Source organism: Crocuta crocuta, unplaced genomic scaffold (genome assembly GCF_008692635.1).
Source record: "Crocuta crocuta isolate KB4526 unplaced genomic scaffold, BGI_CrCroc_1.0 scaffold219, whole genome shotgun sequence".
In the NCBI taxonomy this organism is placed as follows: Eukaryota; Metazoa; Chordata; class Mammalia; order Carnivora; family Hyaenidae; genus Crocuta; species Crocuta crocuta.
In genome coordinates, this window is record NW_027551572.1 from 9,137,643 (window position 1) to 9,209,731 (window position 72,089).

The following is a 72,089-nucleotide window of genomic DNA, read 5'->3' on the forward strand; positions in this document are numbered from 1 at the left end:
ATGGATTGCTGTCTCTATCTCTTGCTATGAAAGAAGGTCCAGCTCACCAAAGCAAATTAGCTTAAGACAGTGGTTCTCAAACTTTAGCGGGTGTCAGAACCACCAGCAGCACTTATTAAAACACAGATTGCGGAGGACCCTGCCCCACCCCCAGAGTTTCTGACATAGCAGGTATGTGGGAAGGCCTGAGAATCTGCATTCCTAACACAGTCCTAGGTGATCCTGTTGCTGTTGGTCCTGGGATCTCACTTTGAGAAGCACTGACTTAGGTAGAAGAAGGAGATAACATTTATGGCTGCCAAAAAGTCAGGGAAAATGAAACCTAAGAAAAGGCCACTCGTTGGCTTCAATATTTGCATTTTGGTAACTTTTGAGATGGAGCTTCTTAGAGTTATGAAAATTACAAAGAGGGTCTAATATATAGCTAGTGAAAAAATAGAAGAAAATATGGAACTGACTTATTAAACAGTTTAATATATATTATATATATATATTATATATATATATGTATGACTGTTTAATAAGTCAGTTCCATACTGGGTACACAATCCTAGTGGAAAATTAAAAAAATGTTAGCCATTGAACTAAACTTGAATATGTCATTCATTCATTCCTTTGTTTGTTCAACTTATTCATTTCTTTAGTATGCAATATGTGGTAGGCACTGTGTTAGACTCTGAGTGATCCCAAGAGACATTGTCCCCGACATTTCACTGAACTTCTTGAAGTTACAAGGAAGTTAGGGGAAAAATAAGTAAATGCACACTCATATGATAAGTATAGACTTCAGGGANTAATCCAGAGGCAAGAAAGAGGATGCCAAGTTTAATAAAGACCCAACAAAATGCAAGATGGTTCAAGTACATAGGCATAGGGTATAAATAAGGCTGGAGCCGAGAGTAAATCATTTAGAGCATCACAGACTGTGTCAAAAATCTCAGAATTTATGTGATGAGTAATTGGGAGCCATTGCAAAGTTATTGTTTTTTTAAACAGCATTTGAAGACATAATTCACATACTATATGATTCACCTATTTATAGTGCACCATAAATGGCTTTTAGTATATTCAGAGTTGTCCAACTACCAGCACAATCAATTTTGGATTATTTTCATCATCCCCAAAAGAAACCCCATACCCAATAGTAGTCACCCCCCATTACCCTCCAATCCTTCTAATCCTGGTAGCTGCTAATCTATGTTCTGCCTCTATAAATAGAATCCCACAACAAGTGATCTTTCACTGAAGAGCCTTAAGCCAGGGGGTGGCACCCTTAGATTGGCTGTATAGGAAGATAAACCTGGCTGGCATTGTGGCCTGGATTAGAAAGGGGAGAGGATGGTGACTCTAGAAGCAGAGAGATCCATTAGGGAGTTGTAGAAAGGGTCAGATGAGAGAATCTGGTGGCCGGGACCAGGGCAGTGGTCAAGGAGATGGAGAAAAGGTAGTATTGGCTGGGCTTGGTAATTAGAAGGACATGGGATATGAGGGAGGTTGAGCAGAAAGATGTGGTTCTCAAGTGTCATCCGTGACAGTGGGTAGATCGTGGTGCTTGTCCCTGAGATGGGATCCCTCATGGGAAGGTCAGGTCTTGACAAGCCGGGGAAGATGATGGGTCACATTTACTGTGATACACCACTGCCCACTCTTAGGATGGTGTCAGCTTGTCATAACCATAGGGACATGGATCCTTAGGAAAAGAGGAAGACGGTATTTTTTGCAGTCTTGCATAAGATCCCAGAAAGACCAATGCAACTTATATACAGATTTCATCCTGATTCAATAAAATTAAAAGTTTATTTAAATTTTAATGGAAGTATATTGGTATCAAAGGGGAAAAAATTAACCACTTTGCTTTGAATCATTTTGCTATGTCAATAATTTGTCGCCTTTCAAAATCCTCACCAAAGGTGCATCAGGCCACATGGGCTTTGTGAGGCCATAGAGTGTATTCCCTTGGCCCTGGTGAGGAATTCACCTGAATTAAATCAAAGAAATGGGGATTGATTACAGAGTCAATTTTCAATTACCTGTACTAATAGAGCAGTGGCATGGGTAATCCCAAACTGTGGTTAACCAAAAATCATTTATATTTGCTTTTGGATGGCATTATTTAAACTATTTATAGCAGCTGGGATCCTAACTACATTTTTCTTTTGTGATTACTAGCATTAATTTGCACCCCCTGACTTCATGTTAATTTTTGGCAAATGGAAGCAGCCCAGTATGATAAGTGAGAAGGATATATCATTTGGGGAGTTTATACGTCCCACACATCATCTACAAATTTAATAATTCACATATATGGATTTTTTTAAAGGTCTGCAAGGGTAGAGATTACAAATCTCCCTTGATAACCTGTTTCTCCATTTAAGAACATTTACCATTGGGAAATGATTTTCCGATGCTAATCTTGATCCTTCTGCTGAAATACAAACGGATCTTTCCTTCCTTCCTCAATGGGGAAAAAAATGAATAAACAGGCCCTGTCCTCTGTGGACTTAACTCCGATAATGCTGAAAACTCCTCTTGACTCTCTCTTTTTCAAGCGGAACCAGTGCTGTTCTATTTGTTGTCCTTATTTCCTGGCCAGTCATTAGCTGCTCCCAGAAATGAAAGATCATTAAAAACCATGAAGAACATGACATTTTTAAAGAAACAAAATAATAAAAACCAAAAAGATTCTGTAATGAGATATCAGCCAAGAGCTTTTACCTGGTTGTTTTTGTTTTTGTTTTTGTTTTTTTTCAGTGAGGAAGTATACATGTTTCCTAGAGAAAATAAGAATAAAGAAGTACAAAGGAGAAAATTTATGCACCTGTTTTCCAGCAGCTGGAGGTAACCACTGGATCTTGGAATCCTCTTCCTTCCGCCGCAGCCCTCAGTTACTGGAGGAACTCTGTAGAGCAGGCATTCTAGGCAAAGCCACTCTATTCAGTATTATAATGCTTAAAAGCTACACCTTCATGGAGAACCTGATGACTCAGAATCCCATGGAAACCGCAAAAACTGCTTTTGTGCCTTTGTGAAAGATCTACACTAAAAGCAGGTGAGACGGCCTCCATGGTCCGTCTCCTGTATGCACAAACCCTGACCTCACTCCTTATGCCTTGGGACTAGGTGTTACCCGTAGACCGGTGGCACCAGCATCATCTGGCAGCTTGTTAGAATTGCACAATCTCAGGCCCCACATCACACCTTCCAAATCAGAATTCGCGCCAGATTCTGACTTGTAGGCCCTGCCACTCCGTTGAGAAGCTCTGCTGGCGCTTATCAACTGGCTAGTGACTAAAGGCAAAGGCCAAGGAAAGAGCACCAGGAAGGACACAACAAAGAGGAGAAATTCTTCACAAGGTCTAGGGCTGCCCTGGGCCTTCCTGTGTAGGAGGTATTTCTCATCTTACTGCACCAACTGCATGTCAGAAAACTGAGACATGATTTCAAGACGGAGTCACAGTCCACAGACACTGGTTTAAACTCTTCCTTTATGTTGAAGAACAGCCCTTAGGACCAGGGCTCAGTACACATCCTCTCGCCTCTAAGTTAGACTCCTTAAGGGGAAGGGATGGCATTAGGCTATGAGGGTTAGGCACCCCCTAGAGGCTAACAAAGGGGCCATATGCTCAGTCTTTTCTGTTCAGATGCCTTACTTAGTGCTTCTATCAGCGGTTTGTAATAAAGAAGCACGGAGTCAGCGTGTCCCATGTCAACCTTTAGCCCACTTCACTGTCATTGTTTCTCTCCCCTCCCTCCTTCCCCACTATGTAAATTAAATTACTCTCTTTGTTAATTCTTTCCCCTCTTCCTTTGTTCTCTCCTGTATTTCTGTTTTCTGACGACAGTAACGGGACAGTGGTTGTAACAAGACTTACCTGGGCAGGAAATGGAAACAAACCAGGAAAGAGGGAAGGCCAGGAAAACTCATTCACACATACACGTATACCCCAGCATATACACGTGTGCACACAATTATACGCTTTTTTCCTTCAAAACTTGGATCCTACCAAATTGTTTTATATCCTTTTATTTTTTTACTTAACAATACTTTACAAGCATTTCCCCAGCTCAGTAAATATTCCTATAAAACATGTTTAATAGCCTCATAGTATTCCAACGTACAAACACATCACAAATCATTCAGTGAGTCCCCTGTTGTTGGGCATTTAGGTTGTCTCCCATTTTGTTTCATGTTTGTAAGTAACACTGCAATGAACATCCTTGTACATAAATCTGTTCTGATATCTCTGGTCACTCTTTGAGGGTAAATTTTGCTTGACTTTGATAATAGCAATAAACAACCTGACCTTGGATTGAAATATCTTTGTTTGTCCAGGACTCAATTATATTGTGACTTTTTTCCAACAGAAAACACATGGTAGGGTCTGAATGTCAGGTTTTTAATAAGCATGTCCCACAAGATTGACTCTCTTGCACCTACCTGAAATTTCAGCCACAGTGAATTGTGTGAAAAAAAAAAAAAAAAAAAAAAAAAATGCCTGCCTGCATTCTGCAACTCACCAAGGACAAATTTATTCCAGAGTACCTCTGGATTGGGACAGTTTGCAGAATGGTGCTTCTCAGCTCAAAAGGGGACATTCTGTCATATGCACTTCCATAAAGTCTGCTCGTTGAGAAGGCATAATGTTCATTATTTAGGCTGAAACATTGTCCACAAATTTGAAAGTTTCTTGGCGATCCCAAACCTTCTTTATTTGGAAGCAGAGCGATTAAATTATCAGTACGTAATCTTCATGTGCACAATAATAGCCAGTCTTTATAGAGAATGTATTGTGTCTCAAGTACTATACCGGGCACTTTACAACATGTATTAGTTATCTATTGCTGCATAACAAAATGCTCCAAAATTTAGCAGCTTGAAGCAAGAAACATTTATCATCTCACAGTTTTGGTGGGTCAGAAATCTTGGTGTCACTTAGCGCCCCTTAGAAGCTAAAATCAAGGTATTTACTCTATTATCTTGAGGCTCAACTGGGAATGTATACATGTAGGCTCACTCATGCAGTTGCTGGCACAACTCCATCCATCCCGGACTGCTCCACCAACGGCCTCAGTTCCTTGCTGGTTGTTGGCTGGAGGCCTCCCTCCATTGCTTGCACTTAAATCTCTCATAGGCAGTTCACAACATGAGAGCTGGCTTTCATCAAAGTGAGAGAAAGGGCAAGCAAGACAGTAGCAAGAATCTTTTGGAAACAAATCTTGGAAGTGTCACCACTTTGGCAATATTCTGTACACAAGGAGTTGTTCGGTTCGGTCCATACTCAAGAGGAGCACATGAATCCCAAGAGGCAGGGATCACTGGGAACTATCTTAGAGGCTGCTACCACACAACCATTATCTCATTAATTCAAACAACACCTCTTTGAAGTAGAGGTTGCTAATCCCCATCTACAGATAAGAAAACAGACACTCACAGCCAGTAAGTCAAGAGTTTGAGATACAAATTTCTTTCTCTGACTTCCATGCATGTACGCTTGTTCCCTGAACGATGTTCTCAGTGGGACACTCTGTAAAGGTCATGTGGTCCTAGAAATATTTCGGTAGAGATTTGAGTCAACTCTTAGCTTCTTTGGTTTACTCCGGCTCTCTTATTTTCTCACTACCTTGCAATGTTTAAATGAAGCTGCTTAGCTTACACTAATAAGAGAGGGTAGCATAACCCAGGGACTGAAGTTAGGTTAGGTTGGAAAAGGAAGGCCCAGGGTTGTTCGTTTGCCTGCCTTTTAGGGGGGTTCTGGTGAAAGTTAACTGGCTTCTAAATCTCTATCCAGAATTCGTGTACATCTTTCTCATTCTCAGCTTACATTGCATATTAGCATTGAAGATGATTTGTAAGATAAATATCATTGGAGAAAAATCCCCATGGTCAAGAATTAAATACATATGCGTGGTCGTCAACACGTTCTCTAGGAGTTGTCTATTTATTTTACCTAACCAGTGGACCTATAAATCTGGCCTGTGCTCAGCGCACTGTATGTGTTTTGCTTTATGAAGGCATAAATCACCAAGATACAATTTGTGTTTGATTTTTTGGACACTTAATTTGCTTAAATGTTCAGCAGTTCATAGACGTAAATTGTACTGGGCATGGCTCCAAATGGAGTAAGCTGAGAGCAAGAAGCTATACATATTAGGATGTAATTCAGAAGAAAAATAATCTTGGCTGGTCAAGTAAGTCCTCTTTATAAGTTACTTATAAATAATTTTTCTCCATAGGCAGTATAAACATTTAGTAAATACTTCTGGAGGAGGGAGCATTGTAGTAAATGTCAAGAAACCTCACACATAACACACTTCTCCACTGTTGGCGAGGGAGTGATGTGCAGGGGTGTAGCCATACCTTTTTGAGAAAGTAACCACATTGATGGATTATGGTTTAAAGTAGAAGAGTGCCATACTGAGAATCAAGATGTGGATATTCGCCCCATCCACCACTAAATGTGTGAACTTGAGCAAGTCATTTAACCTCTCTGTGCCTCAGTCTTCTCACCTGGAAATGAAGGGTTGGATTAAATAATTTCTTAATTCCCTTCCAGTTCTAAAATGTTGTGGTTCTAAATACTTACTGGGTACCCACAAAACCTCCTCCTCAGTACCATGGGAAAGACAGTGGAAACCAGGAAGGAGCTGGGGGACAAAAATACAAAAAAGTTTTGAAAATCAGGGAGGGCTGCCTAATAATGTGAGCCCAGCACCACAGAGAAATTTGGATAACTTTATAGAGGCTGGTGTTTCCCAAAGTGTGCACAGTGCCTCTGATACAGTGCACTGGGCACGGGTACCTAAAAGTGGCCCTGGGCACTGCCTCATAATCCCCCCAGTAAGCCAGCTGAGATCATGGAGTGCCTCCTTCTGCTCAAGGATGAGGCTGCACATGAACTTCTCAACTCCCCATGGGATTGATGGCTTCTTTTCCCTGGAAGGAATGGATGCAGCTTCCCACATAGGCTGGGCAGCTGGCTTTCCCAGACAACGCCCGGAAATAGCTGGTGCCCAAACCTTAGCCTGACAGGTTTGCTCTCAGGCTCGCCTTTTAAGAAGGAGAAGCAAAAAGGGGGAGGGTCCCTCTACTAGCCACAGACCCACTGTGTGTCTGACAGCTCCTGCCCCAGCACCTCTGCATATAACAGGGAGCCGGTGTTTCTTCTTGCTGATCCTTAGCTATGAATTTCCCCAATAAAATCAATCTCTTAACCCAGTGGTTCTCAAACTTTTGCACGCATAGAATGGAGGACTTGACACATAAACTGCGGGGGCTTGCCCCTAGAATGTCTGGTTCAGTGTGCCTGGAGTGGGCCTGAGACTTTGCCTTTTTAACAAGTTTCCAATGCTGCTTGCCCTGGGCCCACACTTTGAGAATCCATGCCATATGACATTATAGAATGTGTCCTAAACTCCATTGAAAGACAAGTGGTAACAAGCAAGATCATTTAAAGTGCTCCTGGAAAAAAAATAGTTTTTAACTTAAATAGTTATGTGTTCATGTGTATGAATACGTTTCTGACAGATGCAGATTTTCCATTTGTAATATCAATATCCGGTTAACTTTAAATACATTTATTTTAGCAAAAAGGGAATCAAGTTAAAGAAAATATCTAAGTATTCGTGTAAATCATAAAACAAGGTGGTATATCCCAACAAAAGTCGTGAAGGTGGTAATATAAATTTGGGTGAAATTTGGGAAACACAGAAGCAATGAACGCAACAGAACTTGCTATAGCAGAACCATGAGATCAGACTAACTAGTAAGAGTGGTTCTTGAGGGGATGGGTGCTTGAGGGGAGTCTCAATGTGGATTTATTTATTTATTTATTTATTATGTTTTTATTTATTTCTGAGAGAGAGAGACACAGCATGAGCAGGGGAGGTTCAGAGAGAGAGCGAGATACAGAACATGACCCAGGCTCCAGGCTCTGAGCTAGCTGTCAGCATAGAGCCCAATGCGGGGCTCGAACTCATGAACCATGAGATCATGACCTGAGCCAAAGTCAGACCCTTAACCGACTGAGCCACCCAGGCACCCCATCAATGTAGATGGATTTAGATAAAGCCAAGGGGCAGTGAGAATGTGAGCAGGTGGATGGAGAGGGTCTGGAAAGAGCCACAGGACACGTGTATGAGTGCCAATGTCAAACAGTGAGTTGAAAAGAAAAAAAAATCTTTGCTCAGCCTGCTGTCTGATCTAAAACACGCCAAGCAACGATTTTAGTGGATTTCCATTTTTGACTTGTTATTCTGGTAATGGATACTGGCCATCCTCAGTCTCAGTAATCAGCCATCTCTGAGAGTCTAGGGCTTAAAGAGGCATTTTGTTGGCTTTGTTTTCACTTGCCATTTGCTTATCTTTTTCTGGCAAGTCGACCACGGCAGGGTCTATGGCTCTAGGTTTCTTATGTATTGGATCGTCTTTTAGAGGTCAGCAGCCCAAATGAAGACGCTCTCAGACTGATCACTCTGTGCAACCATTATTGTAAACCATCAGATGCTACTTCAAAGATCTCTTTGGAAGATAACTGCTTCTGTTTTCAATTAGCTGAACTTGCACATTTAAAAATTTCCACTGGAAAAGGATGCCATGGAGAAGTGACCATGTAGCCCATTTCATTTTGCTAGACTCTAATTTAATCCTTGGAAATAATAAGTTGCTGTTATAGCTCAATATAAACTAACAGTGTTATTTGCCATTTGCCACAAACTTGTCATATAAAGGGCAATAAAACCATTCTTCCATTTATACATCATGTCAATTCATTTTCTTCCCATAATGTCCTACAATGAGAGGGCATTTTGGGGCCCCATGCAGGTCACAAACAGGGGTTTGGAAACCATTTGTTCTGCTGTGCCTTGTAAATGGTCATTGAACTGCTACTTTTAAAAACAAGCACTGAAGACTAACAATTTGGTAGAAGACTTACGAAATTGCTTTTAAGAAAATTCCATTGTCCTGACAATCTAAGATCATTTGCTCTACTTAGGCAACAGTGCAGGGAAACAAACAAGCTTGTAGAGCCTTCTGTAACTCTCCTGACTACTTATGACCTGAGGCCACTGGTTCTCAATCAGACTCGTCCAGAGGGATGGTTAACTTATAGATCGCTGGGCCCTACCCCAGAGTTTCTGACTGAGTAGGTGTTGGTAGGGATCAAGTACTGCATATCTATGAAGTTCCTTGGGGGTGTTAATGCTGCCGGTCCAGGGACTACCCTTTGGAAACCACTGACTCCGAGGCTCCTGTCTCTGGTTTGCCCTATCTCCTCATCTCTTTACGCCATCTGATATGGCCAGGACGAGTTTGTAGGTCGTAAGCAGCACCATACTTGATGATCCTCCCATCTAACTGCCTTCCTCATCGTTATCTGCATGTCAGAATCCTACTCATTCTTCCAGGCTTTTGTAGGACCTCTTTTGAGAAACCTCTTCTGACCTCCAGTTAGAATTTCCCATGCCCCTTCTGCAGTTTACATATCTAGCATGACAGACCTACCATAGTATTGCAATTATTTCTTTACAATTGTAGATTTCTGCTATCATGACTTATGAGCTCCTTGAGGACTTTCATCTCAAGTTTTAAATCCCCAATTCCTTGCACACTCTAGATACTCAGTAAAGTTTCCTGGATAAGTGGATTAAAATCTCCAATAACATGATATTTATAACCATTTTTTATTATTTCTCAGCCTTTTGGCTTAGATCAAGTGTAACTGTTTTGTTTTGTTTTGTTTTTAATGTTTATTAGTTTAGAGACAGAGCACAAGTAGGGGAGGGACAGAGAGAGAGAGAGACAGAATCTGAAGCAGGCTCCAGGCTCCGAGCTGTCAGCACAGAGCCCAACACAGGGCTTGAAATCACAGACTGCAGGTTCATGACCTGAGCCAAAGTTGGATGCTTAACCGACTGAGTCACCCAGGTGACCAATAATGCTATTAATGCAAATCCAATTGGGAGGAAGTGCAGCACTGTGCTTAAGCACATTAGCTTTGGGGGTCAGACAGACCTGGGTAGGTATCAGAGATGTGGGATGTAGGGCAAATCACTGAACCACTGTGAGTCACAACTGTCTCATCTGTAAACTGATGACAACTCATGTGTTCATCAGGAGGATTAAATTAGATTATATAGGTGAGGTGCTTAGCATAATTGGTCACAGAAATGCTTAAACAATTATCATAATTATTATTAGTGGTTAGTATATAAATCAAATTTACATGTTGAATTTCAGAGAAAACATAAGATTTTAGTCACTATTTTATTCATTAATAGGGCACTTTGCATGTGCAGAGATTTTGTATGACGCTTCTGGTAATTTAGACAACTGAATAGCTATTTAAACATGGAAGTGCTTACTATTCCCATTCTGGCCACTATTCCCATTTAGGCCAGAATTATTCATTCAATGGATATTTTTTTAATGCCTGAAGTGTGCCCAGCACACTGCTAGGTTAAAAGTAATACCTAGTCCCTGCCCTCATGAAGTTCAGAGTGCAGCAGGGAGCCTGACATTAAGCACGTAATTAATGAATTAATGAAATTCAACTATGATCAATACTGATGCAAAGGTAGTAAACGTTTAATTTGTATGTCCCCTTCCTATAACTCACTCCTCCTCAGCTGGGCTCTGATGCTTTGTCTATAACAATCCACACAGGTCAATTTCATCGTGTGAATCTCCCAAATCATGGAGGCTGAATCTAGGAAGTCTTTCCTCACTAAATGCTAAAAAGCCCATTTTGACTCAGCAAATGAGTAACACACTTTGGGCCAGGCTTTCCTGGAATGGGCTGGGCATTTCTGGGTCTAGCGACTGTATAAGGGAGACTTCTATAGGAAAAAGTCACAAAAGGCCATATCGAAAGGAAGAAGGGGGAAGGATGAACTTATCTGTGTGTCTAACGAACGGGAGGCATGTTTTCTGTGTGTGGTTTTATTTTGTTTGTTTGTTTTGATTTGGCTTTGGTGGATAAGAACCAAAGGAAAGATCTCCCTCCTCTTTGCTTGGCAAGGTCTCTGCTCAATACCAACAAGATGTGCAGAGCAGTCTAAGAGCAGGCCTGTGGCTGTCATGGGGTTCTCCTGTAACTGGCTGGTTATGACTCACTTGGGGAAACCTGTCCTTCACATATGGGAGGAAATGACAGATGATTGCTAGGGCACTCTGTTCAGGTGATAAAAAAAATCATCTAGAACTGTTTAAAATCAACTCATGAAATCAGACTGAATGAATTAAGGAGAACAATATCCTTACGAAGTGAGAACTTTGCCAATCTCTGTCTTCCAAGGGATCCAAGCAAAGTTGCAGTATATGTATAGTTTTCCAGCCCAAGCCAAGTGTTATCATTGCTGTACTCTGTGAACCTCAAGCCCAAGGAAAGTTGACTTCAGCATTTCTAAATGAGTTCTTTCAAAACACTCTTAATGTTTCTTTAAGGAATTGTACCCCTGTCTTAACATGTGTGTATGTATGTGTTTTCTGTGGTGATAGCTCTCCATGGTAACTATGGTTATTGATTATAAATAAGAGTTGGGTAAACTGCATCAGTATTTCAACATATTTTCTGATCATGGTATGTTCTATATGCTCCATGAAACTACCAACAAATAGAAAATAGAGAATTTGAAAATTGGGGTGCCCCTGTGGCTCAGTCAGTTAAGCATCTGACTCTTGATTTCAGCCCAGGTCATGATCTCGCGGTTCCTGGGATTGAAGCTCACAGCAGGCTCTACGCTGACACCACAGAGCCTACTTGGGATTCTCTCTCCTTCTCTTGGCCCCTCCTCTACTTATGCATGTCTTGTCTCTCTCTCAAAATAAATAAACTTAAAAAAATTGAAAATCATTTATTATTCCATCTCCCAGAGTTAACCATTATAACTGCATCAAAATTTTTGACAGTATTTATATAATAGATTTTTAGATAAAATGGCAATCACGCAGTGTATATAGTGTGTGCATAGTATTTTTCTTTGTCCTTAAGTTTTCTTTAAAACACATAGTTTTAATGGCTAAAAACATACCACTGTATGAAACTACTTGCATATTTTTGAAAGTAAAAAGTAAGCTGGAATTCAGCCAAATTTCTCTTTCCTTAAGACAGCGGTGAAAGTTGTGCCTGGTACTATTCATTGTAGAATCCTAGGTTCATGGAGCTGGGAAGGGCCTCCAAGGTCATATGAACATGAGAAGGCTCCAGAGAAATGCATTAATTTAGTTATCTTTTTGTCAGTGGTATAACCATTATAGCAACCAACTTCGTTTGAGGACTAAAGGTAATTAACCCTGGCTGTAGCCAAAACTTTTTTTTGTATCTTGCATAATGGGTGACTGATTTTAAGCAAATGTACATTTATCCCAGATAGAAATCCTAATTAGAAATTTTGCCTAAAGAAGTTCAGGTTTGTGAACATTTTACAATGAAGCAATTACTACCAAACAGTGAAAGAGGAACCATGGGTTATTTCTCATTAGACCTTTCCTTCAAAGTTTGAGAAGTTTGAATTGATGCTAAATTTAATTATAAAAGTACCTGATAACTTCTGCAGCTTCTTCCTTTACCCTGGTAGAAACTGCCTGAAACTCTACCTTCACAAACATGCCTATGATTTTCTATTATCCCACAAACCTCATCACCACCTTGTATACCTTTTATGATATGGTTTGCGGAGAGAAAGCGAAATAATAGAAACCATTTCCATACCATCTGAAGAAGGTTCATTCTACCTGCTTGAGTTTCAAAAGCTACATTCCTAAGGAAGTTTTTATTTAACAAATGTTGGCTCCATCTACGTGATGGTGATATTTAATAATATTAATTATACATTATAATTAATACTGATTATAACTGTATTATAATTAATAGAATTAATTGAATCAGTATTATTTCATTAATACTAGTAATTAATAGGTAGAAATGAATGTCATTAAATAACAATAATTCATGCAATAATATTATTACTCAGTGGTCCCAAGTATTCTCAAATTTACTATGACAATGAACTGGGGAGGTCTGGAAGATGTATTGTCCAAAGCTATTTAAGATGAGTGAAGAGTTTTAGGCATTTTAAAATCTTCTGAGGAGGAAATCTCAGTCTCCTAGTCCTGACCAGCTATTTGTCAGACCTGTGGTCTCATTGGTGGGGGAGAAGAACAAGTTTGATTTTTGTTTTCTTTAAAGGCATGAAACTGGGGCACCGGGGTGGCTCAGTCAGTTAAGCGTCTGACTTCGGCTCAGGTCACGATCTCGTGGTTTGTGGGTTCGAGCCCCACACTGGGTTCTGTGCAGGCAGCTCAGATCCTGGAGCCTGTTTCAGATTCTGTGTCTCCCTCTCTCTCTGCCCCTCCCCCGCTCATGCTCTGTCTCTCTCTGTTTCAGAAATAAACAAAAACTACAAAAAAAAATTTTTTTTAAGGCATGGAATTTATTCATTTGAATAAGAATATTAATTGAAACCTTTTCCACTGGTTTTTAGCAGTTGAATATCAATTTTACTCTTAGGGGTAGTATTTTTTTTTCTATTGTGAAGGTAAGGCTGGACAGTAACTTCATGTTCCAACTCAGCCATGCTGCTGGATAGGAGGGGTGGGCAGCTTTATTGAATTATTCTGTAACAACTCGAACGTCACATTTGACGTCTAATCTCCACCAGCAACCTGTGCATCAATACATGAGTCTAAGTGTATGAGAAGCGTTCAGTTTTAACTCCACAAAGTGGCTTCTCTTTGGGGATGTTCTCTCTTTACCCTTTCTCCTTAATGTTCTTCAAAGTTTTGTTCTTGGTCCTCTTCTTTCCTTCCAGGCCCCCTCTTCCCATGGTCCCATCGACACCTTTCAAAGCATCAGCAATCCCCCAATGTAAGTAATCTTACCTCAGCTCTCTCTATACAGGCCAGAGCTTGCTCCTGGCATTTCAGACTCAGTATTTCCAAATGGAACTTGTCTTCCTTAAACTTACTTCTTCTCCGGGCTTCTCGATCTCCATGAAGGGCCTGTCATTCTCCCAGTCACTCCATATTGAAAGAGGTCTTTGAGACTTCTGACTCTCTCCTCTTCTTTGGCTCCTACGTCCTGCCCATTCTGCTTCCACGGTCTCTCACCCGTCTTCTTTTCCTTCGCCACAGTCCCCGTTCAGCCGTGGCGGGGGTTTCAACAGTGGCTGCACAGCGGGCCACGTAGTGAGCTTACACAACAACAGAACCAGGCCAGCTCCCCGGCCCAGACCAACTGAATCAGTAGCTCTGGGGGAGGAACCCAGATTTCAGGACTTTAAAAAGCTTCCTCAGGGGAGTGTAATGCGAACACATGCTTGATAACCCAAGTCAGATTCTTTGTAAAAGAAATCCTACGTGTTTCCCTGTCTTTCTCTTCCTTTTTAGCTCAGCCTGGGAATTAAGTTTCCTATTGCCCTGCTCTGTAAGGGCAGTAACTTGCTTAAATGCTTTTCAGGTCTCCCCACTGTTACTTCAGAGTAAAATCATATTCCTTATCCTAGTCAGAGAATTCTCCTGGAATTTTTTTTTATATTAGTCCTCTCCATATTCTAAAAGCATTTGACAAAATAAGCATCAGCTACTTGGCCTAATCTTTGCTCCTTATGTTCTCCCTTTTTGAATGGACTTCCATAATCTTAGTGTATCACTTAGGATACTTTCAGCTGCAGGTTACAGAATATCCAATAAAAAGTGGGCATAATGATAAAAAATTGTAATTGCATGTAAAAAAAGTCAAAAAGCAGGGAGTTCTGGGATTGGTTATGTCCAGGATGAAAATTTGCTTCTCTATAATTCTCTTGCTTTCTCCCCACATACCAAGACGGTACCCACAGCTCCAAGCGGCACATCCTGGGGAGACAATGTTCAAGCCAGTGAGAAAGACAGTTTCTGTTCATTTTTTAAAAATCAAGATATAAAATTTTTCCCAAAGGCCCCCCTAGCCAGCTTTTATTCAGTACCATTACTCAACATTGAGTCAAAAGGCTACATTCTTGCTTCAAGGAAGACTCAGAAAGTGAATATCTGGCATTGCCCCTCTCTAAACTGGAAGGCTGGCTCTTCTAGGAAAGAAGTAAATGGGGAAGCTGACCGACACAAGGAGACAAGCACCAGGGTCTCCTATATTTTCTCTTTTGAAATACATTAGTATATCTTCTAAAGCTCTATTCAAATGCCTCCTCCATGAAGCCTTTCCCAATCTCTGACCAGACAGAAGTCTCTTCTCTCTGAATGCCTATGGTATTTTTGTTTAAATGTCTCTCCTTGATCTTTGTCTGCTTCAGGTTTCTGTAACATTTGTGTCTCTTTTTTAAAATTAATTTGTGTATTTTGAGAGAGAAAGAGAGAGAGAGAGAGAGAGAGAGAGAGAGAATAAGTGGCAGGGCGAGAGGGGGGAAGCAGAAAGAGAAGGAGAAAGAAAATTCCAAGCAGGCTCTGTGCTGTCAGTGTAGACTCCGATGTGGGACTCGAACTCACAAACCACAAGATCATGACCCGAGCTGAAGTCAGATGCTTAAGCAACTGTGCCACCCAGGCACACCTGGGTAGGTGTCTTATTTCCCATATTGAATTGCAAGCTCCTTGAGGGCACAGGCCATGACTCAGTCATCTTTGTCTATCCTGTAGTCCCAAGTCAAACAAAGTATTTTGTTGCAAAAATGATACTCTGGCTTTTATGGCCCTCGCACTGTTTGTTCAGCTAGTGGCCTTTTCAAACTTTTTCCAATATTCGTTTTAGTGGCCAGTTAGCCAACGGGGATCAAGTCACAGTCATAGCAAGGATTCAATTGTTGGCTTCTCCCCTGGCTACTTCCTTCTACCCAGTCACCTGAGTGCGGTGGTCACCCCTTTCCCATTTCTGCCAGTGTCAGACAAAGGAGATTCAGTAGTCATAAACTAGTTGTCACACTCTGAGCACCTCTAACTAATTTCTAGCAAAATATTTGGAGTTTTTTGCTTAGAGCCTAAGGCTGACCAGGCTGGAACTCATGCTGCCAGCAGGGCTAATGAGAAAAGTCCCGCCAGGTGGTACCTCACCCCCGCTGGGGCTCTCCAGGAAGGGTCAGCCCAGCAGAGAAGGGTGCTACATCTTTACCTGCTTGGGGAGATGCCAGCTTCAAAGACTGGGCTGTGACAGGAAAATGAATGGAAATCAGTGGGGGAGGGGGAGCAGGCNCCCCTGTGGTGCTTCAGCACGACCCACATAGAGGGATTTGTGTAGCAGCTTCTGGGAAAGGGGGACCTGCCTCAGATCCTTCTCTGCTTCAACTTTCTTCTAAGAGCCATTCTTTGAGGTCCCCTCCTTTCCCCCTTAGGCTAGCTGGGGCCCCAGATGATTGTGCTTTTTACAGCACAAACAGCTATGGCCACCTGAGATCCAACTTGTCTGGTGCCTGAGGGATAGGGTCAGGGCCTAATGAGGTAAACAGGATTCATGCTTGGCTCAGGCCAAGTTACAAGGACTTTGCAAGGACAGGGCTTAGCTAGGTGAACTTGGAACCTTAGATGAACCAAAGGAAACTCTTGTATGAGTAACCCAAATGTACCATGGGGTGATGCCAATATTGGAAATACTCTCCAAAAGTCAATTCCAGCAAAAGGAAGTCAACCAAAATATGTTTGCCCTGCAATTATCCTACTGAGTGATGAATATGCATGAGGTTCTGGAATAAGCACTCTACACACGTCATCTAATTTTATAATGGAACAGCCCTTTGAGGTCATGTTTATTAGCTTTATTTTACAGATGAGGAAACTGAGATTTGGAAAGTTTGTCAGTGATTCTTGAACTTTGGTGGGCAATGGAATCACCCGGAAACTTTGTTAAAACGTGGGTTTCTGAAATTCCTCACTGCCTGACTTGTCTTAAAACTGCAACATGGGCTTCCCCACCCCTGCTTTGGTACTCAAGCTAAAGCATCAGTTCTTCCTGGGTGTCTAGCCTGCTGGCCTTCAGGTGGAAGCCACTGGTCTCCCCGGTCTCCAGCTTGCAGACTCACCTTGCAGATCTTGGAACTTGTCAGCTTCTATGGTCGCATGAGTCAATTCCTTGTAATACATCTTTCTCTATAAACATCCTATTGTTTCTGTTTCTCTGGAGCATCCCGACTCATACAGACTTCCTGACTCAGTGGGTCTAGGGCCAGGCCCGAGAACATGCATGTCCCGAGCCCCCGGGTGATGCTGGTACTGCTGATTCAGAGACCACACTTTGGGAACCTCTGCTTCTGGTTCGGGGAAGGCAAACAGCCTTCCTTCGTAATTTCCCCAACCCAGATCCTGGTGGCCAGCTTCTCCCACGAGACTCAACTTTCTTGAAACACACATTTAATTTGCTGTGTACACGACATGAATAAGAGACAGGCCTTGTGTTCAACGTGCTCACGGTCCAGAGGTGGCAGTAGGAGACAGAATACGATGTGGAATGAGCCTCTGTACAGGAATCAGAGAGGGCGAGAAAGAGAGTTAACCTGAGGGCAGAGGATGTCTGGAGTCTTCACGCAGAAGGAAAACCTGGGCAGGAAATGAGGAATGTGAGGAACCAGAGCTCAGCAAGGGTGGCTAGTCCCCTCTCACGTTTCGTTTCTTTTCAGTTCGACCCAGTTTCTCACAGCTCTGCTGGGGCCTGATTGCCCTGCCCTGAGAGAGGCACGTTAGTTCCCTGTTCTGCCAGCTCTGTGTCCCACACTTGGTCTGCGCAGGCCCATCTGGGAGACACTCAGGAGGAATGTACACTGAGCTCCTTGCTCGTCAGTTGTTCTGGGGATTGAAAGAGGCTCCACGAGCTTTACAACCAGTGAAAATTGTCGCCAGCCTCACAATTCTGGCCAACATGTCTATGCTTTGAAGTCTGGTTGCTGCCTTTTACAATTCTATTTTTAAAATGTATTAAAGATGTTTGAACGTGGCAGAGACTTCCCATAAAAGCCAGGCTGCTTGAGAATCAGGATGCCGGTCTCAATTTAAAGTGCCTGTTAAATAATAGGATACCCGTGTAAAAGGGGCTCCATGACCCGCTGGTTCTCATGGAAGCCAAGCTCACTCACCAATGCCCCTGAATGGATTCCAGAGGTAATCAAGCCCTCTATCTATCCCATTTATGCCATGAAAGTACCTTTTAATACAAAGTGACTGAATTTGTGTTTGAATCAGTCATTAACATAAAGGCACTAACCGAAGACAGGAAAAGGTCCCAAAAGAAATATTTTGGCCTAAGTTTTGCCTAAAAGTCAAGCAAGCGCTAACAGGTAGTTCCCACGATTCTGCAAGGCCTGGCTCCCTGAAGTGGGGTCAAGGGTCCTGCTATATGTCCACAGAATCACAACTCTGAGCATCATTTGGGGACCAATCTTTGACAGTCTATTTCATCTTGAGGACTTTATTGGACTTTTCAGGAAGCTACTTAAAAACAAATGAGATATGGCTCCTGACTTATGCCTCCCCCCCCCCCCCCCCCCCCCCCCCGCCCANTGGCTCTAGCTTCAATCCTGTCCATAGTTCTTCATCTTGCTGCTATCGTCTTTAATTCGGGTCTTTGCTCGTGTGCCCAACAGGGCAGGTTGATTTATTCCACCCTTACTACTACACCCACTTTTCAGTGTCTTATACTTTAGGAAGCTAAAATTCCCATTCCCAGACTCTCCTGAAGTTAGGAGTTGCCATGTGGCACAGTCTGGCCCATAAAATGTCAACCAAAGTCGGCTAGGGATTTCTGGGACGCTCTTGCTTTCCTGAAACCAGCACTGACGTGTCCTTCTTCCCATTGTCTTCTCCTGGCTACTGCCTGAGATGGGATCCACCAGCTAGCCATGTAAATGCCGTCTTGCAATGATGAGGGAAACACCAAGAGAAATGTGGGGTCCTTGGGCATCTTGAGCTATGAACCAATGTCTGCAATTGCTAACTTGTGTACTTCTTATGGAAGAAAAATGAAAACTCTAATTGGTTTAAGCTAATACTCTCTGTTCCTCAATGACTCAAAGCCATGGATCCTTTTTCACTGCACCATTACATGGGCTCGGAGTGATCAAGTTACTTGTTGCACACACACAGCTGTTAAATGGCAGAATCATGATTAAATCTGATAGATATCAGGCTAACTCTAAGACTTACCCTTCACTGAATTTTTTTCTGTGCATTCCTTGCATAGTGTCCTTGCATAGCATTCAAGCTGGAATGCTAATATTTGTTTTCTTTCCTTCCAGACAAGATATCTTTTAAAATCTGCTCTAGCAATTGGTAGATATGGCAAGTTCCCTTGCAACCTATTCTGGGAGACCACTGGAAAGACTCTCAATTATGTAACCGTTGAGCAACTGGGCCTTGATGCCCCTGGGGGAGAGTAATAGGCCCTTTCTGTGCTTGACAAAGGCAGCCTCTCCAAATAACAACATGGTATGTAGATCTGATCATTGTGGGGAAACATGAGAATGTATTCATGGACATCGAGAAGCCTTATAAAAGGAAACTGGGGTTACCAATTCTACCACGTTCCCAGCTCTTTTGGGATTCTACATCTTTAGATCTGCCAGATTCAGAGTCTCAACTGATATCTACTGGCAGGAGAAGAAAGTGAAGACCACCCAAGAGCGGAATCTCAGTGAGGGAAAGCAGTGTAGAGTACGCCGTCTCCTGGCTCATCAGCCACACGTGGACTCAGAGAAGTCAATGTGGACTGCCTTGAGAATAAGACCTCAACATGTCACTGTGAACCAATTTTTATTATCCCAAGCACTGATAAGGTCTGAACACCAGAACCAGAAAGAGAAACACTGCACAAACACGTAGCAGAGTATAGAATCGACAAGAACAGGAAGTTATTTTCAAGCTGCGTTGTCTGGCAGCTCCCTCAGTCTGATTCTCCAGCTGCTCTCTGAGACGCATCCAGAAGCAGGACTAAGCCTTTCTAGAATGAGGGAATATCAGGGGTTCTTAGATAATGTGGAAGGATGACCTTGAAAGATCCTGGATTCATGTTACTCTGATGAATTGAGGATCAGGCAATTTTAATTTGAAGACTGCAAGGCTACTCAAGTGATAGTGTTAATAGATAGAAATCAAGGGAAAATATTATAAGTGAAATGACCAAAATATGGGTAACTAACTGGTTGGACATTGTTAATGACGTGTAAAAATCTATTTGAATTCAGAGCATAATGAATCAGCTAACTCATATTTCAAACACTCCTTTTATGTCAAATTTTTCCTCCAATGGTCAAGAGACTCCATAATCAGGAATTATACTGGAGAGGGGGTGGGCCACTAGGCAAGTCTGTATTGTTTTCAGTTCCATGTTATTCAGTATGACTTTATGAGCCAATAAATATTCATGCCAGCCAGAATAAAAAATAGTATTAACCTTCTGGAATGTGTAGGAGGGAAGCTCTGGCTTTAAAGCTAATGGCTTTTATATCATTTTATTAAGATCTGGAAATCTGGGATTATTTTGAATCATAGTGTTGGAGAGTCAACATTGTTATATTAAAAGTATAAATTGTGGGGCACCTGGGTGGCTCTGTCAGTTGAGCATCCAACTTCAGTTCAGGTCATGATTTCACGGTTTATGAGTTGAACTCCACATTGGGCTTGCTGCTGTCAGCGCAGATACTTTTTGGGATCCTCTGTCCCCCCTTCTCTGCCCCTCTCCTGCTTGTTGGCTCTGTCTCAAAAGGAAATAAACTTTTTAAAAAAGTATAAATTGCATATATAGGATTAATGACAGATGAGCCCAGCAAGGGTAGATGAGATGGCTTAACTGGTGTTCGGCATTATTGGTAATAGTAAACATTTAGAATTCTACTAATAGCCCCAGATTTAGAGTTACAGATTGAGAGAGAGCCATCCAAGATACTAAGAAAAACACTGAACTATAACTATCATAAAATTCTCCAAAAGGCCTTAAGTTTTTAACTCCAAGCAGGAATCCTCATTAAAAACATAGCATGCCAGCTTTATCTCATCAGATGCCTCCAGAATCAATTGGGTGAGGAGGGACCTAATGGGCTTGAATAATTATGAAGTTGTACCAGGCCCTCAGCTAAGCACTTCATAGTCCCTTATTTAATCACCAAAATAATCAGATGAAATAGGTGTTATTATTATCTTTATGTTATACGAAGAAACAAGAGCACAGAAGAATTTCATGGATTGCTCCAAATTACATCGTCTATAAGAATCAAAGTTAAGGTTAAATACTGATTGTCTTTAGAAGAAGAACCAGTTACGTTGTGCCCAGTGCCATCCTCCCTCCTTGCCCCTCTTCCCTTCAGATACTTCTCAGTCAGGTTTCAGGAATCATCCAGAATCCACCTTTTTAAGTCTCAACTGGAAAGGAAAATTTCAAGGCACATAGGGTTTCCCTGACATTTCTACTCTGCTGAAATGTTAAATGATTGGTCTTTAGCATATGGTAGGAAATTTATATGCATCTCTACCACTACTGCGGGTTCCTTAAGGCTAGGGTCTTACTAATTTGGAATTTCCTTAGGAACAGACAAATGACCTCTCTGGAATACACTTGACAAATGTGCTGAATAACTGATACAAGGTAGAGACAAAGCAGGAAATCAAGCTCACTTGATGTTGGCCAGGGTCTTTCTAAGGCAGAGGGTCACAGATAAACTCTGGGGGCCTTGCCTGCTGGGAGACATGCTGAAGGACATGCTTCCGTGTCCTTCTCACGGGAAGCTCGCTGTGCTTCAATCTTGGTTCTCATCAAACGGAAGTGAGACCTTGGAACTCTTTGAAGAGTGCATTAAATTACTTCCACAAAATTAGTTTTACTTGATCAAAACGTGGTAGCATTAAATTGTTGCCTAGAAAAGCACTCTGGCTTTCACAGTTACATTCTTTTCTTTTCTTTAAATTTTAATCTCAATATAGCTAACATACAGTGCTGTACTAGTTTCAGGTGTAAAATACGGTGATTCAACGATGCCATATACAGTTATATTAGTTTTTCCTTACTCCTGCCATAACAAATTCATTTTATATAAAATGAATTCATAGAAATGTAGCATTTTGTGTCAGGTTTCTTTCACTTAGCATATTTTCAAGGTTCATCTATATTGTAGCATGCATTAATAGTTCATTCATTTTTGTGGCTGAATAATATTTCATTGTAAGGATATGCCACATTTTGTTTATCCATTCATTAGTTGAACATTTGGCTTGTTTCCACATTTTTACTGTTATGAATAATGCTGTTATGAACACTTGTATACACATCTTATGTGAACATGTGCTGTAAATATTTTGGATATATACCCAGGATTAGAATTGATGGGTCATAGAGTAACTCTGTGTTTAACTTTTTTAATGTTTATTTATTTATATTGAGAGAGACTGAGAGACAGAGCGCATGAGCAGGGGGAGGGGCAGAGAGAGAGGGAGAGAGAGAATCCTAAGCAGGGTCTGTGATGTCAGTATGTAGCTCTACACAGACTCCATCTCATGAACCGAAATCAAGAGTTGTATGTTTAACTGACTGAGCCACCCAGGTGCCCTTCTATGTTTAACTTTTTAAGTAATTCCCAACTATTTTCCATAGTGGTCTCACCATTTATTTTCATCCCTATCAGCAAGACATAAGGCAATTTCTCCATATATTGCCAATACTTGTTATTGTCTGATTTTAAAAAATTATAGTCATTCTAGTAGAGGTGAAGTGGTATCTCATTGTAGTTTGGCATTTTCCTAATAAGCAATGACACTGGGCATTTTTTCATGTGCTTCTTGCCTTTGAAGCACAAAAGGTTTTAATTCTAATGAAATCAAATTTATCTATTTTTCTTTGTGTTTTAGGTGTCATATCTATGACAATGTTGTTTAATCCAAGGTCATGAAGAATTATACCTATGTTTATATCTAAGAATTTTATAGTTTTCTACTGAGGTCTTTGATACATTTTACATTCATCTCTGCATATGGCATGAAATAGAAATCCAACCTCATTCTTTTGCTTGAAGAGTTTCAGTTGTTCTCGTATCATTTGTTCAAATGACTTCTTTCCCTATTGAATCATCCTGGATCCACTGTCAAAAATCAACTGGCCATAAACATATAGGCTTATTTCTGGACTCTCAGTTCCATAACACTGATCAGTAAGCCCATCCTGTGACAGTACAACACAGTGTTGATGACTGTAGCTTTGTGGTACATTTGGAAATTGGGAATTGTGATGAACAATTTTGGTCTTTTTCAATATTGTTTCAGCTATTCTGGATCTCTTGCATTTTCCATACTTTAGGATCAGTCTGTGAATTTCTGCAAAAAGCACAGCTTAAATTTTGATTGGTACTGTATTTCATTTATAGAGTAAATTGAAGGGTATTGCCTTCTTAACATTGTTAAATCTTCTAATCCACCATAATGGATGTTTTTCCATTTATTTAGGTCTTCAATTTCTTTCAATGATGTTTAATTTTAAGTATTAAGCTTATTACTACTTATTCTGTTTGGTGCGATTATTAAAGGAATTGTTTCCTAATTTCATTTTTGGATGTTCATTGCTGGTAAACAGAAATACAACTAATGTTTGCAGAGTAATCTTGTATTCTGCCAACTTGCTGAACTTGTTTATTGACTATAATATTTTTTTGTTATTCCTTAGTATGTTTTAGGTGCAACATGATGTCATCTGCAAATAGAGATAGTTTTACTGCTTCCCTCCCAATATTCCCTTCTAATTTATTGAGTCTGTTTATCATGAAAGAATTTTAGATTCTGTCCCATACTTTTTCTATGTCTATTGAGATAATCATGTGGGTTTTGACCTTTACTCTATTAATATGGTGTATTATGGCGACTGACTTTCACATGTTGAACCAACTTTGCATTCCTGGGATAAATCCCACTTTGTCATAGCATATAATCATCTTTGTATGTTTCTGCTTCAGCTTGCTAGTATTTGCTTGAGGATTTTCATAAAAGATATTGATCGGTTGTTTCTGTTTATTGTGATGTGTTTGGCCTTATAGAATAAGTTGAGAAGTGTTTCTTCTTCTGTGTTTTGGAAGAGTTTGTGAGTAATTTGTGTTAATTCTTTAATGTTTAATAGAACTCATCAGTGAAGACATCCTGTTCTGACTTCTCTTTGTAGGAAAGTTTTGGATTACTATTTTTTTTTANGTTTTGATTTGTATTTCCCTGGAAAGTTTTGGATTACTAATTACATTATTTTACCTGCTATTGGTCTATTCAGATTTTCTATTCCTTCTTGAAACAGTTTTATTAGTTTCTTGCCTTTCTAGGATTCTATGTCATTTAGGTTATCCATTTATTGGCATATGAGTATTCATAGCAGTCCCTTATCTTTTTATTTCTGTAAGGTCAGTAGTAATGTTTCCTTTTTTTTTTTTTTTTTAGTAATTTGATTCCTCTTTTCTTCTTAGTCAATGTAGCTAATTGTCAATTTTGTTGACCTTTTCAAACAACCAACATTTAGTTTCGCTGATTTTCTCTATTGTTTTCTCTTCTTATTTTTTCTGTTCTAATTTTATTACTTCCTTTATTCTATTTGCTTTGGGTCTTAATTTGCTCTTTTTTTCCCCTAGTTTCTTGAAGTACAAGCTTAGGCTATTCATTGGAGAGCTTTCTTTTTTTAAAATTAGGTGTTTACAGTTATAAATTTCCCTCTAAACACTGTTTTCATTGCATATCATGAATTTTGATATGTTATGTATTCATTTGCACTCATCTTGAAGTATTTTGTAATTTCCCTTATGATTTCTTCTTTGATCCATTCATTATTTAGAAATGTGTTGTTTAATTTTCACGTATTTGTGAATTACTCAAATTTCTTTCTGCTATGGATTTTTAACTTCATTCCATTGTTTGTAGGATATAATTCGAATGATTTCAATATTTTTAGGTGTATTGAAACTTCTTATATGACCTAATATATGATCTATTTTGGGGAAGTTTACATATGCACTTCAGGAGAAGAATGTGTGCTCTGCTGTCATTGGATGGGGTGTTTCATAGATGTTTGGTTTGTTTTATAGCTGGTTTGTAGTTTGGGGGAAGTCTTCTACTTGCTTGCTGATTTTCTGTCTAGTTGGTCTATCCATTAATGAAAATGGAATGTTACAATTTCCAACTATTATTGTTGAATTGTCTATTTCTCCCTTCAAGTCTGTCAGTTTTTGCTTCATGTATTTTGGTGCTCTATTGTTAGATGCATACATGTTTATAATTATATCTTCTTGATGGCTTGCCTCTTTTACATTGTAAAATGTAATTTTAAAAAAAAACGTTTATTTAATTTTGAGAGAGTACAAGTGGGGGAGGGACAGAGAGAGGGAGACAGAGCATCCAAAGTAGGCTCTGTGCTGACAGCAGAAAGCCTGATTTGGGGTTCAAATTCACAAACTGTGAGATCATGACCTGACCCAAAGTCAGACGCTCAACCGACTGAGCCACCCAGAATTTTTTTGTCTCTATTAACAGTTTTTATCTTAAAGTCTATTTTGTATGATATTGTGTAGTCACTCTAGCTCTCTTTTGGTTATTGTTTATGGTATATCTCTTTTCAACTTTTCACTTTGAAGCTACTTGTGTCTTTGGATCTAAAGTGTGTCTCTTTTAGATGGCATATAGTTGAACAATGCCTGGGCAGCTCAGTGGGGCACCTGAGTGGCTTAGCATCCAACTCTTGATTTTGGCTCAGGTCATAATCTCATGGTTTGTGGGTTTGAGCCCCATATCGGGTCTGGGCTAACAGTGTGGAGCTTGCTTGGGATTCTCATTCTCTCCCTCTCTCTTTGCCTCTCCATGTGCTCTCTCTCTTTCTCTCTCTCTCCTTCTCTCAAAATAAATAAATAAAATAAACAAAAAAATTAGATAGCATGTAGTTGAATCATGCTATTTTTAATTGATTCTGCCAATATCTGCTTTTTAATTGGTTTGATCATTCACATTTAATGTAATTATTGATAAAGGGGATTTATGTTTGTGTCATTTTCTTACTTGTTCTCTGTATGTCTTACGTCTTTTTGTTTCTATATTCCTCCATTACTGTCTTCTTTTGTGTTAAATATTTTCTATTGTACCATTTTAACCACCTTTTCTTATTATATATTTCTTAAGGTGATTGCCCTAGAGATTGCAACATAATAATTTATAAGAGTCCAGTTTGATTAATATCACCTTAACTTAAATGACAAAAACTTTGCTCCAAATAGCTCCATTGCTCCTCTCCTTGATACTGGTTTTGTCACAAATTCCGTCTTCATACATGTACACATCAACATCTATTTATAATGACTGATTTAGGAAGCTGTCTTTGAAATCAGATAGAGGGAAAAGTAGTGAGAAACACAAAGTACATTATTACTGTCTTTTATATACTACCTAGATAGTTACTTTTTCTATATAGTTGCTTCTATAGTTTTATATAGTTGCTTTATTTCTTCACGTTGAGTTGAGTTACTAGCTAGTGTCCTTCTATTGCAGCCTGAAGAATTCCCTTTAGCATTCTTGTAAAGCAGACCTGCTAGCAAAAATGTCTCTCAATTTTTATCCATAGCAATAGAATCTTTTGGTGGTTATTTAGAAATTCTTATTTTGGTCTGTTTATTGTTTATCTTTTTTTTTCTTATTTCCTCCTTCATTTTTATAGGATAATTTTATTGAATATGAAAATCTTGACTGACAGCTTTGTTTCCTTCAGCAGTGCACACATTATCCCAGTGCCTTTTGGATTCCATGGTTTCTGATGAGAAATCAGCTGCTAATTGTATTGATGCCCATGTCCACATGATGCATGTGTGCTGCTCTCACTGCTTTCAAGATCTTCCCTTTGTTTTTGAACACTTTTTACTTACTAGGCATAAATCTCTTGAGTTTATTCTACCTGGAATTCATTGAGCTTCTTGGATGTATATATTAGTACTATCCATCAAATTTGGCAAGTCTCTTGCTATTATTTATTCAAATATTTTTTCTACCCCTTTCTCTTGATTTTCTTCTGGGACTACCATTATGTTTTTGTGCTTCATGATGTTTCTTGAGTTTCTGAGGCTATGGTCACTTTTTAAAATTTATTTTTCTTTCTGTTCTTCAGACTGGATCATCTCAATTGACCTGTATTCAAGTTTGCTGATTCTTTCTACTGCCTGTCTGATTCCGGTGTTGAGCCCACCTTGTGAATTTTTAATTTAAATTATTATTATTGTTATTATTTTTTTTTTGAGACAGACAGAGCATTAGCAGGGGAGGGGCAGAGAGAGAGGGAGGGAGACACAGAATCCAAAACAGGCTCTGAGCTGTCATCACAGAACCTGATGTGGGCCTCAAACCCATGAACCATGAGATCATGACCTGAGCCAAAGTCGGGACACCCAACTGACTGAGCCACCCAGGCACCCCTCATTTAAATTATTATAATTTTTAACCCTAGAGTTTCTATTTGTTTTATTTTTTACAATTTCCATCTCTTCATTAATATTATGTATTTGGTGAGACAATGTTCTTACACTTTATTTTTTTTTACATAGCTTCCTTTAGCTTTTGGAATATATTTAAAATACCTGACTTAAAGTCTTTGTCTCATAAATACAACCTCTAAGTTTTTTCAGAGACCATTTCTATGGATTGCTTTTTTGTTGTTGCTGTATATTGGTCACACTTTTTTGTTTCTTTGCATGTATTTTAATTTTTACTTGAAAACTGGACATTTTATATACTCTAATGTTCTGTAGAAATCAGATTTTTCCCTCTTCAGGGCTTGTTGATATTGCTGCTTGATGTAGTTGTTATTATCTATTTAGTGACACCTGAATTATTCTGTAAAGTCTATGTTATTTGTCAGGTGTAGCTACTAAAATCTCTGCTCAGTCATCTCAGTGGTCCAGGTGATGACTGGAGAGAGGTTTTCTTAAATGTCTAGAACAACATGTCTCTCTGTCTTTGCTGAGGGGCTTGGTGTGCACTTGGGGGGGGAGGGGGTGCATCTTCAACACCAGCCAGGCAGTTGGCAACTCTGCCTTAGCCTTCACTTTGCTGCTTGTGCAGACCCTCAAAGTCAGCCAGAGATGAGTGGTTAGGGCCTTCTCAGGTTACTCCTAAGCATGTGCACAGTCCTATACTTGTACATGGACTTCTAGATTCCCAGGAATATGCTGGAGCTTTAGAAAGCCCTCATGACATTTCATTGCCCCTCTAAGCCTCCTTTAGGGAAGGTGAGCCCAGGTTCCACTGCCTGTCTCTTTGCTGCTACTTTTCCTCTTCTTCTTCCTCTCATAGCTTAGCATTATCTCCTCAGCCCCAACTGGTCACAGTGAGACTGGCTCTGCTCTCTCCAGGATTCAAATTCCAGGTGGCCTCTGCCTTCTTCTGGACTTCATGCCCAGCAGAAATCATCCAGATTTGGAGTTTGTCAATAGTGTGGTTATTTAGAAAACATGCGACTCCACTGTTAGCCCCCTTGAAGCTGAATATGCACAACTAGACCGACTTCTACTATTAAGCATTAATCTTGTCTGGCAATGCTGGCCACATGCATCCTTTTCTCTCTTCATTTCCTGATTCTCTTATGCCCTTAAGATATTTCTCTCATTAAAAACTATTTTAAAAACACTTTAACACTGCTTCTAGTATTCTTTTTCTTGCTTTGATCTCAAACTTTATTTTTGTGTGTGTTGTGCCTTCAAAAATGCAAAGCACCACCTTCAGCCATTACTTTCACACATCATTTTCTAGAAGTTGAAGTCTCAAAATTCACATCAGGGAAAGTGGACAGAAGGACAAGAGTACAGCACACCAGTTGACTTAAAAAGTGGCATCCATTTAATGAAGGGAGGGCTGCTGAGTGTTTTGATTGGTGTAGTTTTTTAGTTTCTCAGCCACGGGGCAGACAGATGGAGAGGAATATATTATTTCCCTATTTACCTTTTTGATGGCAGGTGTCACTGGTTTTCAGCTGCGTAGCACTGCTGGGTCCTCAGTTTTGTTCTTCATTGTAGCATCATTGGTGGGCGGGGGGAAGGCACAGCTTTGAGGATATTATTCCCACATGCTAGAAACAATAATCACTATCTTTCCTAACATTTGGGAAGTATTATAAATTTTAGTCCTTTTTTTGGTCTCTTCATGGGTAAGCTTAGAGAAATGTTGGGAGAAGCCAGAGCAGAACTGAAGTCATTTTATTTATTTTTTTAATATAATTTATTGTCAAGTTGGCTCACATACAGTGTATACCGTGTGCTCTTGGTTTTGGGGGTAGATTCCAGTGATTCATCCCTTACATATATACCCAGTGCTCATCCCAACAAGTGCCCTCCTTAATGCCCATCACCCACTTTCCCCTCTCCCCCAACCCCCATCAACCCTCAGTTTGTTCTAAGTCTTTAAGAATCACTTGTGCTTTACCTCCCTTCCTCTCTGTAACTTCATGGAAAGAGCCTAAATGTCCATCAAATGACGAATGGATCAAGAAGACATGGTTTATATACACAATGGAATACTACATGGCAATGAGAAAGAACGAAATCTGGCCATTTGTAGCAACATGGATGGTACTGGAAGGTATTATGCTAAGTGAAATAAGTCAGGCAGAGAAAGGCAGATACCAGATACCGTATGTTTTCACTCAAATGTGGATCTTGAGAAACTTAACAGAAGACCATGGGGGAGGGGAAAGGGAACTGAAGCCATTTTAAATGAAAGTCATGCAGACAGGTCCAGGTTTCTATGAGCAAAATCTTCTTTTCTTGGTTGTGGTCCTGGGTTTTTGCCATGTTCTCAAATTTTAAAGATTCTTTACTTTAAAGACTCACCCTTCACACTCACCCTTCAACTCTCCTATGTAGAGAACCCCCAAGGATGTTCAATGTGGGAAAACCTTTAGAAGCTAACTTATTTTTTAATGTTTTATTTATTTCTGAGAGAGAGAGACAGCGTGAGCAGGGGAGGGTCAGAGAGAGAGGGAGACACAGAATCTTAAACAGGCTCCAGGCTCTGAGCTAGCTGTCAGCACAGAGCCCGATGCAGGGCTTGAACCCACGAACTGTGAGATCATGACCTGAGCCGAAGTTGGACGCATAACCAACTGAGCCACGCAGGTGCCCCAGAAGCTAACCTTTTTGAGAAAAAATTTGAAAAAGTAAACTTGGGAGTCTGAAAACAAAGTCTGAAATTTTTTCGTGAAGTTTTAAATTATGAGCTTCACCAGCTGGTGATGTTTAAACTCTTTCACAACTGGTAGACATGAATGTCAGAATGAGTAATCGGAATGGACGCCGGGCAGAATGCCTGGACAGGGACCTGGGGCCCTGATGTGCCAGGCATTTGTTCTTTTGTTGCTGGATCATGAGGAGGTTAAAGGAGTCATGAGGGCGGGGCCAGAGATTCCAGAGGGAATGGGATCCACTTCTTGGGGCTCAGAGCAGTGACTATTTGCCAGTATAAAAGAATGTCAATATATTAACAGCTGGCATGCTGGTAGTGGTACATAGAAGTGGAACATCAACTCTAGCCCTGGATTCTAAGCTGTGTGGACAGGGACCATATTTCCTTGCTCACTGTGTTATCCTCAGAACGTCCATCAGCACTTGTCTTATAATAAGGAAATAATATGTATGGAATCAGTAAGTAAATGGGCACCAAATAAATATACACATAAGGATATGCCTCATCCAGATGAGAGCTCATAGTGACAGTGGGAGACATTTTCCTATCAGTAAAACAGGATTATGATGATATGTGCCCTTTTTCTTTATTTCACAGAGAGAACTCCGAAATGACACTTAGGAAAAACAATTCATTTTACTGTCCTTAGGAGAAAAGCCCACTGAATAAATCCTGAGCATTGTGTTTGGCACGGCGCCTGGCACCTGTGGGAGCCAGTGCGGTCAAGAACAGCAATGATGATCATCGCGGCGGTATCACTGCACTTGCTAATATACTTTTCAACCAGAGTTAATAAGCAAAGCAGTAGTCTGAGTATTACCATTCATTTTCTTCCAGAAAATATTTTCAATGCCCCTCGATGACTGAAGGCTGACCCAAAGGCAGGCAGGTAAACATTTCTTTCAGGTGTTGCATGGTTTATCCCCAGCCCTCCCTTCCAGCCTACTCTTCACCCCCACCCTGCCATGCAAATGACACCATTAATATGCAACTTTGGGAAATGTCTCCGGGCCCAGGCAAACACACCGCCAAAAGGAATTCCTTAAATGGCGGTGCCCTGGCCTTGGGGCATCCATCGGCTTCTGTGAGCTTCTTCTCTGCCTTCCCTGTTCGCCTACAGTCTAACCGGCCCGTATGGGCAATCATAACACTTCATTGTCCAGTACCATCATTACAATATTGTTATCATCTGAGCCGGAGTCTGACACTTTCTCTAAGACCTTTCAAATAACCCCTTTACTAGGCTTCAGTACCAAACCATTCAGGGCAAATCTCTGCTTTGTGCTTGTCAGCCTTAATAGACTGGATGTCACTTGAGCCTGTAAAAAGTGCCTGCTCCTCAGCTGTCAGTCAGTCCTGGCGGTGTCAGCGGAGAGCGTGGCTGGAGCTGGCTGGATTAGAGGGTAGTTACCATAGCTGTCAGATTACTGACAGCCTGACACCCACACTTCCAACTTCCTCTTACTGTATTTGGTTTCTGTTGAGCTCTCTGGACCTTTCTTAAGGTGGATCCCTCTGTTGGAAACAGATCATAATTTGGCTAGCATCTTCTGAAGTTGGGCTCTTCTCTCCTCTGTTACGATTTGTGGAAAGCTTCTTATTTTAAGCAGCGCTTATATCTCAGTGAATATTTTTAACCCCATGTCAGCCAAAATGTCATCTCATCTCGTTCTACTTTCCAAGTTTATGGACACTCCGTGGGTGTGCATATGTGTGCGTCTCAATTTTATCATCTTAATTAGTCAAGGAAATATAACTCGCGACCAAAATGTTCCCTCTTATCCCTTCCTCATCTACAATGTTTTTATCCTTCTCTTTGATCACGCCTTTGTTGGACCCTTTATGTTAGATAGGACGCTCTGTCAGAGACAGAGAGAGAGAGAGAGCGCGTGCACATGTGTTAGAAGGTGTGGGTGTATACAGATTGTTGGCTTTTCTATGAATGTGGATATATATTCAGACCTAATGAAAGGCAGTCAGCTAACGGCTGAGGCAGGAAGAACAAATTGGCAACTCTCCAAACCATGCCTTCGTTAATATTCACCTTGAATACAGCCAATTAGCGAATGAAGGGTCTCTCCCTCCTTCCCTTTCTCCCTCTTTTAATTTTTCACCCACTCCCTTCTATTTTCCCCTCCTTTCCTTCTTTCTACACTTGTTAAGTGCTTACTATCTTGCAGTCTCCACGCTGCTGTTCACCAGGCAAACAAAAGCAAATGTGCCTACACCCTTGTCACAAGTTCACAGCTGCCTGGTCACATTCCTCAGGTATGTTTGAATTTCACAGGCTTTCACTTCTGACCAGGGAGGCGAGATTAATTAACACTTTCATTTACTTAGGCAATAATCAAGGCCGATTTGCTGTTATGAAACCAGGCTTCAGGACCAGAAATGCAACTTTTGCTCAATCTTGACTTTGCTTACTATTTAACCCTGCTACAGAATTAGACTTGAGTGTGCATTCCGAGAATAGCTTCCAGCACACACAGGCCCATGCACATTGGATGCTGTGTGGCTCCAGGGGCAAGAAAGCACTAGGCTTCAGAAAACCTACCTGTACTGGGAAAGTTACTTCACCTCGTTGAACCTGTTATCTTTTTTCTAAATTGGGGATGAGAATACTTATCTGCCAACCTAATAAGCCTATAGTCCATACGTGACTGACCATCTATATGAAAGCACTTTCCAAACCGCGATGTACCACAAAAGCAAATTGTGATCATAGTATTACCCTATGTGGTTATGTATCGAATTGATATTGGCACTCGCTTATTTAGACCCTTTAACTTATTCTTATTTCCTTGGCCACACATATTTTGCTTTTACTTTTCTACCATATAATCACAGTGCTGAAAAAAAAAAGACTCCCCTGTAAAAATAATAGATTACATATGATTAAACTTATGAACTCACACTCAAATCAGGAGACTTTAGTGGTCCTCTCTGTTCCTTACAGTGCTTTTTAACAGGGTCGTGGCTTTTTAAGACCATTGTTGTTTTCAATGAGCCCAGCAAAACGGTTCAGATTAAAATGAATCAGTGTCTACCTCAATTGCTAGGAAATTTCATACTGCTTACAAGTCCAGAAAGTTGATGGCATAAAGTTCAAACCAGAGACTGAAAAATGTAGTAAACATATTAGAAAGGCAGGGGGTAGAAGAAGGGTACAAGAACGTTATGGTTTCAGTGCCAAAGCCAAAGACATATTTTTTCCAGCACTTCCTCCCCATTCCAAAAAAATTTTTTTGAAATAAAAAGACCCTTATATTTCACCCAATTAAATGTTGGAAAACAGCCTTCCAATATCATTTACAAGCATCCAGAAGTTTCACACGCAACAACCCTCCCACCTTCTCGCTTTTGCTCTAACATGCATTCTTTATGCTACGCGCTGGTGGGGTCCGTGTACCCCATGCTACAATAACCATGGCTTCCATTATTCAGCTCGCGGGCTGAAAAACATCACATCTAACAAATAATAAGTGGGTTGCGAAAATGTTTCGTTTGCAAACCAAGCGTTCCGGTCACATTTCTGTTGAACTTCCCAGGCAAGGATGCCCTTCTACGTCAGCAAACTTAAATGCTTTTTCAACCCAGTTCCCTCCTGAGCTCCACTCATCAATGAAGGCCTGCGATTTTCAAGTAAGGGACTCACCTGTGGCCCCAAAGCTGAGAAAGACAGCCGACTGACAGAGAAACAGAACCCCCAGCATAATTAGCTGAGGGGATAGATTGGCCAGCTTTTAATAAGAACCGCCGTCTTATTTTTCACCCCAAAGTACAAAGAGTGCTCTTCATACCTCCTCTTCATCTCTGCTGCAGCCTAAATTCCAAAGTGCAAAACTCTCAAGACCGTACTTGTGGACAATGCAGCCAGGGCAGGCTTACGTATGCGACCTTGAACCTCAGTTTCCTTGTCTGTAAAAGAGAGAAAGTTTTATTAATAGGACTTAAACTGGATTGAATGGGATACTTCATGTGAATCTGGCATAGTGGCTAGCACGAAGTAAGTGCCTAATGAATGGTGGTTATTATTACTATCAGTATTACAGCTGCTATTTGCATTCTCATTTTGACACAGGCTGAGTTCCCTAAGACTTCGTGGAAAGTTGAGGAAACCTTCAAGGTGTTAGTCTTATGTGTACCTGATCCTGTGCAATGATACATTTCTAGTCATTCGTCCCCACATTTATTTAGTTCATTCAACAAATTTTNATCTGAAGCAGGCCCCAGGCTCTGGGTTGCCAGCACAGAGCCCCAATGCCGGGTTCCAACTCGCGAAACGGGAGTTCGTGACCTGAGCCGAAGTCGGGTGCTTAACCGACTGAGCCACCCAGGTGCCCTCATTCAACAAATATTTAAAGGTCTGCTGTGTGCCAGGCACCAGGCCAGATGAAGAGTTACAGAGAGGAACATTACTTGCCCTCCAGGGATTCCCGGACAAGTGGAGTAGGCAGAGATGTTAACATTTCCTAGGAATGTAACCAGAGCTATGACAGAAATATGGAAATGCGGTGCCAGGAGCACTTAGGAAGTAGCATTTTCTTCTACTAGAAATGTTAGAAAAGGCTTCTGAGGAGAGACACCTCTGAGGTGAATCTGAGATTACACTGCAGAGTAGAACAGGGAAGGGCATTTTAGGAAATATGCAAAGACATGACCAGACTGTGACCAGGTATGTGTGTGGAGGGGAGGGGTGCATGGGGCCGTGGGGGAACGGTAGCCTCCCATGCTGTGGGGGACAGCAACAAGCAGGTCCACTGACGGAGCCTTGGACACAGGCACACAGCGCTTTCCTCAAAGTTTAGGGATCTGCTGACAATTTTGAATGAGAGAATGACAGGGTCAGATTGCATTCCAGAAATACCATGCTAGATGCAGGGTGACGGGCATAGTTATGCCAAGAGTAAGGCCAGCAGGGAGATAACAAAGGCCAGAGACGGGGAAAATGGGGAGGAAGGAGTGAATCCAGAGACGACGAGGAGGAGGAGGAAAGGTCGGAGGAAGAGGACACGGCCTGGCTTTTGGAGAGCTGGGCCTCGGGAGTGAAAGGAAGCCAGAGCTCACAGTGCTTTCAGATTTCTGACCCAGGGGACCCCAGAGAGAGTGAAGTACTCACCAGGACGGCAAGTATGATGGACGACCTGGTTTAGAGGGAGAAGCAAAGGATAGGGACAGGCGGGGGCCCGGGAGAAACAAGTCTGTGGCCTGGGGCAGGTTAAATATGAGGCGTCCGTGGGACATTTAGTGAATATGCTCAATAATGACATGACGCTTCGGTGAAGGCCCGGGAGGAACATGAGGGCATTTCTAGAGTGGGCTTGGTGTTTGAAGCCATAGTCGTGGAGGAGGCTGGAAGGAGACGGTTGCCGAAGAGGGCACAAGACACGCCCCGGGACGGAGCCCCCGATGCTCCAGCGTTAGGGATGAAGAAAGGAAGCGGGCCCCGGGCGGAGCCCAAGAAGGGCTGGGAAAGCAGACGGAGTGCTGGAGAAGCCACGTGGACGGTGGCAAAGATGAGGGCGGAAGCGTGGCCATTTCATTTTGGAGAGAAGCTCAGGAGGCCGAGGGTCTTCAGAGTGGACGATGACCAGCCGGCCCGGTGAGAGGAAGTGTCAGGACTTCTGCACGATAACAGGACGCTGGGGAGAGGGGCCAGAGGCCAGGGGAGAGCATCATAAGCTTGCGGGGGGCACTGGGCAGGACAGGCTGAACAAGAGAGGCAGAGGACTGGCCTCGTAGGGCCATCAGATTCTTGCCTCAAGGTTAAAGCCCCACCTCTTTGCTGCCTGCTCTATTTTCCTTATCACAAACTTGATTGCAGCTTGGAAATCTTTAAACCTGTTTTCTTCACCCCTCTCACTTCAAACATACATAATAAATGGAGAGAATTAGCATTTGTCATCCCCTAGAATCCCAGGTGGCTCAAAAAAGAGTCCCGAGGAGCTCCACTTACATATTTTTTTGTTCTGAAACCGCTCCTTTCAAACTGATTGCATCACTGCCTCCCGGAAAACCCGACAGGTATGATACTCCCCTTGCCTAACCCTGCTTTCTTCCTCACAGCAGGCAGGAGTGACGAGCTGCCTGTAACCAGCAGCTGAGACACCCAGAGACCCGGTGTCTTTGAACAGTATCCAGCGCTTCCTTCCCCAAACTGCACGAGCGCCTGCCTGGGCTGAGCAGCAAGAGAGAGACATCTGTGATATCTGATGACAATCATCTCTGATTAGACTGTCACTACACAGCACAGGCGAGTCGGGGCCACAGCTAATTAGCTATGTGAGGCCAGCTCTCTGTTTACTGGAACTGTACTAACAAGTTGCAGCTTTTCCAACGCAGAGGAGTCACTGCACATATGCCAGCCGGGAACCCTTCACTCCAACAGTTTAGGGACCGAGCTGCTACTTCTTGGGTACACAAAAACCGTGAAACATTAATGTCTTTGCGCCGTGAGCCACTCTTAGTCCATGTTTCCACCTTCTGCAAGCTGTTGCTTCAAGGAAAAGTAGTAGACTAAACTACTTTATAGAATCTGATATTATTCTAAGTGGGCTTGTACTTGTAAGTGGACATCTCTTACTTTCCGGTTTTCCGTGGTTCTTGGGCTGTGTCAGGGAAATCAGCGAAGTCTGAGAAATGTAGCTACAACTGGCTCTTCTCATTTGAGCTAAAGGGAGAAAGAACCAGATGAAAAATTAGAAATTTAATGGAAATTAAGGACACAAGACCTTTCTTATCCCCTTGGTGATTGATAGAGTTCATCGATTGTTCATGAACATAATGCCCACCAGTATTTCCAACTGGTGCCACAGAACCAGTACAAATGTTTTTGTAAACTTTTTTAACTCAAAATGTTTTTCTAAACTTTTTTAAACCTAAGTGAACATGTCCGTGTAAGTTCTCATTTGCTCATTACAAAGGTTTCTCTGATAACTCCAAGAGATTATATGCTATTCTGTAGCTTACATTTCCTTTAGAAACAAGTGTGTCTAAGTCATAACAAATGTGGCGTGGGGGGCAGAAAACTGGAGTGTTTTGCAAGGTTAACCAAAATTGGCAATATCAGTCTCTGAATTACTGTCAGAAGCCCAAACCCTTGCAAATGGATTCATTTTTTCATATGATGCATCTACGACCTACTCTTAACAGTCCCTAATTTCAGGTCAGAATAAGATCAGTGTTTTGCTGAATTCCCACTCTCCTTCCCTTAGAACAAGTTTGTTCAGACTTCCTGAAAACAGAATTTCAGCCTAATTCTAAAAACCTGTACGTTGTTATATAAGTGGATGACTGTTTGTGGGCTCTTAACATTTGAGATGGATAAATATTTTTACTCATTTTCTGATGAAAACTATAGGCTGTGCTCTTGAAAATACTTGTGGAGTTCCTGGCACTGCAGTTTAAATGCAATCTGTGGGGAATATAAATATTTTCAATAAACTCTATTATGGATGTGGCATTTAATTTGGGCGCTGTTTAAAATTTATGTATTTACGTTTAGCATCAAAAGTGCATTTCAGAATAGGTTTAGACAAATCTCCAAATTCAAAATTCAAAAAGAAAAAGTCTTAGCATGTTCATTCATTTTGTTTATGTCCATAATTTAAAACAAGCAAACTTTTTCTCTTAATGAAAGTTTGTGTGTGTGTGTGTGTGTGTGTGTGTGTGTGTGTGTGTATGTGTGTGTTTTAACTTTAAACAAAATTCCCTCTCCAGGTGGAAAGTTGATTACCAATCTTTGGTCTGGAGGTAAATTTTACAGCTGTTTTAAACCCATGAAAGTGGGTCTTATATTAGAAGTGCTGACACAGCCTATCCACACTGTATGGACATGAACTATACCGCTGTAATAAGCAGTTATTATGTATGTGTAAAAATAATGAGAGGCCGTGTCTGAAGAGAGTTAATGTAAAATGCTAAGCAATTATAGTTGGTTACACAGTATAGGTTAATATTCCTTCATATAGCTGCACTTTTTTCTTCTTTTGTCCTCCAGAACTCCTAATGAAAATTTGAGACCTGACTGTAATGATAAGCAGCCTTTCACACGTCCTCTGTGTCAAGGCTGTTGCATTAATGCTTCCCTTCATATAACATTTTGCATAGCCTAAAGCATCTATTAAAATCCTTTGTAAAATTCATGAAACAAAAGTGGTGGGTTGAGTCTAGGGGGAGAGAAAGTAAGCTGCTTATTAGCAAAAAGTCAAAAACACAGGGCCAATTACAGATCCGAACAAGCAGGGCTAAGGACCAGCATGGGGAGTAATTCTTTCTTCAGCCCAATGGGCTCAAGCGAGGGGCAGGTTGGGTGAAAATACAGCAACAGTCGGAGCAGTAATTAAACGGAGATGTTTGCAGTTAGAAACAGCTCTATAACAACGGAAGGAAATGCTCAACTAACACCATTGTCTGGCCTCACAAAGATGCTAAATTGGAAGGATTTAGGGTTGCTCCCTAAAGAAGAGACTGGAGGTAGTGAAGAGGAGCCGGGGCTCAGGAGATATGTAAAGAATCTGTTTGGTATTTCAAATGTTATAAATTAGATTTTTAAAAGAGAGAGAGAGAGTGTGTGTGTGTGAGAGAGAGAGAGAGAGAGGGAGCACCTTCCTGCAGACCCAGCAACATAAAACCGAATAAACCACAATAAGATTGCCCTTTTTCTGTTATAAACTTGGCATTAAGCCTGTCATGTTCAATGACAGCCTACTAGGCCTCATGCTTTACCCTTTGGAATTTGAAAGATTGGCAGGTGTCATGATTTCCTTAACATAAAAGACCTTGCAGATAATGTGCACCATGCACATTTATAGGTCCATAACTCCACTTTCTGCATTTCAGCACCACTGGACCAGCTTTCCGGGCAGGCTGGTGGTGCGGGGGTTCCCCAGAAGTGTATCTGGCCCGAGGACAGTGTTTACTGCCAGAGGAGCTTGCGGTCGAGGCCGTACTTTTATGATTTGCCTTAGCAGTCTAAACATGCACCATTTACAATAATGAGCTGCTTTGTAGAAAGCGGCTCTCTGAGAGCATTGTTACTTTTCTTTGCAATGTGGAATGCAACCGGAATGGCTCTCCTCTGACTTAATGCTGGAAACAGGGTCCCATTTAAACAATAATCCCCTCTCTTTCTCTTTGCAACTGCCCACCCCAGCCAGATTCTTCCAATAACTCCAAGAGGAAAAAAAAATCAACACTGAGGGAAACACAAACCCCTTATTGAAGTCTGAGAGTTCTATTTCAACTGGCCTCACCTAATGGCCCCTGTTTGTTACCATCCAGTATCCCTTTAAAATAAACAAGTGAGTCTTTTCAGAGGAATCGGTGGCCAGAATGAGCATCTGCCTCTTTTTTCCAACCCAAAGAGAGAGAAAGAATAGTTAGTGAAGTACTAACCGTTTAACAAAGTAATTTTCACGTGAGAAATTCAGTAAATCTGTCCCCACACATCTGAAGCTTTTTAGCATAGAAAAAATTAAAGCTACAAAAAGAGACAGAGCAATATAATAACCCCTATGTACTCATCGCCCAGCTTCAACCAGTATCATCTCATGCTGGTGACCAATCTGGTTACATCTGTATTTCCACTCACTCCCCCACCTTGTACTGTTTTGAAGTAAACCCTAAGTATTATTTCATTGGTCATGCCTGGAAACATTCCAGCAGGAATCTCTAAAAGATAAGAATTCTTTGGTAGTTTAATAGGTCAAGGAAATAGCCGAACCTCACAGCCTTTAAGACTTTTGCGGATACGTTTTCCCATGAGCTGCATTTCTCTACATTAATACCATTTTATCACATGTTGAAAATAGAAACACTTCAAGAGCATTGCTAATCTCTGGTTTGTTTCAGAGGAGAGTTTTTCTCACTTATTTCAGGGGTATAGGTAGCCAACTTTTCTTCTGTGAGCTATTGTCTTATTATTTGCAAATGATCACTTTTGGCATTCAAATATAATTACATATTTCAAGGTATCTATCTTCGGGAAAATTTTGTCTTTTCCTCTGAAAAGACAAAAAGTTCGACAAAAAGTTTGATTCAGAAGTATATACTGACCTCTTGCTATATGCCAAGCTCTGTTAGATACAGCAAGAAAGAAATAGCCAGGCAAGGATTGCAAGATACATGAAATAGACTCATTCCTCTCACAATGACCTGCAAGCTCGTTGGACACCTTAGAGAGATCATCTTACTCAATGGCTTTTTATACTGCTAAATGATGCTAAATAAAGAAGAGTTTGGTGGGTTTTTTTAAGAATGGCAAAAACTTGCCATTTCTAGCCCTTATACCACTGTTGTTTCCTTAATTGCCCCAAAAGATAAATCCACTACTCAGATATAAACCTTGATGTACTCCCTACTCATTTGTAAAGAGGACTACCCAAGCCTTGTAAAGAAAAATACATTTATGAATAAACTGTAAACATACAAAAGTGAATTACTGTATTTGTAAAAACTTTTATGCAGATTTTTTTCCATTAAAGAAAATCTTTTTCTCCTTTGGTTTCTTACATGTATAGTCTCAGTAATTAGCCAGAAAATACAACAACTTTTAAATGGCAACATTCTACCTCTGCTTCCCTTAGAAAACCAAAGGGGGTGGGTAGTCTTTGTTATCTGACATGGCAAAATGATGTAAGTTTTAAAGGAGTAGAAGATAGTTCCTTTTAAAAAGTTTTGTTGTAATATATAAAAGAATATCTGTAACAGAAATTTGAGTTATAAATCATATTAAAATGAATACCCATGAATTTACCACACAATACAAAAACTACACCATGGCCGAAAACTTTGGTAACTCCTACATTGGCCCTACCTCATCTCCAGAGATAACCTCTATCCTGAACTTTGATTTTTTACCATTTCATAGATTTTTAAAAGCATAATTTTGCTATATGTGTATATAACACTATTATTTACCTTTGCTTATTTGGGGGCTTTTGATCATATCATGTGTTGTCTCTTGAAACTTTCTTTTCTCAGTCAACATTTAAAAAAATGTTTTTTAAATGTTTTTATTTATTTCTGAGAGAGAAAGTGTGAGCAGGGAAGGGTCAGAGAGAGAGGGAGACACAGAATCTGAAGCAGGCTCCAGGCTCTGAGCTGTCAGCACAGAGCCCAATGTGAGGCTCGAACCCACGAACCGTGAGATCATGACCTGAGCCAAAGTCGGACGCTTAACCAACTGAGCCACCCAGGCACCCTTCTCACTCAGCCCTTTTGCCCAAAGATTCATTAGTAATTCGTGTGCCTGTGTGTCACCCATGTTCCCCGCCGGCATAATACTTCACTGTGCAAATATAACACAATTATTTATCCATTCCTATCAATGGGCACTGAGTGGTTTCAAGTGTTTCTGTTTGCTTGCTTTTTTTGCAGATATTGTTGCTATGACCTTCTTGTCTTGGTCTCTCTTGGTGCACAAATGCAAGAATTTCTCCAGCACTGAATGTCTTTCCCTCTTAAAAATCCCAAGAATGGCAAGTAGGGGAACATACTGCTTCTCTTTCTGCACTTAAAGCTGTTTTGCATCCCACTAATTAAATTAATCTCGTGTGAAAAAGTATATAGTTTTTCAATTATGGTTTTTGTGTAGGTAGGACAGTGGGATTATGACCAACAGCAGGAAGCTTCTGCATGGATTGCATCACGAAGCCCTTGAGCTGGGAGAATGAACCAAGGGAGGTATGTCAGAGGTTTCTGAACAGAAGAACCCAAAAAACTGCTCCAGGCAACCATGCTGATAGTGGCTGAGCTCCTTTGGCTGGAAGTGGTTGGGTTAAGCGGGAAAAGAGCATGAGAGGAAATGACGTTATTTCAAGCCAAATGAATATGGGGACTTAATTTGGGCTACCTTTTTCTTTTTTCTTCCAAAAGAGCATCATAAACAAAACAAAGGGGAAAAAACCCCACAAGGCTTCTCTCTCTGGAATGTTAAGTGAAAATGCATGTTTGGCAAGATATCTCAGAATTTTCTAAACTATTATCTCCCTATAGTTTCACTAACATGTTAACCTACTTAGAGCAATTAGTGCTTCATTAGTAAGGCTAACTAACTGTTGCCGGGCCCTGTAATGATTTGCCAGGCTTTCCAGATACAAGTGCATAATCAATGTTTTCCAATTACTTCTATAGTGCAACCACTATTTCAAATAAACTAGATAATAATACAAACCCATTACTGGAGCTGGAGTAGCAGAGGCATTTAATTGCAAGGCAGTTCTTCTCAGCTTTTAAAATTTTTCACACTAATGAAGTGTCATACAAAAAAGTTGTATTGATTTTTCCACCACATGGCTTCAACCACAAATATGTAATTATCCCTTTTATATCTAGCTGGGGGATTAAAATAATCTATAGTATATAGCCTTTACTTATCCCTGATGGGTTTAGTAGTACTTTTACCCTTTTCAAAATATGCAGCCCTTTGATGAATGAACTTTAGGCAAAATGTTGCTTTATCTGTTTCAAATCTTTGCTTTTTAAAGTCAGTTTGTGTGCAGGCATTAAAGTCTGAAATCTCAAGCTTCCAAAACCTCCTAAAGAACACACTCTGATATAATTTAATTTACCAAGAGCATCATAGATATTTTTCTCCATTAGAGAAATCAACATGGGTATATAGCACTGCACATTAGCAGTACCCACATTTGCATTTCACTATAGTTACATTTTTATTCATAGCTAACGTTTTATTAACTATGTTACTTTTTTACACAAAGAAAGTGGTCTTGGCATTAATTGGAGCCAATTCTTTCCCAGGTCTTCAGAAAAAAAAATGTAAGAATAATCCATTGGCATTAAATTTCTTATTTTTCTCATCACAGTTTGGTCAATAAAGGAGGAAAAAGTATTTTCTTTAGAAAAACAGAAGGTCATTATAAGTATAAAATGAATTTTGCAGAGATCGAGAATTAATGCCGGGAGCATATAGCTTTTTAAAAATTAGCTTGTCTTTCTTGATCTTTTTACACATAAATTGGTCCCTTTCAACATTTTTGCTGAGAATTCTTTTGGTTACACTTTAACATTATTTCAATTATGGTCGGTGTAAAAATAGATTCAAAAGGGTAAAAAACACAGTTTAAATGCCTACAAGACCTTGTTCTTAACATTCATATGTCAAAAACTGTATCTCCCTACAGTTTCAATAACATGTTAACCTACCTACCACCCTTTTTCCCAGATGCGAGGATTTTCGCGACTTCCTGCCTTAGAGTGTTTTGTGGCTGAAGGAAACATTCACAGTCAAATTAATACACTATATTTCAGAGTGTGAAAGTTCTGTCAAGATGACTGTGGATATTAAAAATATGTTATAAATCAACACCGGAAAATCTTGAAGCAAAAATTTAGTGGCACAGAGATATGAACTTATTTTTGTGTGTGACATTTTAAACCTAGGTGTTTCATGTTAACTTCAAAATGTTTCCAAGCAGAGCATTATGAACAAAGAACTGTCTGAAAACAACTGCTTCATAATAAAAGAGCATGCAGAAAATAAAAATCCTCAGTTACCATGTGTATGGAGATTTCCATATTTAGTACAGTATCTCTGTTTTGAAAAAACCCTTTTTATCAAAACTACCTTTCCATCTACCAATTTTCCATATTGAGCTCTTGTACTAAAATGGGAGAGAGGCAAAATGTAAACAAATGTAATTTTCCTTTATATTCATTTATTTTTAATGTACTTTGAAAATAAATGAAATGAATGGATTTAGAGGCTAGTTATGTACATATTTGGATATAACATCCATGCAAAATATCCTTCATGGTAGAGATATCTGCAGAGAAAGAATAAAAGGTAAGTGGAAAAATTGATAAAGTAGGGCAGCTTAGATACTATGGAGAGCTGCAGTTTATTTTTAAATTAATTCACACACAAAATGTTTTCATATGGATTTCTAAAAAAAACCAACAAAACAAAACATGCCCTTGAGATTTATTTCACACGATTCTTCCTATATGTAGGATTAGTTTCCCTGGTCTTCTGTGGTTTGCTTTTCTTATATTTTAAAACACTGATCTGATCTGATCGCCTTTAGGGATCTAGAGAAGCAGTGGTCATGCCCAGGCTAAAACTAAAACTGGCTGGGAAGTGAAATCCTTCTTCTATTTTAATAGACAAAATTAGCTTCAATTCTTATTTCCACATGCTGTATACTATGTATGAGCAGCCTTATGTGGTGGTATAGTACAAGCAAGAAATATGACTGTATTAAAAACAGATTATCATCGAGAATTGTGAGAAAGATAAAAAGTGAAATTTCTGTCAAGAGGGAAGAATGAGATGAGCTCCACACTGTGGATTTCAACTCTCAAGTCCACATATGACTGGTAGTGGTGTATGTTTCCAAGATACTAAACGCCATTACCTTGACCGTCGACATGAAGCAATCAGAGTCATATTTATTGATGAAACTCTCAGCTCCCAACCAGCTGCACTGAGTGCGCATCATACAGCTGTCAACAGAGCTGGGGCCCCACAACGGTGCACACTTGTGACATTTCCCTTTCATCATTTATGAAAACAAAAGATCTTGAAGTTGGTAGGACACCAGAGTAATTTTAAAATAGCTTTCATGAATGTTATATCGTGGTCTGTAAAATAAGCACTTTTCTGGCTTATGGCTTTTAGGAGAATCCATCACAAACCAAATTAGAACCATAAACACGGTAGTTATTTCAAGGATTCTACTCCTCACATGAGGGTTCCAAGTACAATCAGCTATTTGGGGAGGTACTTAATTACCATAATTCCAGAGCATAATTCTTTTCATGATGTGTGATGGTCTCACCTGCATGCAACTGCACAGGTGTTTTTCTAAGTTTAAGGCCCTGAAAACCCACTTAATTATTTTACTTCGTCAAGGTAGTATTTTGTATCTTTGACATCATTTGGTAGCTAGAAGATGCAGTATGATTTCAAACTAACAAGAGTAAGCAAAGAGCAAAAGAATTGGGGGGTCTAGTGCCAACGATTATATTAGATTTGATTGAACTAGTAAGTCAGTAATGACCTTGAACTATAATTTAGGGAGAGGATGCCTCCATAAGAAATTACTCCTGGATGAAGAGTAGCAAATTATACAAAATTGTGGGATTTTTCGCATATATATATTTTTTTGCAAAAGAAAAACCGGAATACCTGATACAATGTGAATACATGCATTTTGGAATTGTATGACCTTTGTACTCAACTTGTTCAGGTATGATCTTAAGCTAGAAAAGAGCTTAAGAGGAAGTCTAGTCAATTGCTTGTTTTATTTTGTTGTTGTTGTTTTGTGGTAGGGAGGTGGACGGGGAGGAGGAGGAGGATGAAGATGAGAAAGCACTGGCTGGACAGAGGTAAGAAGTATGGTTTTCATATCCTCATTCAAAGCTGCCTGGGATAGCCACGGATCTACCTACGAAATATAATGTGGACTGTCACTATACAGCGACAAAATTACATCAGATAGGACCATACTATTCATATAGATCTAAAATCATTTGATTATTAACATTAATTTTTATCTTAGTATCTTCTTGCATCATCTTTTCCAAACAGCAAAGGATCCGTGGTTTTCATTTTACTCACAAGGAAGCTCAGGTGGGAATGCAGTGAACATTTTGGAAACCAATTATTTAAACAAAAGAGAATTCTGGAAAATGACTCTAAAGAAATTCAGGGCATGTGTATCTATATATTTTAAGGCTAGGATGCCTTCCCCAGGAAAGGCCTGAAGCCTTCCTTGAGAGGAGAGACAGAGAGAAAAGACTCTTGCATTACATGTGTGGAAACTGGCACTAAGGTCTCCACTTGATGGAAACAGGTCTCCCCGCTATCTGACAGGTAGTCCAGAAAGCACTGGGATGACCCTTTCCCAGGTGCAAGATCAGAAAGCACACCCCAAATCACCTTTCCTCCCTCATACTGGCAGGAAAACACACCTTAAATCCCGACACTTGGAGCCTAAGGCCACAGTTTTGATCTCACTGCCCCGCCAACTCCACCTAGATCTGGGTGCAGTAAAGAAGTGCTTTTTGGACCTGAGTGTGAGCAACTCAGGCCCTTACACCTAAGACACACCCCCGCAGGGGCCAGCAGACCCTATATGACTCCTTGCAAAGTCCAACTCCTGGAAGTCAGTGTGTCTGGAGGGACTACCTGTTACAGATAAAACTGAGAGCGAAAATAATTTCAAGGAGGGATATTTTTGACCTGGAGGCCATGGACTTCTGGAGCTGGTCTCTTTTTCATCCACACCCAAGGCTTCTATTAGCTTCCTCATCTATAAAATGAGCTTCATGGAGATGATGTGAAGATTACTTGAGACGATGCTTTGTAAAGCACAGATCACAGTGAACGGCATGTAGAAAGCTCTCAGTAAGTGACAGCTACTCTTACTGTTGTTGTTCAGTGCCTAAGGTACTAGTGTCCCTGTGAGTGTAGATGTGTATGTGTTTCTCTGAGCGTGTATATATTTCGGCATATATGCCTGCCGGCATACATGCTGTGTATGTATGTGCATATATATATGCGTATGTGTGTGCCTATCATCATCCAGAGAAGAACTGGGATAGAGAGAGAGAAGGGATACGGAAGGTAAGAAAGAAAGAAAGAAAGAAGACACGTAAGAAGTCTTGGCACGTGTCCCCTTCCACAAAGAGGGCATCAGCACAACCCTTCCCCTCCCGCCCTCCAACTGTGGCACTAGTCCCTCCAGGTTGGGGAGATCCCATCCAATTTACGCTGTCAGTTCATGTTTCAGATCCCCTCCCCCTTATTTATATCTTGTACCGAAGAAGCCAGAAGAGCAATGTTCCACGGGGGTTGAGATGAAGCCTGTCAGACAGCATCAGAGCTGAAAATTACAGCTGATTAAAGGAATAAAAAAACCCTCCAGGATCATTTGGTATTCTGGAAATTGACAAGTTTAGGTGCTACCCCTTTAAATAGCTGCTTGGTCTCCCAACTCCGGGCTCCGAGATGGAGCTTTTCCTGCAACCATGTTTACAACCTCAAGAAACAGAAAGGAGTGAACTCCCAACCTTTAATGGCGCTTTAAAAGCTTTGTTTTCCCTCTCCAGTGTTTTTTAATCTTCAAAACAAAAGGGCTCGGAAACTTGCGTTCAGGCAGAAACAGCACAGCTTCCTAACCGAAGTAAAGCTCCCAAAGCCTCGGAGGCGGGTGGGCTGTGATACTGCAGCTGCAGACTATATTCCAGGGGGTGAAAAACGCTGCAAAGCCCCGTTTCCCTTCCTAAAGGAGCGTAGGAAATGATCTGCTCCGCGGTGGAAATAAAAATGTGAGGTTGGCACTTACCGGCGGTCACACTAATATAATGCCCTCTAAAAGGCCCGCGATAACCGTGTTCACAGCCATTAAACTTCAGGGATGCGATGCAAGCCGGCGGTAACGCCGGCCTTCTGGAGCCTGCGCTGCGCGGCCTCAAATCTTCCCGCTACTTACTGTGTTTTCTGTTTGCTGCTCTTTATGGGAGCGCACGTTTTTATTTTTTTATGGATGTTAAAACATTTATAACTGTACAAGGTCAACGCAGAAAGGCTTGCATCGAAACTGAACCGGCACAAGTAGCCACAGGGGATGGATTAAACTTAGAAGTTAGGGCGAACATCGCGGACGGGCGGATGCCATTTCAGGACACGCGCCGCCAAAATGGCAGCCGAAAGAGGGCGGAGCCAATAGACCTGAAAGGTGTCGTTGGGCCAACCTGCAGGCGAGGCCGGGGCGGTGGGGAGAGGTTCCCAGGCCCGGCCTGTTGACCTGAGGGGCGGGGGGCGCTCCCACTCTGCCCTTTTCTAGTCTGTTTCCCACCCCCCACCCCCCCAGGTCCTCCCCAGTTACCCTGTTCTCACCCTTCCTGTCACGCACAGCCTTGGGCTTGCCCTCTGGGCCCTGCCAGGACCCAGACTAGCAACCTCTAAAAGATACGTGGGAACTTATTCGGGGGCATCCACTCTGAGTCTCCTAAAGTTTGGTACATGTGTGGTTATTGATAAATTTATCATTAAAAGATGAGACATATCATTAAAAGACAGGCATTGCCATTTTTTCTTCAAACGTCAGACAGAACCAACTTATAAACCAGCTGCAGGGGGTTATCTATGGTTAGCCTTCAACCTGTATTCTGTAGGGCCTCAGTTGTGGCAACTAAAGTGTCTTGGAGAAAATCCACAAACCCAGTGGGTTGACTAACGGGTTGTTTGGAACCAAATATAGTGAGTTGAATAGCAGAAAGGAGAGTAGCCCTGTTTGATACTCCAGGTTTCCATAGCCGATGCAAATGAAAGAAGGCTTTTGAGAAAAGTGGGAGTTTCTCAGTTCTAGCTGTACAACCATGCACAAGTCCCTATATCTCTCAGATTGCCAGTCTTCTCCTCTGTAAAATGAGGATATGCATACCTGCCCTGTCAGCGCTATGCACAGCACTGTGCAAATGTTAGATTTTTGTTCTATTTATCCAAAGGTAAAATTAGCAAACTTCTGGAAAGAATACTGGTCCTCAAAGCAAAGACCAGCATTCTAATATCTCTGCTTCCTCACCAATTGCGTTAACCTGTTTATCTCCATTTTGGTATCCGTAACATGGAGTAATATGCCAGCCCCAGTGCTTTACAGAAGACAGAATAAAGTATTACTGATGAAAATGCTTTGGAAAATGCCATACAAATGTGCAGTATTATCATTTCCACTGTGCAATAGAAGCCCTTCATAAAAATTTTCTCCTCACATTGGAATCTGATATCTTTTGGCATTGTTCTCTTTAAAACCATTTATTTTGACCAAATAAATACATGAACATTCAACAGTCTCCTGATGATACGTTTGGAGTCTCAAAATACCTAGTTATTCATTTACCGCTTTCTCATCTCAAATGGCATATCCTCTGGTGGCCTTCCTGTCTTGATTAGTCACAGACTTTGGGGCAACGTCTAGACCATACCAACTGTTCATTTGAAGAGCAAGAAGTACCGATTTATGCCTACGTCACTGGAAACAGTGAGCTTGACTGATTACAGTGACTAAAGCCGTTCATTCTGTGGATGGTCTTTTTACTGAAAATAGAAATGTGTGGCCCTTGAGAGATACCCCAAGACTGGACAAATACCCGTGCCTTCAAGAGTGGTCAGTCTCTCTGGGCAGAGGGACCCACACGCAGAGCAGACATTAAACATTTCTGTCATGGGTACAAGACTGGCCTTCTGCTGGATTTTTTTAGAAAAACTATAAACCACCTTCAGAAGGATAAATTCGTTTCAGCACCCATGATAATTATTGGCAGTATTCCTAAATCCTCAAACCTTTACCTGTTGCACTGGAAGATACATACGGGATCGAGGCTAATAATTTATGCCCAGATTTTTTCCTCTTTTGACTTTAGTTTTGATACCACATCATGATTCAAAGCTTGGTGCACCATAAATTTTCTCCAAATGTGTAGTAATTCCTGGGTGCAGTCTAAAGTTATGATTCATTTATACTGGAGTGACAGCATAATACCTGGGTGTCAGAATCCATTAAAACTGTTCAATGTCTTCTGTTTATTTTTAGAACCAATTGAGACTTAACTGATGGTGAAAAATATACAGTCAAGTGTGTTTACTTCACCTTTACAAAGAATCCGTTATAGTCCCAATTAATTTGTTATTCCTGTCACAACAGGTACTGGATACTTCAAAACTGTCATTACTGTTCCTGCCTTTCTTTTGAGGGCTTGTGTTTATTTTTAACCCATTCAGGGGTCTCTGCGTATTGTGAGCTAAGGATTTCTGTGTGTGTGTGTGTGTGTGTGTGTGTGTGTGTGTGACAGAGAGAGAGAGAGAAAGAGAGAGAGAGAGAGAAATCGAGAGAGAAAGAGAGAGAGAGAGAGAATAGTATATTCTCAGGACAACACCACCTGATACAGATTCTGCACTAGAAACCTTTTTCTTACTGCTAAAGTGAGGTGTTCTTCTTTATACTAACTTTAAAAATTGCTCTCAGAGGATATGGAGACCCAGTCCCGGTGTGCTAGATCAGATAGACAACAATGACATTTGAGATATTCTAAATGTGATGGTCATTTGACCTTGAGGAATTTTTTCCTGCATAACATTGTCCTTTATTATTTATTTCTGAACATTTTGTATATGTAGTTTCTGATGAGAAAGTCTACCACACATGGAGAGGAGTGGCTGTTAGCTCTTTAAGGCAAAAATAAAGTCCTGTTCATTATTTTCTTTGAAGGAATGAGTTCACATTTGTAAGCAATTACTATTTTTGTAATCTGAAAATATAAAGAATACAAAAACGGGGTTTCACCATAAGCAGGATAATGATCAGAAATAGCATGCACAAGATGATTCACATCACACAAAATTCCCATCTGGACTCAAGCCAAAAATGACAAAACAACTAAAAGTAAATTAAGAAATAGGTGTGTGAGAAAAACACCTACTCTTACCTGTTACTGCTCCAGGAAGTTGATGGTGTCCTGATATGTGATGATCAGAATTTGCTGTGACCACTCCATGGCATGACACGCCCCTGCAGGGAAAGGTTGCTGTGAGGCTCACAAATGGGCACTCAAGAATCCGATGGTCTTGGTTTAAGCCTGGTTCAAGTCCTGGCTTTGATCTGAACTTACTTGGCTATGTGTCCTTGAGTAGGTTACGGAGTCTCTCTAAATCTCAGAATTCTCTTCAAAACTGGGAATGAAAATATTTCTGAACTCCTAGGAGGTCAGTGAGGATTTAAGAACATAATGGATTGGGAGCCCTCAGCACAATTCTGGGCATATGATAAATTGATAGTATGTGTTGATGACTAACATAACTATTATTAGTAGGAACTCTTACTGGGGGAAGTACAAGGTCTAGGTGACCTCACCAGGAAAGGTTTGAAGACTGGGCCCAAACAAACGAGTAGCCTCTGCTCTAAAAGACAAGCAAAAATCTAGGGCCCTCTTAGTCTGGAAGTAAGGGCGAGGACATGGAGTGGAGCAGTGTTGTGGGCTTAGAAGAGGGGGCAGAGTTGCCTTCTGGGGGGGTGGGGAGGGGAAGGTCTCCGAGGAGAGGGCAACAGGGAGAGGCTGCCCACTTTGAGGACCTACTTGCCCTGGTTATGACCACTTTTCTGCTCCAGAGTGCACACAGCTTCAAACTTTTCCAGTGACTGTCCCATAAGACAGAAGTAATACTGTTGTTACATGTGACTGAATCAGACAGGAGGGCAGGGAACTGACACCTGAGAACTTCTTCCAGGCAAATCCATGTGTGCCTCAAGCTCAGCTGACAAGCATTTATTAATGAGAGTTTGCTTATAGCCCACTTCTTCCCTGAAAGGATTTGAGATCACATACTAAAAGCTTTAAAAATGGGACTTAAGCAAAGAAAGACTGGGGATGGAGGAAGCCAGTGTAAATTCTTAACATTTGTTATAGCTGAGGATACAATTTGGCTTTGAGCTCCCTGGTGGCCAAAGCAAAAAGTGAGGCCTTTTACCTTTTAAGAAAAAATATGACACAGCCATTCCTCCAAGAAGCCAAAGTACTTTGACAGAAAATTCTGGGAGCTGTGTCATGCATAAGGAAATCTAGAGGGGCTATTTTTTTCCTTGACGTATGATAAGAAATCTGTCCCCTATAAAGTACCTTTTAAAAATGTCCAACATTAAAAAAATTTTCCAGTGTTATCTCAGTCAAACTAAGGAGTCAAGAGAACAATTAATCCCAAGTTTTTACAATCAGCTAGAGAAGTCTGGGAGGCGAGGCATAAGGAGCTAAGGAAACGGACTCACGGTGTTGACAGAGTTGAAGAGAACTACGGTTCTGGACCTCTTCCCATCTGCCTATTGCTTACAACAGTAACAGAACTAAGAAAAATCTGAAGAAAGACTTAAAGGAGTTTCAAGTATAACAGACCATAAACTCTTGAGCAGTACAGCAACTAGGGCACTTCACATTGGGAATCAGAGAGCTCTACATGTGCACAGTCATTTTATAGTATTATCTTTGATGATGAAAGGTAGTTAGAGTGTCATAAGCTGGAAAGAAACAAATTGCTACCTATTTTCCAAGAAGTTATATTTACATGTAATCAGATAATGGGGAGCAAGTACTGAGTACCACTGGATTTACTGCCTCAATACTGATCATTAGTATCAAGACCACTTTTGCTTTCGCTTCTCCATCTCCACGCTTGGCTCTTGAGTTCAGGCTCCCAGAATGTCCAGCAACATCTACAGCAATGGTTCCCTGTCTTTAATCTGATGGTTCAACTCTCTGGTGTCTTTGCTATCATCCTTCAGAAACACAAAACACATTTCCAGGCTTAGAGAAACAGCTCCAGCAGGAGTGTTTTCCCAGAAATGTAGAGAAGCTCTGCATGATTCGGGATTTGGCGAAATCCTTTCCCAAATAGGACTTTCAGTTCAGTCTTGCCAGGGTGCCCAGCCTGCTCGTCTCTGCATGTGTCTGGAACGCTGTTGCTGCAGGGATCACTGGGTGTCTCGCATCCACCCTTCCAGACTTCAGCTGAGCACCACCTCTTCTCTGGTGGTCTCTGCGACCTGTAGTCTCTCCCATCTCTTTCCCAGCTCCTGGATACTACTTTTTATAGCAGTCATTACTTTGAAAATGATTTTTTTTAAGTTTATTTATTTATTTTGAGAGAGAGAACATCCCAAGCAAGCTCTGTGCTGTCAGTGCAGAGCCCAGCACGGGGCTCAAACCCACCAACCATGAGATCATGACCTGCGCCGCAGTGAAGAGTTGGACGCTTAACCAGCTGAGCCACCTAGGTACCCCGGCAGTCATTACCTTGCACTGTGATCATTTATAACTATGTCTGGCTTTCTCACTTAAACTCTTTGAGAAGAGACAAAGGTCTGAGTGCGTGATAAGTGTAGGTTCATAAATATTTTGGTTTAATTCATAAAGGAAGTAGAATTGACCTAATGGTGTTATAAACAAGCATGATATTGGGCATTTGAATTTGGCTTTTGGCTCACTGTGAAGAGAGTGGGCGTAAGTATCAAATATTTCCAATAGAACTCTCCTAATCGTCGGTGTCAGAGCTCATTAGCTGCATAGAGGTCTTGGGGAACCTGACATAACTAAGAGGATTTATTCTACAAGGATCAAGAAAAGTAATAAAAGCACTTCTGTCTCTTCATTTCTTACATACTTCATATTTCAAAGAGATTACTTACAGCCATGTGACCTTGGGCAGATTTCTTAACGTCTCAGCATCAATTTCCTTTTCTGTAAAATGGGGATAACTAGAGCATCTTTTTCATAGGATTCTGAGGATTAAATTATATAACATGTACAAAATTCTTTAAACAGTTCTGGAACATAGCAAGTGCAATAGACTGAATTGTGTCCCCCAAAACTTCTGTGTTGTAGCCCTAATCCCCAATGTGACTGGATTTGGAGACGGCCTATAAGGAGGTAGAAAATTAAATGATATTATTTAATGTGGTGGGATTAGTATCCTTATAAGAAGAGACACCAGAGAGTTCTCTCTCTCTCTCTCTCTCTCTCTCTCTGTCTCCCCTGCTATATAAGAACACAGTGAAGGTAGCCAACTATAAACCAGGGAGGCAGCTCTTGCCAGAAACCAAATGGGCTGGCATGACCTTGGCCTTTCCAGCCTCTAGTACCACGAGCAATACATTTCTGTTGGTTGGCTTAATTAACCAATACATGATATTTTGTTATAGCAGCCTAAGCAGACTAAGACAGTAAGTACTTGGTGAATGTTGGCTACTATTGTTATTATGATTTTTATTATTTGATATCATGGGTCTCCCACCAAAAGATTCTCAAGCTCTTCTAATGGGTGTTTTCTTTTGCTTGGCCAAACTACCAAAGCAAAAAAAAAAAAAAAAAAAAAAAAAAAAAAAAAAAAAAAAAAAAAAAAAAAAAAAAAAAAAAAAAAAAAAAAAAAAAAAAAAAAAAAAAAAAAAAAAAAAAAAAAAAAAAAAAAAAAAAAAAAAAAAAAAAAAAAAAGCCACCACCCAACCTTTCTTACTGCGTTGGTTTCAAAGCAGAATTTAACATTTGACTTCAAAGAGTAGTAGAAACGACCAGTGCTGTGCCCATTTCTTCAGGTTTCCAGCTTGAGACCATCAGGCAGGTGATGAAGGTTTTGTGTTTCCTGTGCAGAGCAGAATGTCCCAGCTGACGGCAGAATATCCTTTCAATTTTGAATAAAATGAGTGGAAGATATCTGAGAAATTCTGATCTTTCTGCTTGAGTGAATACCTGTCATGCTTCTTACATCTACCGAAGCAATTAACACACACAAAGCTATATTTGCTAAGCCAGTGCTCCCCAACGGGGGTGTTAGCTTATGCCAGTGAATAGCAAAGAGCTCTGAATTTTTCAGCAAACTAGTTTTTCCCTGAGCTCCTGTCCAGACAGCCATGGAGCAATGCCTGCATATGTGCTCTCTCCTCTCAGAAAAGCAGCTTTCCCCGCTGTCATACTGCCTGTCCACTTGCACGGCCCAACTGCATCTCAGCCCTCTCCCATCGGCTTAGATACTATCCTCTCCACAGAAGCTCTGAATCACCCAAGGGCTCCCAGCCCCAGCTGCACATTAGCGTTGCCTGAGGAAGCTTCTAATAAAATGCCAAAGCCTAGCACCAACCCCATAAGACTTTGATCAGAGTCTGAGGGGTAGAACATGGGCAGTGATTGTTTGAATATGCTGAGCAGATGTAAGACCCCCCCTAGCTGGTAAGCTCAGCCCCACTCTGATTTTGTATTCCAGTTTGGCTCCATAACTTCCCCCAGTCTCCCAGTTTGAGTAACTGGTTCTCTTGGTCTTGTATCTCTCTGCCTGGTTTATCTCCTTAATGACCAGGTTTTTACCCTAAGTTCCCCCGCAGTGGGGCCCTGCCTTATTCTTACCATCCATCCATCCATCCATCGGACCCTGTCCAGGACAAGAGGCGAGGCCCTGAACCCCATTCTTAATGAAAAGATCACTTTCAGCTGCCAAACATCCTGATGCTGGCTCAAGGCCTGCCTGTTGGCATAGCCCCAGCTGTCTCCTCCGAGATGCCTGCTCCCCACCCCTCCACCTAGCAGCCAGAGTCCTTCTTTCCGAGTGGACCTTCCTCCGTCACCTGTCCACATGTCATCTGGACACCATGCTGTTTCTGGACCAGATGGGGTTCCTTCCATAAGCTATGGCTTTTCACATCACCAGCCTGATTACATTCAAAGGATTGTCTTTTACTCTGAGACCGTGTCCTCAGGGTTATAATGGTGTTATAATGCCCTGTCTTTTAAGAAATGATGGTGATAATGGATGACAATAGCATTGTGGCAAAAATTGTTTTTAAAAAAGGGCAACCATAAGAGACTCTTAAATGCAGAGAAGAAACTGAGGGTTTCTGGAGGGAGGTTAGGTGGGGGGATGAGCTAGATGGGTGACAGGCACTAAGGAGGACCCTTGCTGGGATGAGCACTGGGTATTGCACATAAGTGATGAATCACTGGGTTCTACTCCTGAAACTAATACTACACTGTATGCTAACTAACTTGAATTAAAATAAATAATTTTTTTTAAAAGGGGAACGTTATAACTGTTCAAGGTTTTTTGGTTTTTGGCTTTCTTTTAACTTATTGAACCAGACTTGGGAACCACTGAGTTACATGATCTCAAGTTCTCTCCACCTCCAAATGGTAGTTCAATCATGATGGACATGTCTTGTTTCTAGATCTTAGGACCTCTCTCTCGATGTGGCCCATCCCACTGCCTACCAGCCGCTGTGGCCCTTTTCAGACACACTGGCTCCCACACTCCCTTCTCAAATCACACCTTCCAGAATTGCTTTCAATCCCTCCTATAAGTTGTCTTGGATCAAGTTCTCATTCCAGCAAGCAACCCAAGAGAAAAATATTATTAGAGATACTTCATATGGCCAGAGGTTTTACAGCTAAGAGACGCTTGAGAGATCATCTAGCTCAGTGGCTCCCAAGTCTGGGGATTTCATGGTCCAATGAATTAAAAAAAAAAAAAAAAAAAACCACTGACAACTTTGGGGGCACTTATTAGGTTGCCAGGTTTTTTTATTTTGCCAAGATGTAGTTGCCATCTACTACTATCGCCATGATTTCTTAAAAGAAAGTACATTATAAGTAAAAAAATTGGGGTAGACATAATTTCAGATTATAGGTGACCCTTTGAAGGAAATCCACTTAACGTTATGAAAAACTACCTTAGTGTACTTTTTTTTTTTTTTCCTTAGATCAATGCATACCAGTGAAAACTTGGTTAGTTCCCAGAAAGGTGTTTAGGAGTATTAATGTAGTTCAAATCCTACAGTTCACTGGTGAGGAAACTGAGACATAGAGTGATTCCTTTTCTCCCCCAGGTCACCCAGCAGATGAGCAGCAGAAGGCTGACTCCCAGGCCAGGCCACTTGTCTATGCTCTCTGATGCCTCTTGACTGAATGGCCCTGATCTCTCTTTTTTATTCTCTTTTCCTTTACAGAGTGTACTGCTCCACCAGCCCTTACTCCCTGTGCTAGTAAAGGTGTTCCTCTGACACTTCTCCTTCCCTGCTGCTTCAGCCAAATTGATGAACGGGAACAAAAGGCAGACAAATAACAGTTTTCATTCATTAGGTGACCCCAAAGTGACAAGCACCATGCTCGGCATTTTAAAAATGCTAGTTTTCATCTTTTAATAAGCCCAAAAGGTAAGTAGCAGGGTCTCAATGTTTCAGGTGAGGGAACTAAAAGCACAGAGGACACTTGCCCCAAACTGTATGGTAGGAAATGTCAGAGCCCCGATTTAAAACCAGGTCTACTTTATTCCAAAGCTTGCTTTTCTGGCCAATCTTTCCTCTCTCAGAGGCAAGAGTGGGAATCCTGAATCAATGACTCAGTTCTAGATTCTCAGCTTCTTGCCATCTTTAAAAATATAGAGAAAATCACTGGCATACTTCTAGGTCTTCAGCTTTTTTGCTTTCTTCTCTTTTGTTAATATAGAGCACCCAGCACCCACGCCCATAATTCTTGTCTCATGATCCCAAGAGCACCCTGGAGACCCAACAGGGCATAGTTTATCATGTAAACCCAGCCCTCCCAGTGCACTCAATAAATTAAAGATGTGGCTAAGGAAACCGAATCTGTGTTTGAACTTAATGATCTTGGTGATCTCTGAAGATTCCCACAGACAGTCCCAGAACCCTTCTAATCTGCATGTATGTACTTGATTAGTACTTGTTATCCGGCCCAGTCCAGTCAACGCAGCCTAATCACTGCAAAATGAATGCTGGTACATGCTTTAATTCCCAGGCTATCTTATTATCTAGAGATATTTGTCCTTATTATTGTTATTCTGGGGAGTCGGTGTCAGAAAACAGGGACTAATTTGACATTCCTGGGAAGAAAGATTGAAAACTGGGCTGGGATGAGAACCATTGAAATTTCTTGGCTCAGACGTGTGTAGAAATTATTCTTTTGGATTGGAGGAGAGGCTTACAAAGAGGTGCATTTAGAATCCCAACTCCAGAGTAAAGCCAGAGACACAACACTACGTTCTTATGCTAATAGGCATGGGTGTGTGGTTTCCTAAGGGAAAGGACTGGGTCTCACGCATCCTTTGCTCCCAGCACACCTAGCGTATAGTGTTTGGCATCTCGTAGGCGCCCAATAAATGTTAAAATTAAATGAGATATTTCTGAAAACAACAACAACATAAATAGCATAGGGAAGCCATTGAGAAGTATTGCACAGAAACCAGTCAAGTAGAATTTATCGAACACTCACAAAATCCAGTTTTCCACAACTGGAAAAACCAATCTGACATCACCTCATGCGTTAGTTTCCTGCCGCTTCTGTGACAAATTACCACCAAATGGGTGACTTAAAACAAGAAGAATTTCTTCTTTCCTCTTCCCAGAAGTCTGAAGTCAAGGTGTGTGCTGGGCCACGCTCCCTCCAGGCTGTCGGTACGATTCGTTCCTTGCCCTTTTCCAGCTTCTGGCTGCCATGGACCTTCTGTGGCTTGTGGCCACTAATTCAACCAAGACCTGATGGTCACACGGCCTTCTCTATGTCTTTTCTGCCCTGTCCACCCGGATAATCCAGAATGATCTCCTCTCGAGCTCCTTAGCTTAATTATATCTGCACAGATCCTGTTTCCAAATAAGGTTACATTCCCACAGTTTCCAGAAGGCAAGGTATCTTTCTGGGAGATGGCATTCAAACAGCTACACCTCGGATGATGTCCAACTTTATAAGAAACCTGAAACTCAGGTTCAAACATTGACTTGGCCATGTTTTACTGAGGCATAGGAAAAAGTACTGCAACTAGAGAGAAGTGAAATGAAGAGGTACGTATTGGGGGATAATATTTCAGAGACGGTTAAGTTTGGGATTCCTTCCTCCCTCACACGGTACTCACACCCACTGCTCCATGAGTACTGGCTCAGGGAGATGCAGGGTGTGACACCCTATGGAGGAGGAAGAGGGACAAGGTAACAAAGGAGAAGTCCCATGCCTGGGAGAGGAAACAGATAGCCTTCATCTTTCAGGCCTTGTGGGCTTCCCAGAGGAGGGGAAGGAGAAATGTATCTACTGTCTCACCCACTCTGGGCCCAAGTCCTGGAGAGAAGTATGTTAGAAAGGCCTAAGGAAGTCAAAAGGAAGTCAAAAGTCTCTCCACTTCTCATGTGAGGCTGGGGAAGGAGACCCCCTCACAGGATGCCTTCACAACCAGGGGCTGGGGCAAGGCCATGCAAAGAAGCACCTGAGTTAGTCCTCTGGAGCTGCCAGATGTGTGGAAGAGCCTCACACGATCTCTTCCACACCATAAGAGGGCATGTGCCAAGATACGGATCCTACCTAAGGGGCCCCCACAGTGGAGGCAGAGGAGCCCCGAAGTCACAGTGTGCAGGGCAGCCTGCCCAGGAAGAAATGGGGCCAGCAGCCACACTTCAGGCATACACAGAACTTATAAGATCAAGGTGGAACCGAGTCACCAGATGAGATGGAGTCAAGCAAACACACCACACAGTCGTCAGCCATAGAAGTCAGCGTCTATGCCAGCAGGGCACCCAGGGACGTGGAGGACGTGGGATATCCATGTCTCAGGAACAAGAAGACACGACAGTGACCTGATCTGTCATCCACAGATCCCTTCCTCCCCCCCACTAGAGGCTGTGTAAACCCTTCCCTCCAGACACCCACTAACCTCTACCTGAGAGGCACAGAAAGAAGAGTAGAAAATCGGAAAATCGGCAACACCGCAATAGTCCATCGGAAGTGTTGCTTGGGACTGAATTTAACAACCTGGACTCAGAGGATCCCCACACCCGCTCCGTCCTGCGATAAGGTCTGGAGTGCAGAAAAATGATTGCACTAGTGATGAAAAATGGGACAGCTATGTTTTCTTTGCACATTTGTAAGAGTTGGTCACCATGTGATCATGTACAACCATAAAGGCAAGTTGAAATTACCTTAAATATTTGAAAAAAAAGTTATTTAGCAGCCTTCAGACCAAACATCTGTGGTTTGAGACCATTCGTATAGGCCTGTCCTTACAACAGGGAGGCCAAAAAATATAATCTTGCAGGTTTGAAGAGCATTAATGCTCTTACCCCCAGAAGGTATGTCCCCAAACCATCTTGGACTTCATTTCATTTCTATTTCATTCCATTCACTAGGCATGCTTACAGCAGATGTTCTTTACAGGAGACGCTGTCCTGGGATAGAGAGGGAATAAATCATGAGCTTGCCCTGAGCATACAACTATTATCCACAGATCTTCCCTAAATGCACAGTCCAAAAACCTGCTAAGCTTATCACACCTCTGAAAAGCTAGTCCCCCACTCTCCTATTCATTAGATAATTGTTGTATAATCACTTATTTAATGGAGCCCTCTGATTCTGGATAGATTCCATCTGAACCCAGCATTTACACTGTAGATGATTTTCTTGACAATATTTTGTGGTCTATTTATTTACAGAGAGAAACCTGCCTTCATTTATAGCAGACAGAATATTTAGGTCACTCCAAAAATTTTTATTTTTTTCTTTGTCTGATTACTAAAAAAAGGATTGCATTGAACAGGAAATAGCTAGATAAATAATGCACTGAAAACTTACAGGACAACCATTTTTAGAATGATTCAGGCTTCACGGTATTATATTCTAAACAATAGGGGGTGAGGGCTCAATGCTATGCTCAATTATTATTTAGATTTTAATTTCTCCTTATTAGTAGGTGTTACACTGCTAAATCTACGCTTCTCATTCTGAACAATTACTCCCTCAATGATGAACATATTATTAATGATCCATTTTAATAAAATGTAAATAATTTCCCAATTATTTTTGCCACACTGCCTAAAAGTCATGCTAAAACAAAGGGTTGAAACAAGCGTGTAGCGGCTGCCTTCTCTGAAAGGGAACACTTCATTTACTATAATTTAAAATACCCAACATCACTTTCACTTCTCCCCTGTCCTCTCTCCACGAAAACCCAAAACCACCACTTTCAAAGCTTTGTTCCATAATAGTGCCAATCCTTGCACACCTCCAGCCCAGAAGACTCACAAACAAGCGACACAGATTTTTGTGCGAGTGCAGTTATGGTCTATCATTATTAAATGTCTCTTGGTGGGCGGGAGAGGCGCTTGATCCCAAACAGCCATTCATCAGCGTGCGCCGAGCCGCTCACACCTGACCTCAGAAGCAATAATGCCACATCAAGTAGGCCAACTACCCAGTTTAGCAGCCGAGCAGAGAGCACAAGCTGGCTCCAAGATTAAGTACACTGCTGCAGGCTTCCATTCCCAGGAGCTCCTCGGGCTGATGTTGTATTGATTGAGAAACTTTGCCAGTAAGTATCACAAACAACAATAGCCAGGTCAAGGACCCGCGATGCTGGAATAGGCATTCCCCACGGGGCTGGCGGTGGGGCCGAGGTGCGGCTCTCATGATGTCTGAGCACAGGTTGAATAAGGTTTCGGAGGAAGGCAAGAGTGAGAACCTGCAGTTGGAAATGACATTTAAGCAAGTCCACGTGGGAACAGAATGAGAGACAATGATGTAATTATCTATTCCCTAGCCTCCAACTGCCGCAAAAACCTGTCATCTCTCTGCGTTTCTATGTTCTCCAAGCCTTCCACTTCTTGCTTTTAATGTGTGTGGGCGTCTGCGAGGCCTAAGCCCGGTATGCAAACACGGGTATCATTCTGGGTAAACAAAAAATCACTACCGCCACATAACGATAAGCAAACCATTTTAAGTCGCGAAATAAAAAGGGAACTTTCTGACATATAGTCCCTCCTACCCTAAGAAATGCATTGAATTTTACCTCTTACCAAGTGAGTACCATATAGGAGAAATAAAGACGCACATCACAAGCATATTTAATGTACAAATTGTATTTTTTGACAAGGCAGGGCTTGTGAAAATGGCCCTTGTGGTTGGGAGAGCCCTTGAACCATGGCAAGGAACAACTCGCAGGCAGTAGAGCTCAGACTACTGCGGGGAAATGGTGTTGTTTCTGGTGCTGATGTGCATGCGTGCAAGCGCGCATACACACACACACACACACACGCATGCACGGTGCCATACGTTTGACATGACCATTCTCGCATTCTCGCATCACGTGTGTAATATGGGTGGACAGGATGCTACTCTGTTCACAACCAGAGTCTATTCTCTGGGAAGAAGATGGCCATTCTCCTTTCAGTGTTTCTGTTCATGCTTCTCTGACCTCTTTTCTCCCCCTCCCAACGTCAGGGTCAACTACTACCTGTCTGAACTGTTTTTGTCCTTGATATACACTTCTATTATCAGAGCACATACTGTCTCCCCTTCTAGACTATGAACTTCTCGAGAACAAATGTTTTAGACTGTGAATTTTTACCTTCCTAGGGCTCAGTGCAGTGCCTTACACATAGTAGGTGCTCAATAAATAATAATAAGAGAATAAATAATCTATTCTCACTGACAGGAGCTTGTTGGGTTTTTCAGGGTAGCAATGTGCCTAGCCAAAAAAACAAAACAAAACAATCAAACAAAAAAACACAGAGAGATCTTCTCATGAGATTGAAAGTTTACAGGTGAGTCTATCTAGAAAGCTTTTATTTTCCTGATTAGAAGAATAGGCTCAGGGCTCCTGGGTGGCTCAGTCAGTTAAGTGTCCAACTTCAGCTCAGGTCATGATCTCACAGTTTGTTAAGTGTGAGCCCCGCATCAAGTTCTGTGCTGACAGCTCAGAGCCTGGAGCCTGCTTCAGATTCTGTGTCTCCCTCTCTCTCTCTGGCCCTCCCCAACTCGTGCTTTGTCTCTCTCTCTCTCTCAAAATTAAATAATAAACATTTTAAAAAGTTAAAAAAAAAGAAAGAATAGACTCAGTGGGCATTCAACCCCCTGCCCTTCACCCTTGCTTCTTCTTCCAACATGAACGAAATAAAAGTTTGGGGTCAGGAGTGGGGTAGCCAGCCTCAATATTAACATCTTGATAAGAGGTGTTGGACTATGTTAAGATTTACCAGATAGCAGCTGTTTTTTTAAATTAAAGAAAAAAATAGTGTAAGTGGAAGATTATCACCAAGAATAAATGTACTTTGCCTCTGAAGTTATTCTTAACACCTCCTTTTGGTATTAAATGACAACTCTCCACTAAGGGGCTTGACAGCACTGACTCCATTCCGTAGTGATAGTTGCCAGTTGGATGACCAGCAACTGTTGTCCCCTGGCTTCTACAACCATCCATCTCACGGACTGGGATGTACTGCATGGGCACTGAGCAACACAGATCTCCTTTTTGGCAATGACAAGAAGGCAAAACGCCCAGGATCTCTGGGAGATCATCTTTCTGTCATTCTTCCAATTTGATTCCCAAGCGCTCTGGCAGAGATTTCTCAGGGACCCTCAATATCCATTCCTTTCCTTTTTAGTAGTAAAACCCCTCAAGTTTTAGCTAGGAACGTGGAGGCCCAGCTAGAGACTAGATACATTCAAGTATGTACCATCTATGGCTGCTTTTGTGCTTCTACAGCAGTGTTGAGAAGTTGTAACAGAGACCATATGGCACACAAACGCCTAAAATATTTACTAGCTGGCCCTTTACAAAAAAGTTTGCTGACCCCTGCTCTGGAGAATGATGTAGCAACAGGAGGGATGGGACCAGAGTCTAACTTCATGAAATGCAACCACCTGATCTCCCATGTTGCCGAGAAGCTCGGTGTTAAGTAGAGAGAAATTAATGTTTAGCTTGTTTAAAAACACTGTTATTTGGTCTCCGTTAAAGCTGTTGAACCCCAATCTCGGCTAATATAATTAAAACAAGACACTTTTTAAGTATTATCAAAGACAAGCTACAGTCAAATGAGAAGAAAAGGAAAAACTGCTTATTTCAAATGAAGTGAACGCCTCACGCCACTGACAATTCCATGACTGTTTGATGGGTTACCTCCCTAAGATGTGCAAAAGGGACCATTGCACATTCTTGAAGGGTGAAGGATCTGATGAAATGATGCTGCTAGAAGATTATTTGAAGAACTGAAGTGGGAGAGAGGTTGTCAGTGGGGGCTTCTTTCTTCCAAATTCCCCACCATCCTCCAGGAGGTTATGGAAGTAACACTGACAATTGACAATGGCAGCAACAACAATAATAACAGATAACATTGATTAAGTGCTTGCCTTCTGCCAGGTGCCACTTAAGATCTTTACGTATGTAAAATCTTTTAATCTTCACATTTCCCATGTGATAGGTACTCTTATCATCATTCTCATTTTACAGCTGAAGACACAGAAGCTCAGAGAAGGCAACTCTCCAAAGGCTAAACTGCCAGTAAGTGGCAGAGCCAGTTTTTGAACCCAGACTCGCTCTAGAGTCTGTGTATGTAGCCACTTTCTGTGTCCTTTCTAATCTTGGCACAGAATAATAAGGGCCTGATTTGGGATCCATATTTTGGCTAGGGAAGTGAGAAGGAAGGAGAAATGGAAGTGCAAAGAACTCTGCGGAAAAAAGACTCTCTGGACCAAGATGGCAGCATCAGTGTGGGCAATGAAAGGCAACAGAGAATCCGGAAATAGTCACACTATAAAGGATCTTAGAGGTCAGTCTAGTCTCTTGGTTTCAGACCCAGCCAAGCATTAAAATCAACCAGAGCTTTATTAAGTACAGATTCCTAGGGCCCTTTAGAAGATGACCAAACCAGACCTACCCAATCAGATCTTGAGGGCTAAAGCATTTCTAGAAGGGACCTCCAGACAATTCAGTATCTAACCTAGCAAAACTTTAAAAGTCTGACACTACCAAGCATTGAGTAATGTGTGGGATTGTGGAATCAATATGCTGTATGCTTGAATCTAATAGAATATTGCATGTTGATTATAGCTCAATTTAAAAAAAGGGGAAGAAAAGTCTGAAACCACTAACTTTTGATGAAGATGTGTAACAACAGGTGGAGTGTAATTTGGGATAAATACTTTGGGAGGAAATGCATATACCCTACATCTTAGTAACTACATTCCAGAGCATATAACCAGGAGAAACCCTTATTCATATGGATAAGAAAATAAGAGCAAACAAGAATGCACAAAACAGCATATTTTTTTGTCAGCAATAAAAATGGAAACAAATGTTCATCAACAGGGGAAAGAGAAACTGGTATATTCTACAGTAGGTATATTCTACACGAACAAGAATTAATAAATGGTAGTTACTCATATTCAGCATGGACAAATCTCATGAAACAGGGTACAGCAAAAATATCGAGGCACAGAAGTATACACATAATATAACTTCATGAATATATTTGTTCAAAAATAAGCAAAAGAATATATTTACACATAGTAACATTATAAAGAGAAGCAAAGGAATGATGAAGTTCAGGATATTGGTCACCTTTGGAGGGAAGAAGATGTATGCTCTATGTGACTAGTATATGGAAACTTTAAAGATAATTATATGTTTTAAGTGAGTGGTGGGTGTACATGCATTTATTACTCTATAAACTGGGTATATTTATAACATACAACTATTTGTATGTATGATGGAAATCATAATTTTAAAGATGTAAGAAAACACAGCTAAAGATATACATATAAGGATATTTACTTCAATGTTGTTTTGGTAGCCACATGGGAAATTTGAATTTTTATCAATAGGGGACTGGTAAAATATATTACAATGAGCTCATATTATGGAATATTCTATAGCTATTAAAAGGAACAATTCCAATCACAAAACATTGACCTGGAAGAATGTCCGTAATATGTTAAGAGAAAAAAAAATCAAGTTATAGAAAAACATACAGTGTAATCTCATTTTACTGCCCTTGACCTTAGCCAAAAGACTGAGAAGTGATAAAATACAATCTCATTTTAAAAAACAATCACAACAGAACCACCAAATGAAACTATATATTTATATAGGCTTGTACAAGCATGGAAAATATGTATAAAAAGCTACCTACTGAGGAAAGATACACATTTTTCTCCTTTCTTTTTAGAATAATAATTAGTTTTTATCCAGGTATATTATCACCCAGAATGTAAGGCTACACTTCCCAGCCTCCTCTGTGACGAGTCTGACCATGTAATTTCAGCCAACAATATATAGACACAATTGTATGCCTAAAGGGAGATGACTCCAATGGAAGAGATTCCTCCACCTCTATTTCCTCTGTCTTTCTTCCTTCTTCTGACTGCAGTGGGTCTCTGTTGGCTGGAGCGTCAATAGCCATTTTGGGTCATGAGGTGACATTGAGGATGGCAGCCATGATCTAAGATGGTGGAATGGAAAGACAGGTGCCAAAGTCCCTGATGACACCATGAATCCACTGTACCAACATCCTACCTCTGGACATCTTTGAGGTGTGAGAGATATAAACTTCTATTTTGTTTAAGTCAGTTTTGTGTGGTGTATTTCAACTATACACAACTAAGTGTAATCCTAAGGGGCACACATGCCAAACTGAACAGTGGTTACCTTGGGGGGGTGTCACTGGAAATGTAATGGAAGATGGTGGATCATTATCAAATTTTTTCATTAAAAGTCCTTATTATTTGCTATCTTAAAATAAGAACAAATTACTCATAGAATTTAAAGATTACCTAAGTTTTAGAAGGAAGAAAACGGAAAACCTCCCAAGTACCTATGATGTATATGATGGTAGGTTTGGGAACCTACTGTTTCACTTCATAGATGAGAAAACTGAGGCCCAGTGCTCATACGGCAAGTCAGGGGTGGAGCAGAACTAGAACCCAAAGCTTTGGACTCCTAGTCTAGTGCTCTTCCCTTCATAGCATAACAGAAAGTATTTTAAAATGTGAGACCCTCAGAAACCTGAATCTTGGCAGAAACAAAGTCATGATAGCCTGGTCTCAGAATGGGATATCCAAGTGACTAATTCAAAACACGGTGACGACACAGAGGATAAGAAGGAGGCTTAAATACAGATGAATTAATGGGTTTGTTTCAGAATCTTCTTATGTAAGACTTGGCATTGTTTGGGGAGCTAAAACCTGCCAAGTGATTTAGACATGTGACCATCTTCAGAACATTAGAAACGTTTTATTTTCTGACTTTTCATGGAGAAAAAAGACCTATCCCATCCAAGGCCTAAAATGGACACTTTGTTCCCTCTCTACTAAAGGAATATTGAAAATTCTTGAGTGTGAAATTACAAATAAAATTAGATGGTTAGACAATATGACATAAATTGGACAGAATGTCATTTTAAGCACTTACAAAAGGAAATACCATCTTCTTTCATTACCTAAAATGGCAGCCAGCTTGGGATCGTATTTTTAAACTGGGATGCCCTACACATTTCTGAAGTTATATTTTGTTCTCAGTGGATCTTAGCCTCCTAGAAAATGATTTGCATAATGCTTTTTTCTGTTCAACGGTGGAAACTTAAGTAGGCAAAAAGATAGGAACTCCTGCAAGGTTAAAATATAAGGATTAAGATAAAAATAATTTGAGTACACTCATAGTCAATGTCTTGATCACGTTAGTCTCCACTGCCTACTCTGCACAGCCCATTCTACCTACTCCTTTATCAATTCGGGCATCTCTCATCTGTATGCCTCTTGCCCACTTCAAGTAAGAGTTGAGAAAGGTTGTGTAGAAACTCCTTGGTGCTTTTTCAAACCATCACCTTAAAACATGTAAAGAAATGATAGACTTATTTGCTAAACACTGAATTTGCCTAAGTTTCGTTCTCATATGCAAAAATGCCAAGTTACATATATATATTATCAGAAGCGTTTCTTAGTTGTTACTTTGTTGAAACTGAGCCTCTCTCTATTATCTTGGAGAAAAAGCTCTCTCCGTTATCTCTACAATTCTAGAAAATGGAACTGGCTGAATTTCATTGTCACTAATGCAAGATCAATATCATGTGCTCTATAGAATTCAGAAAAACAAGAAAATACGCTGTACTTATAGTTTTTCTTATTTTCTCTAAAACATGATCGACTTAATAAACTGAGAAGCTTGGAACACGCAGATATAAGTGGTGGAAACGCTTCAACATTTCAGAGAACACATGTCGCTAATGGCCTTCCCACTCATCTCCCTTCACTCACACACGTACCTGTGTGACGAGCACATAGCGAACTTGAGCATGAAACACCAGAGCCCATTTATAGAAGGTGATAAGGACACAGTCTTACCTCTAGAAGCAGTTCATTTTTCAGTGCCAAAGGCAAAGTGTTTAGTGGGCATTTTATGGGTCATCTGTCCAATACACCATAGGACATCTGCAGCTGCTCAAACTAAAAGTCCTTCCCCAGGGATGTGTTCACATTCTGTGAGTGCGTGTGTGCATGTGTGCATGTGTGTGCGGGCACGCACGCATATGTGTTGGCGGACAAACGGATGCCCGGCGGAACAGTCTTTGGGAATTCTATAGGCAACACGTAGGCTGGTTGGCTCTACATCCTCCTCTAGGAAACACTCGGTGAGCAACACCTAGGTGCTCTGAGTGCTACGTTCTAGGCCCAACCAAGTGTTTGCTACCTGACTGTGCGATCCTGACTCGTTCCCTTCCCCACTGGGGCCTCCTGTTTCTCATTGGTCACACTGCGATGTGATCCACATTGGAATGGCAACACTCCCTGCGCATCGCTCCCAGGATTGTTTGAAGGTGAGAATAACTGTGGGCAAAGTCCTCTGAAAACTTGATAGCACAATGGAATCAAAGGTGCCCTCGTTGAGGACAGACTTAGCAGGAGGAAGTGAACTCCTCGTCTGCTACTTAACAAGATCACCACGCAACCAATCCACAGTAATTTCTTCAGCAAGGAGGGGCAGTCAGACAAGGAAAGTTCTTGATTAAGCCTCATTTGGGGAAATGAAACCGGCCCATCATTTTATAGTGTCTCTATGTGCCAACGCCACGGTGCCCGCAGACAAAGGCAAAAAGGGCCGGTGGCTCTGGCAAGCCCTTTTGTTGCCATCCTAATGTGCCCTGAGGGGGCTGCGCCGGCCCCGGGGCGGAATGCCTCACCCCTCTCCCCAGCCCACTTAGTGAATCACCGCTTGTAAAGCATTCCTACAGTTTTTTACACGAATAAAATAAAAATTAAGTTTCCTGGGCGTACATGGTTTATCACAGTAAGTCTGTGTTAATATTTCCTAATCATAGTGACCTCAGCCTGCCAGAATGCACAGGCCCCTAATCCTCGCTGTAATGTTTTCTCATTAGCTACGCAGCATAGCCACACCAGTGGCGGCGACCATGCACCGCCTCAGGCACCACTGGAATTAATTACTAGAAGAAACACTGCTGTTTTGAATTGTCATCTTGAATTTATCACTTGCCACTTAATGTAACTCATCTGACCTAATACCTCCATGGTGTCACCAGGGGCCTTGGCACGGGCTTCACCAGGGTAATAGCAGGGGGTTCTGTATGCCTAATGTGGCTGAGACGCCAAACACAGCTGCTGGAGGCCTGGTTAAAATCCTACCCTGGAGGCAAAGCGTGCTAACAATGCCCCTAGCAAATTGCAGATTACCCACGCGTCATGTTCTATCTGAAGCTGAGAGTGATTCAAAGGTAGGCCCCGTACATCTCATTTCTGCCGCTTGGAGAAGATCATCTTTCATTTCTTTGGATGTAACAGCCTTCGCCGTTTGTTCCTCTCGTGCTGTTTTTGACTGTAATGAAACCGGCTATTCACGTAAGGTAGGGAGAGTGGCTCTGGGGGCGCAGCAACTGCTAGGTCTCGGGCCCTTGCTGATATATTCTGAAGAAATCGCTCATTAAATGACTCACGCCAAGAAGGGCCACTTCACCATAGGTTATGTTTCCCTGGGAAAAGGAACCCAACTTCTAGCCCACGCTGTACTTTCACAGGGTTGCAGTGGACCTTGTACTTGCGAGAGGTGCTCTGCGTTAGCCGTTTAAAAATGCACATGTAATAAGGAGTTAATGATTTGTTTGGGTTCGTTAAAGCCTCAGAAATTGTTTCAGTATGAAAATAGCTTCTGCACATGCGCTAAACAAGAGTCCTTGAGATCAAAATTTTCCATTTGTAAGAATCATATACTTAAAACCAGCGTTTTTCATTTCCTGCCCCTTTTGGATTTACCTAATGCCATTATTTCTATTCGAAAGTTAGTCTTCCAGTTCTGCTCTAGCTTTTAGTTCAAAATATGACACGTGCATGTATGTATGTGGATGTACGCACATACATGCATGCAAAAGCTAGCCCCTAGGGGACCTGGGTGGCTCAGTTGGTTAAGCAACCGACTTCGGCTCAGGTCATGATCTCACGGTCTGTGGGTTCGAGCCCCCCGTTGGGCTCTGTGCTGACAGCTCAGAGCCTGGAGCCTCCTTCAGATTCTGGTCTCCCACACTCTCTGCCCCTCCCCCACTCACTCTCTGTCTCTGTTTCTCAAAATAAAATTAAGGTATTAAAAAAAAAGCTAGCCCCTAGAAGCTTACAGACATAATCACATAATACCATAATGTAACACCAAAGCACAAAAATCCTACTGATGAAATAATAAGTAAAACAGATTTACTCTGATAATGACAATTCCTAGCCTATTTCATAGACAAAAACATTTCCTTTGGTTATCACACTCTACACTATACATAGTAAACTTTGGGAGATGTATAATGCAATATAAACATTAATAGTTACACAATTGTGTTGTTTTAGAAAGACTATTTATAGAGAAAATACAAAATGCCTCCCTAAAGTATACTTAGACCTAAGCCACCATAATCTTCCTGCTCATACAGCAGGAAATCTAATACACCAGCTCAATAAACCTGTAGGAAACAAAGGTTTTATGTAGCATTAAGTGTCACAATATTAAAATGCCCACATTACTTTCAATTGCTCTTATAAGCTTCTTTTTAACAATCCAGAAAGTTGAGTGCCATTATGAGAACATTGTCCTACATAGTAAAGGATAGGGAATGCAACACAAAAACCTCATGACTTTACCTGTGTGGATCTGCGATTAACACCACGGGTGCTTTTACCCAAGGGTCTCCCTTCCTCCAACACGCCTGTCTGACACGTTTTGGGGTCATCAGGGTATGTTCTGTCAAAGGTGACAGAACATTTAAAGGGGTGTCAAAAAGCTGTGACGGCAATGGCAGCTCAGCTTGGCCACATAACCTCTTTTGGAGTTGATTCCCTTTCCTGTAAATGTAGCATTATACACTATGAGCTATTGAGGCTATAATTAGACGATAAAGCTCTTTCAAAATACCAAGTCCTTCATTCCATGAATGCTCATTACAAATGGTAATGTAGCAACAGCAAAGATCACCACCCCCAGAAGTATACGTTTTTCCCAAACAGGGACAGTTGGCTTTTGTGAGTTCTGCAGAGCATCTAGCACTCTGTCGCTGCTAATTAATACCTAATGACAATGATGAACCACTGGTGATATTCAGCTAACTAATTGGGGTCTAATAGTATCTCAGAAAGTTTCAACTTAATGGCCATTAAAATAGAATATCTTCTATTGCTATTGCACCTGCCAACTCCCCAAACTTTCTACAAACAGAAATTCATTAACCAAAGTTCTTTAATGAAATATTAATGGTACAAAAGTACTTTCTGAAGAGTTAAGAAATGCCCAGGGTCAACAAACGAATAGTTCCTTTTAAGCCAAACTTTCCCCCTTTGTGTCGCTTGGGCAAGTTCAGGCAACAGAGCCTGACAGTCCTGCACTGGGATATGTGGGTCTGACTTCACCAGGCTGTCATTTGCATGTCTTAGTGTAAGGGTGGACTGAAGGTATTTTCAATAAGGACATGGCCGCTCAGGGTTATGGAAACTATTGGGCTATAGAGACTTCATGATATTCACACATAAGGTAGCATACCATGTTATAACACACTTCTAGAACACTGGGGTAGTTTGCATGCAGGTGATGGCAAAAACCCACCCCTTCCCTCCCCTCACCCTGTGCAGATGGTCTAAGTACTGCAGCCTACAGGGAGCTCTGTGGCCCGTATCTTACAGAAAACCCCGTGAGCTAGACTATTTCTCCCCACCTTTCTAGAATATCCAACTTGTTAATGTTCACGGTCCCACAGCCACACAAACTCTTTCCAGGCAGGCCTCAGCGCGGAAGCTCTGTGAAATCTTTTGCTGATCTTCAGATATTTTTAAGTGACTTAATATGAAATATTTTAAAATCCTGACTGTTAGCACTAAAAATGTACCAGTGCATTCTGGGAATCAATGGCATTTAGCACTGCTGCCTTGTAAAAAACCAAATCCTAAATGGTTCATCCTAATGTTATTGGCAGATGTGATTTTATACTTTTAAACTCCTTGGAGTTGCTGGAAAGGAAAAGAGAACATATAGATAGGCGTATGCAGATGAAATGACATCATAAAATACCCAACTGTAAAGCAAGGGGACTCTTTGTGACTGGATTACTTGTTATTGAAGTAGGGACTTGGAGCGAAGGAGAAAGCGCATCGTCTACAA

General features: G+C 41.2%; 1 long non-coding RNA gene across 1 annotated transcript; it reads right to left on the bottom strand.

Moving 5' to 3' along the window:
• Positions 1-17,374: 17,374 nt before the first annotated feature.
• On the bottom strand, positions 17,375-36,840 carry LOC144220874 (uncharacterized). Its single transcript, XR_013331885.1, has 3 exons — positions 36,714-36,840; positions 33,931-34,048; positions 17,375-17,434 (listed from the first exon to the last, which is right to left on the bottom strand). It is a non-coding gene; the product is annotated as an uncharacterized LOC144220874 (long non-coding RNA).
• Positions 36,841-72,089: the final 35,249 nt, after the last annotated feature.